This window comes from Physella acuta, unplaced genomic scaffold (assembly GCF_028476545.2).
Source record: "Physella acuta isolate Inbredline_101_S28 unplaced genomic scaffold, ASM2847654v3 ptg000464l, whole genome shotgun sequence".
Taxonomy (NCBI): domain Eukaryota; kingdom Metazoa; phylum Mollusca; class Gastropoda; family Physidae; genus Physella; species Physella acuta.
The window spans coordinates 57497-117500 of NW_026731983.1; the positions used below are offsets into that span (position 1 = coordinate 57497).

At 34.9% G+C, this 60004-nt stretch overlaps 3 protein-coding genes across 6 annotated transcripts; 2 read left to right on the plus strand and 1 right to left on the minus strand.

Annotated features, from left to right (window-relative positions):
• Positions 1-11038: 11038 nt before the first annotated feature.
• Positions 11039-27054, minus strand: LOC131943662 (uncharacterized). 2 transcript variants are annotated; one of them, XM_059303868.1, is made up of 12 exons: positions 26820-27054; positions 21311-21683; positions 20964-21148; positions 20755-20812; positions 19994-20088; positions 19476-19588; positions 17948-18113; positions 17662-17749; positions 16986-17203; positions 14997-15097; positions 14329-14424; positions 11039-13898 (listed from the first exon to the last, which is right to left on the minus strand). In XM_059303868.1, the coding sequence occupies exons 2-12, from the start codon at positions 21669-21671 to the stop codon at positions 13568-13570; spliced, it is 1812 nt and encodes a 603-aa protein (XP_059159851.1). In that variant the 5' UTR covers positions 21672-21683; positions 26820-27054; the 3' UTR covers positions 11039-13567. The 2 variants fall into 2 exon arrangements, with proteins under 2 accessions (XP_059159851.1, XP_059159852.1); XM_059303869.1 differs by lacking the exon at positions 26820-27054 and adding an exon at positions 24929-25208.
• LOC131943661 (ADAM 17-like protease) lies at positions 25264-42377 on the plus strand. 3 transcript variants are annotated; one of them, XM_059303867.1, is made up of 23 exons: positions 25264-25441; positions 29974-30097; positions 30283-30416; positions 31062-31150; positions 31374-31468; positions 31759-31835; positions 31974-32089; positions 32657-32755; positions 33251-33346; positions 34001-34124; positions 34360-34464; positions 35401-35519; positions 36179-36242; positions 36768-36906; positions 37665-37766; positions 38211-38273; positions 38446-38540; positions 39109-39230; positions 39400-39481; positions 40418-40506; positions 40768-40827; positions 41521-41597; positions 42173-42377. In XM_059303867.1, the coding sequence occupies exons 2-23, from the start codon at positions 30018-30020 to the stop codon at positions 42354-42356; spliced, it is 2211 nt and encodes a 736-aa protein (XP_059159850.1). In that variant the 5' UTR covers positions 25264-25441; positions 29974-30017; the 3' UTR covers positions 42357-42377. The 3 variants fall into 3 exon arrangements, with proteins under 3 accessions (XP_059159850.1, XP_059159849.1, XP_059159848.1); XM_059303866.1 differs by lacking the exon at positions 25264-25441 and adding an exon at positions 25509-26510; XM_059303865.1 differs by lacking the exon at positions 25264-25441 and adding an exon at positions 28929-29026.
• A 3030-nt stretch (positions 42378-45407) lies between these two features.
• Positions 45408-57465, plus strand: LOC131943679 (high-affinity choline transporter 1-like). The gene is made up of 12 exons (XM_059303893.1): positions 45408-45523; positions 46117-46323; positions 46878-46985; positions 49685-49840; positions 50029-50177; positions 50978-51127; positions 51774-51826; positions 51996-52162; positions 52364-52581; positions 53051-53166; positions 54104-54304; positions 57210-57465. The coding sequence occupies exons 2-12, from the start codon at positions 46158-46160 to the stop codon at positions 57409-57411; spliced, it is 1686 nt and encodes a 561-aa protein (XP_059159876.1). The 5' UTR covers positions 45408-45523; positions 46117-46157; the 3' UTR covers positions 57412-57465.
• Positions 57466-60004: the final 2539 nt, after the last annotated feature.

Sequence of the window (60004 nt, forward strand, 5' to 3'; positions counted from 1 at the left end):
ATATTTATAAAGTATAAAGATATCTAGTCTCTAGAATACTGATCTAGAATAACCTAGTTTCTAGAAGTCTAATATCAATCTTGGTAAAACTCCATTTTAGCGTATTTTATTCGCAGCTTCACGTTCACCTCTGGATAAGGGTATATTTGTATATTATTATATTATAAACACAACCAAAACACATAAATGTTAGGAAAATAGTAAACTAGGATTAAAATCATTAGATCAGTTATTTATATGAATGTGTTTTAATAAAGTTTTAATTACAATTAGAAAAGGTAAAAAATATTATAAATATTATTTATTAAAAAAGCATTACAGTTTCAATTAAATAGCATGTGATTGTCGTCGTGAGAGAAATCCCTACATGGTCAAAGCAAGTTAACTGTTAATGAAAGTTAATTTATAGATAATTTTGGATTTTTCTCAAGTTTTGACAAAATTAATTTAAAAAAACCAAACCAAAAATTCATAAAGAAATAATACAAATAGATCTAGATAGGCGGATTGATTTCCTAACGTTTTTTTGTGTGTTTCGGTTGTGTTTATTTATATTTATAATAAATAATATAATAAAACTGGAGGTGAACGTGAAGCGGGGAATAAAATACTAATCTAGATCTAGATCTAAGATTCTAAATACGAGTAAAAAATACTAAAATTGGCTAAAATGCCAACAATGGTGTTTTCTGTTTTACCATCAATCTCTATTCTAATTCGAAATTTATTCTCGAGGCTATCTAGAGTTAAACGTAATCTAGAATCTAGATTCGGTATCTATATCACTACATTAATCTAAATCTAGTATAGATCATTAGTCTAGAATAGTCTAGATTCTAATCTAGATCTAAAATACTAGATCTAGATTCTAGTCTAGATTCTAAATAAAAATCTTTTGTACTTTAAAATGTATTTTCACAATTGATTATACATTGCCAGGTTTTGACGGAACTTCAAATCAAACATAAGGTAGGCCATATGAGCTAATGAAGTCGCATTCTTTATTTTTAACCGGCGTACCTTACTGGCGTTTCTGCTATCTCAAACGAAATGAAATTCAAGAACTCTCGCTATAATACAATTCAAATTACATTAAGGTATTTTTATTTAAACATATTATAATATTGAAATTTTTTTAATACTATCGTTTGCTTTGACATTTTGGAACAGTTTGACCTTTGATTCGAGTAGAATACCTGACCCAATATTGTAAACGACGCCCAGTCAGCGACACCTGGTGCTAAGATAGGCGCAGAGGAAATCGGAGCGCAAACCGTACATTACTTCTGGGGTTCCGCACTTCTGATACTTATTTACAAACGAGAAAAATGGCCCGTTGAGGAAGGATACACCGGGCGCTAGGTTGATAGTGCTGTCTATTTTCTCTAAACTAAAACCACCCCATCCCCCACACGCCCCCCACACCCCCCACCCCCCCCACACACCAACACCCCTCACCCTCCCACCCCCACCCCCCACCCTCACCCCCACACCCCCCACACACCAACACCCCCATCCTCACCCCCACCCCCCACACCCCCCACACACCAACACCCCCCACCCTCACCCCCCACCAACCCCCCCCCCCCCACACACACACACCAACACCCCCCACCCTCACCCCCCCACCCCCACCTCCCCCCCCCCACCCCCACCCCCCAAAAAAACATGTCTACCGTCCCATTCAACGAAATATAATTATATACTTTTTCCAGTGTCCGCCCCCTCCCCGAAAATTCTACCCCCGCCCCCGAAAATTTCAAGTACCCCCCACCCCTCTCCGGGGAGGAAAAAGTCTGAAAGAAACACTGGTGTCGCGCTTAGCCACTACCCGAAGAATTGCATTAAAGAAATTGCAAGAAAACCACTTTTTAGATTAGACACATTAATTAGGCGGTAATTTTATTATAGAGTATCGATGAAGAAATTTCTTTTGAGTTAGGGAGGGGGGGGGCTCATACGTTCTTACGCGGGGGTGGGGCTTCGCCCCTACCCGAAGAATTGTATGAATGAAACCACTGAGATTAGACAAAATTGGGTTTTTATTCAATGTTTACTCGATAATCAATGACGTCATATTACTGTGTACACTCTCCGGCTTGATAATATTTTCTTCTATATGCTCAATGACGTCATCTATAATAATAGTTTCGCTGTATTTTCATAGTATCACTATGCATGTTTTTAATTTCCTTGTGTTTTCTCTAGAGCGTTCTTGTCAGACAGATAGATAGATAGATAGATAGATACATAGAGAGACAGCGAAACTATTATATAGAACGAGAAAAATGGCCCGTTGAGGAAGGATACACCGGGCGCTAGGTTGATAGTGCTGTCTCTTTTCTCTAAACTAAAACCAACCCACCCCCCCACACACACCACCCCCCACCCCCCACCCCACCCACCCCACCCCCACCCCCACCCCACCCCACCCACCCCACACACCACCCCCCCCCCAACCCCACCCCCACCACCCCACCCCCACCCCCAAAAAACATGTCTACCGTCCCATTCAACGAAATATAATTATATACTTTTTCCAGTGTCCGCTCCCTCCCCGAAAATTCTACCACCGCCCCCGAAAATTTCAAGTACCCCCCACCCCTCTCCGGGGAGGAAAAAGTCTGAAAGAAACACTGGTGTCGCGCTTAGCCACTACGCGAAGAATTGCATTAAAGAAATTGCGAGAAAACGACTTTTTAGATTAGACACATTAATTAGGCGGTAATTTTATTATAGAGTATCGATGAGGAAATTTCTTTTGAGTTAGGGAGGGGGGGGGGGGGCTCATACGTTCTTACGCGGGGGTGGGGCTTCGCCCCTACCCGAAGAATTGTATGAATGAAACCACTGAGATTAGACAAAATTGGGTTTTTATTCAATGTTTACTCGATAATCAATGACGTCATATTACTGTGTACACTCTCCGGCTTGATAATATTTTCTTCTATATGCTCAATGACGTCATCTATAATAATAGTTTCGCTGTATTTTCATAGTATCACTATGCATGTTTTTAATTTCCTTGTGTTTTCTCTAGAGCGTTCTTGTCAGACAGATAGATAGATAGATAGATAGATACATAGAGAGACAGCGAAACTATTATATAGAACGAGAAAAATGGCCCGTTGAGGAAGGATACACCGGGCGCTAGGTTGATAGTGCTGTCTCTTTTCTCTAAACTAAAACCAACCCACCCCCCCACACACACCACCCCCCACCCCCCACCCCACCCACCCCACCCCCACCCCCCACCCCCACCCCACCCACCCCACACACACCACCCCCCCCCCCAACCCCACCCCCACCACCCCACCCCCACCCCCAAAAAACATGTCTACCGTCCCATTCAACGAAATATAATTATATACTTTTTCCAGTGTCCGCTCCCCTCCCCGAAAATTCTACCCCCGCCCCCCGAAAATTTCAAGTACCCCCACCCCTCTCCGGGGAGGAAAAAGTCTGAAAGAAACACTGGTGTCGCGCTTAGCCACTACGCGAAGAATTGCATTAAAGAAATTGCGAGAAAACGACTTTTTAGATTAGACACATTAATTAGGCGGTAATTTTATTATAGAGTATCGATGAGGAAACCACCCCACCCCACCCCCACACACCACCCCCCTTCCCCCCACCCCCCCCCCACCCCCCCACCCCCAAAAAAAAACATGTCTACCGTCCCATTCAACGAAATATAATTATATACTTTTTCCAGTGTCCGCCCCCTCCCCGAAAATTCTACCCCCGCCCCCGAAAATTTCAAGTACCCCCACCCCTCTCCGGGGAGGAAAAAGTCTGAAAGAAACACTGGTGTCGCGCTTAGCCATTACGCGAAGAATTGCATTAAAGAAATTGCGAGAAAACCACTTTTTAGATTAGACACATTAATTAGGCGGTAATTTTATTATAGAGTATCGATGAGGAAACCCCCCCCCCCCACCCCCCCCCCCCCACACACCACCCCCCCTACCCCCCACCCCCCACTCCCAAAAAAATCATGTCTACCGTCCCATTCAACGAAATATAATTATATACTTTTTCCAGTGTCCGCCCCCCTTCCCGAAAATTCTACCCCCGCCCCCGAAAATTTCAATTACCCCCACCCCTCTCCGGGGAGGAAAAAGTCTGAAACAAACACTGGTGTCGCGCTTAGCCACTACCCGAAGAATTGCATTAAAGAAATTGCAAGAAAACCACTTTTTAGATTAGACACATTAATTAGGCGGTAATTTTATTATAGAGTATCGATGAAGAAATTTCTTTTGAGTTGGGGAGGGGGGGGGGGGGGGGGGGCTCAGACGTTCTTACGCGGGGTGTGGGGCTTCGCCCCTACCCGAAGAATTGTATGCCGATAATCAATGACGTCATTATATTACTGTGTGCACTTTCCGCCTTGAGATTATTTCCAACTCAATGCTAAATGTGTCGACGTCATAGTTCGTTTTCGTTTCACTGTGCAATTTTTTATTTTGCTTATGTTTTCTCTAGAGCGTTCTTGTCAGACAGAATTTTTGCTTATGTTTTCTCTAGAGCGTTCTTGTCAGACAGATAGATAGATAGATAGAGAGACAGCGAAACTATTATTATAGACGAGAAAAATGGCCCGTTGAGGAAGGATACACCGGGCGCTAGGCTGATAGTGCTGTCTCTTTTCTCTAAACTAAAACCACCCCAGCCCCCCCCCCCCACCCACACACACCACCACCCCCCCCACAACCCCCACCCACCCCACACCCCCCCACACCACCCCCCCCCCCCCAAACCACCCCCACCCCCCCCCCCCCCACACAACCCCCCACCCCCCGAAAAACATGTATACCGTCCCATTCAACGAAATATAATTATATACTTTTTCCAGTGTCCGCCCCCTCCCCGAAAATTCTACCCCCACCCCCGAAAATTTCAAGTACCCCCACCACTCTCCGGGGAGGAAAAAGTCTAAATTAAAACCACCCCCCCACTCCACTCACCCCCCTACCCCCCCCCCCCTCTAAAAAAACATGTCTACCGTCCCATTCAACGAAATATAATTATATACTTTTTCCAGTGTCCGCCCCCTCCCGAAAATTCTACCCCCGCCCCCGAAAAATTTCAAGTACCCCCCACCCCTCTCCGGGGAGGAAAAAATCTGAAAGAAACACTGGTGTCGCGCTTAGCCACTACGCGAAGAATCGCATTAAAGAAATTGCGAGAAAACCACTTTTTAGATTACACACATTAATTAGGCGGGTAATTTTATTATAGAGTATCGATGAGGAAATTTCTTTTGAGATGGGGAGGGGGGGGGGGGCTCAGACGTTCTTACGCGGGGGGTGGGGCTTCGCCCCTACTCGAAGAATTGTATGCAAGAAACTCTTCACGCAAACCATTTAGATTAGACAACATTTCCTTTTTTTCAATGTTTACGGGAGAATCAATGACGTCATTACATTACTGTGTGCACTCTCTGGTTTGAGATTATGTTCTACTCTACGCTAAATGTGTCGACGTCATATTTCGTTTTTTCGAATTACTGTGCAGGTTTTTAAATTCCTTGTGTTTTCTCTAGAGCGTTCTTGTCAGACAGATAGATAGATAGATAGATAGATAGATAGATAGATAGATAGATAGATAGAGTGATATGATAGATAGATAGATAGATAGATAGATAGATAGATAGATAGATAGATAGATAGATAGATAGATAGATAGATAGATAGATTAGATATAGTATAGATAGATAGATAGATAGATAGATAGATAGATAGATAGTATAGATAGATAGATAGATAGATAGATAGATAGATAGATAGATAGATAGATTAGATAGATAGATAGATAGATAGATAGATGATAGATAGATAGATAGATACGATAGATAGATAGATAGATAGATAGATAGATAGATAGATAGATAGATAGATAGATAGATAGATAGATAGATAGATAGATAGATAGATAGATAGATAGATAGATAGATAGATAGATAGATAGATAGATAGATAGATAGATAGATAGATAGATAGATAGATAGATAGATAGATAGATAGATAGATAGATAGATAGATAGATAGATAGATAGATAGATAGATAGATAGATAGATAGATAGATAGATAGATAGATAGATAGATAGATAGATAGATAGATAGATAGATAGATAGATAGATAGATAGATAGATAGATAGATAGATAGATAGATAGATAGATAGATAGATAGATAGATAGATAGATAGATAGATAGATAGATAGATAGATAGATAGATAGATAGATAGATAGATAGATAGATAGATAGATAGATAGATAGATAGATAGAATAGATAGATAGATAGATAGATAGATAGATTGATAGATAGATAGATAGATAGATAGATAGATAGATAGATAGATAGATAGATAGATAGATAGATAGATAGATAGATAGATAGATAGATAGATAGATAGATAGATAGATAGATAGATAGATAGATAGATAGATAGTAGATAGATAGATAGATAGATAGATTGATAGATAGATAGATAGATAGATAGATAGATAGATAGATAGATAGATAGATAGATAGATAGATAGATAGATAGATAGATAGATAGATAGATAGATAGATAGATAGATAGATAGATAGATAGATAGATAGATAGATAGATAGATAGATAGATAGATAGATAGATAGATAGATAGATAGATAGATAGATAGATAGATAGATAGATAGATAGATAGATAGATAGATAGATAGATAGATAGATAGATAGATAGATAGATAGATAGATAGATAGATAGATAGATAGATAGATAGATAGATAGATAGATAGATAGATAGATAGATAGATAGATAGATAGATAGATAGATAGATAGATAGATAGATAGATAGATAGATAGATAGATAGATAGATAGATAGATAGAAGATAGAGATAGATAGATAGATAGATAGATAGATAGATAGATAGATAGATAGATAGATAGATAGATAGATAGATAGATAGATAGATAGATAGATAGATAGATAGATAGATAGATAGATAGATAGATAGATAGATAGTAGATAGATAGATAGATAGATAGATAGATAGATAGATAGATAGATAGATAGATAGATAGATAGATAGATAGATAGATAGATAGATAGATAGATAGATAGATAGATAGATAGATAGATAGATAGATAGATAGATAGATAGATAGATAGATAGATAGATAGATAGATAGATAGATAGATAGATAGATAGATAGATAGATAGATAGATAGATAGATAGATAGATAGATAGATAGATAGATAGAGTAGATAGATAGATAGATAGATAGATAGATAGATAGATAGATAGATAGATAGATAGATAGATAGATAGAGTAGATAGATAGATAGATAGATAGATAGATAGATAGATAGATAGATAGATAGATAGATAGATAGATAGATAGATAGATAGATAGATAGATAGATAGATAGATAGATAGATAGATAGATAGATAGATAGATAGATAGATAGATAGATAGATAGATAGATAGATAGATAGATAGATAGATAGATAGATAGATAGATAGATAGATAGATAGATAGATAGATAGATAGATAGATAGATAGATAGATAGATAGATAGATAGATAGATAGATAGATAGATAGATAGATAGATAGATAGATAGATAGATAGATAGATAGATAGATAGATAGATAGATAGATAGATAGATAGATAGATAGATAGATAGATAGATAGATAGATAGATAGATAGATAGATAGATAGATAGATAGATAGATAGATAGATAGATAGATAGATAGATAGATAGATAGATAGATAGATAGATAGATAGATAGATAGATAGATAGATAGATAGATAGATAGATAGATAGATAGATAGATAGATAGATAGATAGATAGATAGATAGATAGATAGATAGATAGATAGATAGATAGATAGATAGATAGATAGATAGATAGATAGATAGATAGATAGATAAGATAGATAGATAGATAGATAGATAGATAGATAGATAGATAGATAGATAGATAGATAGATAGATAGATAGATAGATAGATAGATAGATAGATAGATAGACAGACAGCGAAACTATTATTATAGATACCAGAAACCTTCATGGAGCTTTTGGAAACAAGCACGTTAATGATTTTGCAAAATCATTTGTAATTTATTAATCCTTTTAATTTTTAAAATTATATTAACGCATTTTATTTAATGACAGAAACATTTTCTGGAGCACTGGCGTTGGCAGGGTGTGAATGGGGGGGGGTTGTTAACGCACATTAAAAAGCAATTTCTTCTCTTAATTATTATTAAATTAAAGTATTCTAAAGAATGACACAGCTGTAAAAAATGTGTTCAAAATTACTAATATAGATGCAGAAAAAAACAAGTATAAAGCGTACTTTGCGGGGTCTGGCGTCACTGTAGTTACGCCCCTGCATAAGGCCGACATCCAAAAGGCCGACAAGACTAAAGGTCGACATGGACAAAAGGCCAAAAGCTAAAGGGCCGACAAGAGATAAGGCCGACATGGTATAAGGCCGAAAGCCAAAAGGCAGACAGTCAAAAGGTCGACAGACCATAAGACCGACAAACGATTTGGCCGACAAACCATAAGGCCGACAGCCATAAAAATACTAATATTGCAAAATATGTGTAACTTCATAGCTCCTATCTAGACAACCATTGAAATAAGGCATGTAATAAGACGTAAAGTTCAAGAGAAGAGACAATGTTATCCTTATAAGGTGAACCATCGGATCCAAGTGATTGGAGATAACGGGAGTGTCTTAAACACTAAGGATCAACAGCTAAATATTGCGAAAGGCGGTCACGAGTGTTTTCATAGCTCCTTCTTTTTCAACGAGGTAAGATAATCATGAAAGAACCAAGTCAAAAGCCGCCGGCATCATCGCCCACATACAACAAGGTGGAACGCCAAGAGACAATGCTAGTTGTGATCCTTGTAAGGTGAACAATGGATTCCACGCGACCATAGGTGGCGTTACCATCATATTTCGCCAAGAAATAAAAGAAACCAGATGAAGTAGAACGATCACGTGCCTTGACCAGACTACATGTTAAATACCGACAAAATTATATTCCCGTTTTGTTCATTGCGGATAGCATAAATAAAATTATATATTTTTAATATACTACATTCGTTGGATTGATTGACTGAGTTATGATACAAGTGTGCCAAGAGCAAAGGAAGAGTGGAAGTTGTGATGGAGGCAATATTGCTTGGTGAGCCATAAGGAAAAAAAAACCCCAATCCTAATATATAAATCCCCACGTTCGCACATCTCTCTCTCTCTCTCTCTCTTTCTCTGTCCGCAAAAAATTTTCGTCGGACATCACGTCAGAATCGGCAGCGATATATCGAGAACTTTTTACGGACTTTTGTTGAAAAAAATATGTTAGATGTTTTAAATGTATAACCACAATTTTATTTAAAGAAGAAAAATAAAAATTAAAGGCGTATTCGAATGTAGAGAAACAGTATTATTTATGCAACCGGAAAAGCATTAATATATGTGAAAAAGAACGCATAAAACTGTGACGTCACTATTGCTTATACATTAACTAATGACGTCATCTGCCGTGTTTAGAATGAAAAGAAATGAACTATTTCATTCAAATTTGATTTAGATCTACGTACACTATGAAATGTATACAATTCAATTTTTCCGGCCTAAACTCATAAAATTTATTTTATGTATTTGGATTCTAGATCTAGAGATTCTAGATCTAGACTAAATCTAAATCTACGCAATAACTAGATCTAGCTAGGCAGCTAGACGTAGAACGTAGACGCTAAGATCTAGATTTAGACTCTAACTCCTCTAAAATCAATTCCAAAAATAAATTTCTATATTAGGACTAAACTATTTCAAGACTTATTTATTTTATACAAAATCTTTGTTATGAACTGGCTAATTTGGGATAAAAAATTAATTTGAAAGAATAGGCATATTCGCGTAAGTTAAGATTTTAAAATACGTGTTTCATTCTCCGTATTTTATAAGGTGCCTAAATAGCGGAGATGTTAGTGTACATTAAACCACGCAGGTGGTGCGGGTTCGAGAAACAGCAAGTCAACTTGGTTAATGTATTCTTTTTTATTATGCTCGGGCTAAACTTAAAAAAAAATTCTTTTAGGAATCTAGATCTAGATTGTCGGGTGTCCGATAGGGCACTTCCCGGCGCCGCAGGCGCTTCAAATTTGGCATGATCTTGCCTTGGTGCGACAGAACACGGGGGCCGGTTGGCCGAAAAGTCTACGATGTGGGGGTCAAAACTGACCTCGACTGACCGGTACCTTATATAAGCTATAAATCGAAAAGAAATGTCCACGGAGGAACCTCTTCATAACTCTTGAGGTCGTAGACCGACCTTCGGGCGAATTAATTAAGCATTCAAATTCTCAATGTTTTCGAAAGCCTAAGCGAAGCTGGGCAGCATGCCTAGTATTTACAGAAAGAGGGTAGGATAGTAAATGTCATTGCAGAACGTGAAAACAGAACTAGGCTTGAATAAGTAGACATTTTTTGTGTCCATGCTGTACTTTATCATTATTTAACTGGTTTTAAATAATAATTAAACATGTCTATAGTTGTAGTTTATAAAACTTGTCGACCTTATTTCCTGTCGGCCTTTTGTCCATGCCGGCCTGTTGTCCGGATTCCAAAAGAAAGTAATTTTTTTTTCTGATTTATTTATTTTTGTTTGGTATGTCAAGTGAAGTAAATGGTATAATTAAATGGGATATAATTTTTATAATTTTTTAGATAAAATTAATTTAATTGTGAAGGGTAATAAATTTAGTTTGATTCTGTTCTTTGCACTTTAAGTCAATTAAAATATTAAGTTTCAAAATGAAATTTTTTTTTGGAAAAGGATCAATACTGATTTTTCTAGACATAAATTTAGATTTTATTACAAAACTTTTGTGTTGATAAGTGTTTTTTTAAAGATTCTTAATTCTGGTTGTACCAATAGGAAAAAAAGTTACCTTCAGTTTTATTAAATATTTTTTCGTTTATCAATACTGTTTAAACAAAAACACAGAGAAAACATTTCAAACAGTAGTTTATTAAAAAGGCAGTCAAATTAATTTAAAGAAAAAAAAATAAAGATGATTAAGGTTATGTTAAAAATGTTTTAAAATAATTTTGGAATAAAATATTTATAAATTTTATAGATGTATTTAAAGAAACCAGCTCATTATAGTGAATTGTAATTTGATAATTAAGTTATATACTGATATATCATATATTTGGTACATTTCATTAAAAAAATACAAGTCAAAAATGCATAAATTGTTCTCTCAAGATTAAGAGGTCTAGAAATTTTTTTTTAGTTTTTACTATTATCAGTTGCAAGGCTGCTGAGATTATCCCTCAATAGGACTACCTTCACATGACTGTACAGTTTAAAAGCCCCCTCACCAGCCCCAGCTAATATATCACCTACACATCACATATTATTGATATTTGTTTACTCATCCCTACTTACCAGACTTTGTCTTTAAATAAACTCCATATAATAACTTTTTCAGCACTGTAATATAGCTAAGAAAATTTTTTGGAAATGTTAACATTGACAAATATTTCACAATATAAAGGAAAAGAAAATGTTTATAATACTTTATATGTTTATCTTCTACTGATGACATTTTACTCTCATGTAATTTACTCAAAGTCAGTTGACACATTTTGAACTACTCAAACTCCTACTACACCTGACTCAGCAGCCTTGCTTGTTTTAATCTTACATCATACAAAAAGAAATAATTTATACAACAAATGTAAATACATTCAATATCAGAAGTAATATAAAAAAATAAAGTCAACCATTTTTTGTTAAACAATGTTTTACAAAAGCAATTGGGCATAGGAAATTGAGCCTGTTTGTGTGACATCAGCTTAAGAAAGGATTGTAGACAACAGCCATTTCTTTCCCCGACTAGAGCCAGGTACCCATTAGAGCTTTCTGTACTCAATGACATCCTACCAACAGTACACTCTGAACAGAAATGAAAGACCTCTAGGTAGGTAGTTGATTGAAATGCAACTCCATCCTGATGGCAGTGTAAGTACTATCAACAGCATACGGGAACTTTTAAAAATGTGTTGAAAAACATCATTAATATATTTTAAAGGCATCTGTAAACATTCAATCAACCTTTAGACATGGCAGTGTTACCACCTCGACTTTACACAATAATGCTGGTACTAACTACTTAATGCCACAAGGTATAATAAGTAAATTCTGTAAATAAGAATAGGCAATGCAGAAAATAATGGTAAATTGTTGACTAAGTTGAAATATTTAGTGATTGGTGTGGACTAGCAGTGGAGGCACGAATTTCATGATCACAATACTCGGGTTATGAACTGTAGGTTATTGTTCAACCAATATCCAAATCAGATGGCTCGATGCACTGGTGGAGGAAGCTGACCAAAACCCAAGAGTTTAGTGAGTGTGATAAGGGCATAAAAAATGCTTGATTCTTCATCCTGTTGTGACTGGTCTGGCTTGTGACCATTATTCTGGAAAGTTATGCTGACAGTGAGAAAGAGAATAACAACCTAGATCTATTTGTCGATTACAATAATTTTAAAAATCTTTTTGGCAAACATTTAATATAATTAAACAGTTTAAACATTTCTGTAATGTAAGTCTTTGGCTGGAAGATTAACAGTAGTACAAAAATGTGCAGAAAATTAAAAATGTGGAAAAAAATGGATCAGATAAGTTTAGTCAAACACAAACTGCAAGGGAATAAAATATTAATAAAACATGACAATGCCAAAGTCTGTGCTTAAGGAAAATAAATTATAGTAATTTCAAGAGCTAGCCAATAGGCTTATATAACTTAACATACTTACAGAAAATAAAAGAAAATGCAATTAATATTGATTTGATTACATTCACTTTTTAAAAATACATGGTAAGCATAAATGAAATGATTTAAAACATGCTCAAATTATATAAAGAATAAAACTTTCATTAAAAAAATCAAATGAATCTTCCTTTTAGGGCCTACTAAAACAATAAATGACTACCATTAGATTAAGTAACCTTTGATTTAAAAAAAAAAAGTGTGTGACATATAAGAAAGAAATCAATAATTTATCGAGTGAACACTAAGGCAGCTTGTTAAAAGTAAAAGCTAAAATACTTTTTCAAAACTAATGGTCTGCAACAGGTTAAAAAAAAGTAATGTTCACATGTTTGTTTGGTCAATGCTTTGGAAGAGATTCTGTGGTCAGTTCACTGACATCCACTACTATATGCCTTGACTCATGTCAGTTATACATTAAATCAAGTCTCAAGCTTTGTAATCAAATAGCGACAATCACCTACACATGCATAATTTTTAGCAGTTTTCATAAATACAAACATACAAATTACTTGATAAAATTATTTTGTGTTTTTGATTTTTAGCATAATGCAAGTAAATGCATGCCTTTTGAAACCCTTTAAAAACAGATTTTGGAAACATTTTAATAACCTGATTTACAAATAGAACTATTTTATAAATCATTATAAACAACTACACCCAACTAAGACTTATATCGCATTATAAGAAATTAATTTACTCAACACTGGAAAAAACTTGTATTTGATAATATTCAAAAACAAAAAGATCATCTTTACATACAACCCACAAACGTCGATCAGTCCCCATTGCAGTAAACTGTGGAAAATGGAACTGTTCCAATTTTTTGCCTTTAATTATTAATGGTTCCATCTTGTAATCTTTGGTCATTGTATCAACACTCAAGCGTAGAACTGTACAGTGATTTAGATCAGTTACAATGATACGGTTTAAGTGGTCATAGCAAAGTCCACATGGGGAGAAAAGAAATGCTAATTTATCTGGGTGGTCAGCATAAATGAATGAAGTTGGGAACAGAAACTCAATGCTGAAAAAGAATTTTAAAAAAATAAATTAATAAATAAAATATATACTATATTGTAAATTTATAAATTATTAAAATCAGAATCTCTATCTACTAAAAAAAATCAGTCAGTATTTATATAATTTGAAAGTATTATTAGAAATAAAATTAATGATATTTAAACATAGGATTGGTAAACAAATATCCAGTAAAACTAATAACAAATACTGAACATAATAAGTATGTTTTTAACAGCTAAAGAATGTTTTTCTGCATGAAAATATCTACAGTGGCGACCTATTTATTATGCAATAGTAAAGATCATATATCACAGATTTTAGTATCTTATAGTAAAGATCCTACAGCTTATGTTTTTAGATAGAAATCCATAGAGGAATTTAAAAAAAATTGTGTTCATTAGTGCCTGTATATAGTACTTAAAAATGACAAATACCTCTTAACAATTTCCAAATCTTCATTTAGAATTATGACACTGTTTCCTCTTGAGTTGCTGACACAAATTTCTCCTCTGTCACTCACTGCCACATAGCTTAACATTTAAAAGAATGTACATGTAGATATAGGATTTTAAAGGAACTAAGTCTAACTGCCTTACAATAACAAAATAAAAGATTTATTATAAAGACAGACATGTACATGTATGTGAGACTGGATACCAAAGCTCATCACTGAATCAACTAGGCTTTAAACATTAAAATGGTCATCATGTCACCATAACATGTTGACTCACACAATAAAACTTTTTGATCAGTTTCCACACGTTTGTCTTCATACTAGCTTTAGCCTGGGCTTGGGGGTTTAGTCGGGGCTTGGGGGTTTAGTCGGGGCTTGGGGGTTTAGTCGGGGCTTGGGGGTTTAGTCGGGGCTTGGGGGTTTAGTCGGGGCTTGGGGGTTTAGTCGGGGCTTGGGGGTTTAGTCGGGGCTTGGGGGTTTAGTCGGGGCTTGGGGGTTTAGTCGGGGCTTGGGGGTTTAGTTGGGGCTTGGGGGTTTAGTCAGGGCTTGGGGGTTTAGTTGGGGCTCGGGTGTGCAGTCTGTGCTATGGTGTGGTTGTAATAATTGGTTATCACATTATGAGAAATTAAACAATTTAATTAAACTTACTCTGGACTTATCATATCCCTTCCAAAGTCAGCCACAGTGTCTCTGATCACTTTTCCTCTTAGAGACATCAACATCACATAGCCATGGCCACTGTCCTGATCCTGATGAAATTATATAACATATGTTGTCATTTGTCACAGGGGGTCATTTGTCTAAGCAATGCTGCTTTACAAAGCTCATTAAAATGCAGTGTGTATATATATGGGAACAGGGCATTTCCCCCCTGTCAATTACCCCCCGAACATTTCCCCCCGGAGTAATTACCCCCCTGTCAATTACCCCCCAGTCAATTACCCTCCGCCTAGTAGGACATTACCCCCACCCCTCCGGACAGGGTTAGAGTTAGGGTTAGGGTTAGGGTCAGAGTCAGGGCTAGTGATAGGGTTAGGGCTAGAGTTAGAGAGGGTTAGAGCTAGGGTTTACGGTTAAGTTTAAACCAATGTCTAGCGTTGGTTTTGGTTTTAGGCTAAGGTGGATGTTTAGGTTTTGGTCTTTTTCTTAAGGTTTGGATTAAAGTAGTATATAGGTATAGAATTCTAGTTAGAGTTAGGATTCTAACTTGAGAGAGGGGGGGGGTGTAATTCCCCGGGGGGGGGGGGGGGGGGGTAATTGACAGGGGGGTAATTGCTCCGGGGGGGGGGGGGGGGGTAAATACGGGGGGGGGGGGGGTAAATATCCGGGGGGGTAATTTCCAGGGGGGTAATGTCCTGTAGCCATATATATATATATATATATATATATATATATATATATATATATCAAGCATACTGATATTACATTTCTTACTGTGTGAGTCCACACAAAAAATGCCAAATTCATCCACCCAAATACATACACCCCTCTCCTCATTTGTGTGAAAGTTATAAATGGATTATCTATATGGCAAATTATAAAATGTAATTATAATGTAAGAATAATTAGGAATAAGAAAAAGCTTACACAGTGGTGTTTAAGATATATTATAATATATGTATATACAGTGGTACCTCGCGATACAAGTTTAATTCACGCCACAACATTGCTCAGAAGTCAAATCGCTTGTATCTCAAAGTAATTTTTTTGATTGAAATATATAAATAATTGCAATTGTCCGTATGGAAATTGCGCTAAAAATGCCATTTATCTGTACCAGCCCCCTAAATGACACCCCAGTTGTTAAGTTTTTTTAATAAGAAAAATTTATTTACATTTATACATAACAAATGTTGTACAAAAACAATAAAGGATAATGTACAGAAATACATTGATTTTATAAAGTGTATATTCTTTGGAAATCAGCCAACTTGAACTAACTGAAGAAGCTCACAGAAGTGTAAGGTGGAAGAGATAGAGCTTCACTTCATTCTCTTACAGTTAATGCTAAATTTCTTCTGTCAATATTATAATTCACTTACTTGTTACACTCTAAACACTATACTTTATCCCTAAATGTAATGCAACATAACTACGATTCACTGAAAATAGCTGAACTTAAATGCAACACAATATTTTATTATTACTTTCTTTAACATTTTTATCTCTGCCTTTCTCTTCACTCGTCTTAGCCTTTTTCACCATGCTTTCTTCCCTTTCACCTGCAGGCCGTTTTAAAAGAAAACCTGTTCAGGAGGTTTGTTTCAGAAATTAGTTAGACAAGAGTCGTTAAATAGCTGGGATGCAAAATCAGTTGCAATTTTTTCAGGGTGTTTCTTTTACATGAACTTTGAAACCCGCGCTTCAGCTTAATTATATCTCAAATTTTGCTTGTAACTCAAATAGAAAAAAAGCTCTCGTATGTCTGGGCACTCTTATGTTGAGGTACCACTGTATTAGTATAAGGCTATTATTTGCAGTATATATATATATATATATATATATATATATATATATATATATATATATATATATATATATATATATATATATATATATCACAAGCTGTAATAATAATTTTTTTTTCTGTTTATGTGGGATAGTTGGGGGAACAAGGTACATTAAATTTCCACTTACTTTTTTCTCATCACAGCTTACACATACAATAATGTTGTTGTCATTAGTTACTGCAATACTACTTGCCAGAGAGTCCAACTCTTTGATAGTCTCAAACTCAATATATTGTTCATAACTTGACAAAAAACTACCATCATTGTATTTAACAGCACTACTTGCACCATTTTTGCATAAAGCAATGATTTCCTTACTTTTTAATTGAGCCAGAAAACACCACTCTGAAAGATGCAACAAATGTGTGCCAGTAGTAAGCCTCCAATTTTAACTCAATTTTTTTTTTTGTGCTCAGAAATAAGTTCTTTATATTTAGTTTTAAATTAACCGAAAATATTTAGCACAATAATATGTGAAAAGAAATGGGATATTTCAGATAATTAATTTTAATAAACTGATAATAACAAGATTCCTGGTGGCTATTTACAATAAAAACTCCAATATTAAGCTAAGCATAAATTAAAAAGAAATGTAGAACAAAATCATAAAGAAACTAAAAAAAATAAAATTGAATAGAGATATCCTTGCCACTTTATTAACTGTTTATTAATTTCAATATACTTTGAGTATAGAGGTTAATTTATTTTAAAATATAAAATTTGACACATAACTATTTATTTACAGGATAGTTAGAGAACTTTTTGCCTATCTTCTAAGCAGATGAGAGCAAAACTGAACAAACCTCCATCTGTGAAAAATCGACGAATCGACATGTCTCCAGTCTTGGAAGTATCACAAAGATAAATAGGGTGTAAATCGGATGCAATAGCCTAAGAATGTAAAATTTACTGATCATCAAAGATAAAGAAGAACAAATTTCTATAAGATTTAAGAAATACATTGTTTGAAGAAAGTAAAGCTAAGAAAGCATAATAGATACACATTGTGAACTGAAACAGATGAACTCTACTCCCTCTGTTGCAACAATGTAATAGCTTTATATAAGGTGACAGGATATAAGAAATTACCTTGCATGAAATTAAGCACTCATCGCTGCTCAACACAATAAGACTTTTAGTGGTAACATTTCTAAAAAATTTATCAGGTAGTCTGTTGACACTGACTGGCTTTAAATTTTTAGCTGCTACTTGAACTTCCACTACTGGCAATGCAGGCTGGTAGGTTAGAGAAACACTGATGAATATAAAACAATTATTATAAAGCTTGCAATTCTGTATTGTACTTTATTGCTTACTGACTGCTTTCAATAACACAAGTAATGTTGCTATCAATGTCAAATGGTGGAGTGGGCTGTCGAGACACTGGGAGAATCCTGTTGGACTCCCAGAAATGGTGCAGCAATATTTATAATGTCACTGTGTGTTGTTTTTTGGCCTATAATACTTTTACTATTTGCGTTTTGTATTTTTTCATTCAAGCTACTTCCAGTGTTATTTTTAAAGAAATTTTTAAAAATTTGACAAGTTATAATTGTAAGTGAGCAGAACCAGATTAATAAAATGTCCTTTGAAAATCATGAAACTTTAGTTATATATTAACCGAAAATAATGTACAACCTTTAAGGGGAAGTATCTAATTGCTCAATTGAAAAGCATGATTTGAATGTTTTAAAACAATTAAGGGGATATGATCCTTTATTTCTATTTTTTATAATGTAAGATCTAAAGCCTTTTAAATATTTTTACAATTTTTGGCACATGAAAGTATATATTAAACAGCAAAAAAAGGTTGAAAACAATTTTGGTTGTCATGGAAACCAGAAAAAACCTCTGCAATTTTTTTTATTGTTTGGTACTTTTAAAAACGCTAAGGCTTTTTTATTTATGCTCTTATAGCAATCAAATTTACACAGGTTATATTTCAGTATTATTAAAACTTTTGTCACGACAACTTTTTGATAGAGCTACTGGTCAGAATTCTATAAGGTCTAAAGTAACGCACCCTTTTTAGTATGCAAAAGTTTCAAAATTTGCATATTATTACCCATAAACTTTAAAAAAAAAATAAAAGCCACTCTATTCCCTCGAGACAAAAGTTTTATTTTTGCATGAAGAACATTTACTGAAAATATGGTGGGCATTGTTTCATAAATAAAAAAGTAGTAGGCTTTTTAGTGATAAAAAACTGCAAACTGAGAAAAACAGCAAAAAGTAACAAAAAGAGGGTAAAGAAAATACCATTTCTGTGTAAGTAGTAAAGCCGATTGTAAGCTTTGGGTGTTTCTGAGATGATAGAAAATAAGATTATCAAATACATGAGAAATCCAGCTTTCCATTGATGCCAAATACAATATGATGACAGATATTAAACCTTTCGTACAGATTGGGAACATTTTTTTTTAATTAATAGGGTTATAAAAATTGTATTTTCATCACATTAAAATTTTTGTTCTCATTAAAGTTTTTTTCTTAATACAAAAATGGACGAAGTATCCAAAAGTGAAGGAAACCCACTGTGACGAAAAACCAGGATTTTGGTGATTTTTTAAAGCGCATATTCCCATAACTGTGTGAAGGTAAGAAATTGTAGACTCACCACTTCTCAACTGTCTTAGGTAACTGTTGTATATTGTTGTTCAACTCATAAAAGAGATCCAACACTTCTTGCCTAAATTTCAGAGCATAGATGATGTGGCTGTGGTTGTCTTCCTAATATATTATTTAACAGCAAAAAAGCAAATAATTAATAAATCTAATAGTTGCAAAAATTAATTGGCAACAGAGTAAAAACCCTTGAAGTTGGAGGCACCTTAAGTGATTATCCACAAAAAGATTAAAATGATAAACAATAAACTAATAATTTATAAAAAACATGTCCTAAGAAAATAAATTACCCCACAAGAGCTTAGCAACCAGTGTTTATTATGATTACCTGTTACAAAGTGTATTTGATGTTTAAAAATATGTCATGTTTAATAGTTATATTTTAAACCAGAACAAAGAATAAATACCGGACCTTGCATGCCGAGAAAAATGTGGTTGTGTCATCTGATGTTTTATTTAGTTTATTTTGAAAGATATGTTTGTGATGTTTTTTTTAAATAGTATACTCACTGACACTTCCAAAACATTTGCAAACTCAGAGAGAAAAGATTGGCAATTTTTATACTTCTGCAAAGTTTGGTCACATTCTGTTTGTAGCTCTTTACCTGATCATGTACAAAAATTAAGTTAAGAAATCCATAGACATACATAAATGTGCTTAAGACCATGTAATTTTCTTTAAAACTCAAGAAATTCTATCTTTATTCTAACTTGGGGAAATTATCTAATGGACACTGATGTTTACAGTTCTGATGCTTTACTAGGACCAAAACTAGGGACAAAAGGGGCAGTGTGGTCAAATAGCAGAGTATTTGACTGCTAGGCTGAAGGTTCAGACTGGTAACTGCGGGGCAGCCTTGAGTCCACCCAGCTGTGATGGGTACCTGACTCACATTTGGAAAACAAAGGCAGCTGGGTATAGTACTGACCACAATACCCCTTCATATGCTGAAGTAATTGAAACAACGATGAACTCTACTTCATCTGCCCCAAATGTACCATATAGGCCTTCCATAAAATTTAAAAAATAGAATGTTATATACTAATATATTTTTCTTGATGTTAAATGATACATTGTGAAGAATAAAGCTTCTTAAGATAAAATGATAATGCATTTGCAACATGACCACTGGAAAAATGGATAGACATTCTTCTGCTTGCTATAGTAAAAATATATATTGGCTTTAGACCCCTGAATAAAAAACATTTTTTAAATGAAAGAATAGTTTTGCATTAGCTAGTAAAAATGACAAAGAATAACAATTTCTTACTTAGGTTATCCAAATTGTATATAGCCCTTTGAAGAGCTACATTTATTTCATTATGTAACTGAAAAATAAAGAATTATTTTTTTAATAGAAAAGTATTTCATTATTTTTAGTGGAACTTTTCAGTCTAAAGCATAGATTTTTTAAAATAATTGCATGAAATGCCCTAATAGTTGCATTAAATGCCTTGAAATTGAAATCTAGTAACTTACATTTTCATAACATAATTGTATTTCAGTTTTAATATTTTTAATTTGTGACAAAATAGATTCTTTCAAAGAATTTTCATCAGCCTCTGAATTTATGCATTTTTTATTCAACATTTGCAACATTAAGTTCTTTTTCAAATCTCGTTGCACTTTGTACAATTCTTGAACATCATGCAGTTTGTGTTCAGCTGTAAATACAGGGTAGCAAAAATAAAAAACATAAACACATATCTTAATTTCACAGATCAGGAAAACAGTCAAATTTTTAAAACTTTTGTCATACATTAATGATTTTTTATTGTACATTATATTTAAATATCTTTCAGTGATAATAACAAAATAATATATACCATTGTTGCACTCCTCGCAGATGGGTTCGATACAAACTTTACAGAACAGCTTAAGCTCTTTGTTATGGTTTTTTAACTCACAATATTTCACATTTGAGGTGGGAGGATTCCTTAATTTTTGAAGCAACTCAAAATGCTTGCAGTTAGGGACTTGACACAGAGGACAATATCTGTTGACAAGTACAGCCTTTGAAGTATCTTGTTCACACAGAAGACAATATCCGTTGTCAAGTACAGCCTGTGGAGGATCTTGTTGACACAGAGGACAATTTATGTTGGCAGCCTGTGGGGTATCTTGTTGATCCTTGGGGGGTGAGCCATACTGCTCCTCGCTTGGTTCAAACTCTTGCATTGTGTTCATGGAAGATTACTTCTAAAATAAACCAAAGAAATGAGAGTATAGTTCATAACTAAAGTCACACACTACAAAAATCCTAAACTCATTCATTAGATTGTTTCAATTTGTACTCTGGCATTATTTTCATATATTTCTGAAGTAAACCAGAGAAAGAACAGTTATTAAAATAGTTAAACTTTGGATTGATAAGATAACCTTGTGGCAGACTACACAAAATCAGTTTACTTATTTATAGAACTAAAGAACTGAAAAGGATAAACAGGGCAGATAGGGGTCTAGGGCATAGAAGGTCAAAAGTCTAAAGATTACCAATTCTCATGACCTAGGGGGCAGGGCAGTGCTTACACCAAAACTATGAAGAAGCGACAGGGGCGTAGCGAGGAGGGGGGGGGGGGCGGGGGGTGGGTAAACGGAAAAAAAGTCACAGAAAAAAAAAACACAGAAAAAAAGTCACAGTTTTTGCTAGGAAAAAAAGTCACAGAAAAAAAAGTCACAGTGGAAAAAAAATTTTGGAAAAAAAGTCACAGAAATAAAGTCACAGAAAAAAAGTCACAAAAATATTTTTAGAAATATTTTTTTTATTTGTTTAGAATTGTAAAATTTTGTATTTTTCTTGTTGTGGGTTGTATTTTTTTATAGCATAAATTATTTATAGACGTTAAAAGCATTATGGTTTATAACAATTGTAAGTAAAAATACTCTAATATAATTTACACAACAATCTCAACTTTTGTTACGTATTTAGTTAAAAACGCGGTAGAAAATTTAACTATAAAAAAAATTTAGGCACATTTTGCCGTAGGCTATTCTCTGGTCGGCCTCTCCTCAGTAGGCATTGTCCGAACATATTTTGTGTTGTTGACGTCATGCGTCAATGACAGCATTTGAACCTTGTCGGCTTTCTTGTTTGATCCTCAGTGTTGTTATGTAATGAGCGTGATAAATGTGGGCAGTAAAGGTGGTTGAACTAAACATCTAAACATAACTATTGTGGCCATGAGTTGAGGGCAGCAAGTCAGACGAACTTACCATTTCACGGTAATTTAATGTTGGTATTTAAAAAAAAACAGGATTAAAACCGTGGACTTTGGAGCATTCTATTAAACGCTACTAATCTTAAGTTTAAAATAATTACAATCTACATACTTCATACTAAATATTTTTAGATGAATTATAAAAATTCCTATGCGTATACAGCCTACACACATTACATTACATTTAATTAATCCTAAGTTAATTTGCACTCTCTGAATATTTAATACATAAAAGTATTAACAAGTATCATGCAAATATATATTTGTGACTTTTTTTCCTGTGACTTTTTTTCCTGTGTTTTTTTTTCCTGTGACTTTTTTTCCTACAATCGGGGGGTGCGGACCGCACCGGGTGACACCAGTTAGGGGGGTGACACCAAGGCAAAAAATAGCAAAATATATAGAGAAAAACTTGAGGGGGTGGGGGGGTGCAAATTGAAAATTTGAAAGTTTGTCCCCGGGAAGGGTCGCTACGCCTCTGGGTGGGGGGGGGGGGGGGGGTAGACACCATTAAGTGCCGCACCGGGTTACACCTGACCTCGCTACACCACTGAGAAGCGATGATATTAACATTAAATATTGTGATTTCCTAGTGTAATATGTGGATAATAATGCTGAAGTTGACAGTAAAAATGTTAAAAAATTTGCTTCCAATAGTGAAGGTCAAGTGTAAAAGTTAGTAAAGTCTGGGCTTAGTGAAAACTTTTAATGTCAATCTAGATGTGAAGGGTGTGGGTGATTAGTAGATTGAGCTATCTGTGTAAAAAATTTAATAAAAAGTCTAGTGACAATTTAAGCACAATTGCCTTATGTTATCCATAACAATTTTAAATCGAGATAAATCATATATTCAGCAAATAAATAATGCAACACAAGTAGTTTCAATAATTCAAAACAAAATAGAAAAAATCCTTTCGAACCTCCGCTATGGTAAAATCCTATCGAACCTCAGCGCTTTGCGCTAAATCACCCTTGGCCTACACGATGCTCAGTTTAAAAATTCTTAATTAATTTTTTGTGGCCGAACGAAAGGATATTTTTGAAAACTTTCTTCGGCAATATTGTTCTAAATTATGGCAGGAATCGATTGGTAAATGTTTCAAGTCGCTAAGTGGTCTGGTTGCCAAGATATGTGCCAAAAACTGCATTTTTTCGAGGTTTTTTTGGCTTTTCCGGGAAATCCAGGAAGGAATTCCGGGAATTTTTTTGGCCTATGTTCATCCTCGGAACTTGCTTAACATATTTGCTTTTGGAACTAGTCCTCGATATTGCTTTGTTGAGGAGGAGATACGACTTAAAGACGACTTAAAGCTGCGGACACACATCCATCCATACATCCATCCATCCATCCATTCCCAGAAATGACGAGTTAATAAACGCAATTCTCCAGAATGGAAATTGGGCTAAAAAATGAAATTATACATAGTGTTCATAAAAAGGAAAATTAGCTGCCTAAAAAGATCACTAAAACAATGTTTTTTGAAAGGTGACATCCTATTAAGGTGGCTTACAGTAGTAGGCTCTATTGCTACAAATAAAGTTGTGTATTTATTTTCCCCCGAGTAATAAGTCTAATTATCAATCTAAGACATGGCTAAGGGATGATAGGACTTTGTTAAGACTGCAAATGACAATGATCTACCCTTTCATTGTGTTATTTTGTGTTGGCCTACTACTACTAGACTTTTTGCACAAGCAGATTTGTAGCTACATTTAATTATTTATCCTGTTTTCAAATTTGACATAATTTATTTTATTGAATCTTTTTTAAAATTTTTGTTTTGAGTTGCGGTGACAAAACAATGCACATGAAGATCAAATCTTGATCAAATATTTTTAAACTGCCTGAACAAAAAAAAAGTTCCATTTTCCAGACGACAGCCTATGAGGCAAGTTAAGTAGAGTACACCTGTTTCTGTAACCTTGGTGTGGTCAGTATTGTGTCTATCCACCTTTACTTTTCCTTAACATGAGTTCGGTACCCATTTAGAGCTGGGTGGACTCAGGGAGATTGTATTGACTTGAACCCGGATTCAAACTTGAGACTTAGCAGTCAAGCATAATCTATATCTATTATTATCTATGCCATGCCTGGACACAAAAAGCTTAGTGAATTATGAATATCACACCAAGCCTGGTAAAGGTGAAGGATCATCTCAGTCTTTAAAAACTATTTTAACATGGTAGTTAAAAATACTTATTAAATATTAAATGAATAATACTAACTATTACTAACTAATTCATATGCTTTAGGGTAATCTATCGTTTTAGGTACGTAAAATCGCCCGCGACTAGTAATGTGAAAAACAGGTGACTCCTTACATTTTAATAATTATTTCACATTTTGAGGAGGATTTATGTTTTGAAAAATACAAAAATGTTTCCTTGTTTCATTTATGTACCTGTTTCTAAACAATTGAATTAAAACTTTTCAGTAATAAATGAACACCAGCGATGTTTCCAACAGATGCAACCATACTCATTTACTATAGCAGCCATCTTGTTAAAGTTTTATTTTTATAGACTTATAGCGCAAGATTCAGGCGGAAGTCACTCTATTTTACAAGTCAAATGGCGGCTGTTTATATAGCAAATCTTGCTTGCAGACACTGCTGTTTAAAGTTAATTTCGGGCCTATATTGATATATTTAGCCATTGATTTAGGTTTATTATTCATTTATCTATAATATTTGACACAAACATATCACAATATACTTCTATTACAGCCTTGACAATGAGGTAACGTTTTCGTTCATTAATAGCCGCGGGCGATTTTACGTACCCAAAACGATAGATTACCTGCTTTAGTAGGCCGTTCGAATTCGCAGCTTCCGGGTTTGTTGTTTTGAAGCCATCTCACGGCTCATGCGCTTACCAAAAATGGCGACCAGTTTCGCTTTCACTAATGGGTAGAGCGATAAAACTAATGATTACGAAGCCATCGTTAATTTAAGAAATCGGAACTATCCGTTTCTATTTAAGTCTGTTATTTAAGAATTGTCGGATCTACTTTTGGCCTAATTCCTTTGTTTGTCTCGCAAGCGGCGCCTTAGTGAAAGTAGCTCTATGAATTCTTGTCTTTTATATCAAATAACTCTTACATATCGCTTCCAGATGCAAACCAGCTTATGTCAGATGTAAACTTTAAAGTATTAATTTTACACACATTACCATTAACTGGTAATAATTTGGCGTGTTAATGAGATATGTGCGTGGGAAAACGATCACCCCCCAATAATGCCATTTTATTATAATCTTGCTTAGTGAAAACGAGGCGCGGGAAAATGTGTGCTGCGCAAGAATCCAATCATTTGGCTAGATTTATGACTGTTTTTTTATGTCACACCTAAAAATAGAATGTTTACGCTTTCTTCATTGATGATCGTTTTCATTATTTTTTAAACTGAAAGTATGAATTATTAGTTAGATTTCAGGTTTTGTAACTTGGTATACTTACCCTTTATCAAAATTAAAAGCATAGCATGCTGATTGTGAACAAATATAGTCATAAAACACAGAAATATAAAGTTACAAACAATGCGATGTCAGGATGTGCCACACCCGGGCCACACCCCCTCAAGAAAACACGTGTTTATTAAGCTGTTTATGTCACTTTACACCAGTAATTAAAATTAATTTTCAAATTTTTATCACTTATTGGGTAAGATTAAGCACATGTATACTGAAAATTAAAAAAAAAACAAAAGCAAATTCTGTTTTAATGAAGGTCACGGGTCAAGTTTTTTTTCCTTCTGTCAAGTTCATTGGAGGTTGCCACAGACTGACCTGACTTTGGAATTTTTTTTCAGTAATAATGACTTTACACAGAAAGTTAAAATATGCTAAATTAGCTTAGTTTACTAGTGTTCTAGCTATTATTGATACATTTTTAATAAAAAAAATCATTCTGTAATTCTCATCAAAAAGCCTATGCTTTAGCATAAACATTGCTGTTAGTGTTACAGCAGCATATTTTAATTATTATTTTATGCACAAAAATTACAATTCAGTAGGCCTAGGCCTATAGGTATATAGTTGAGTATAGTATAGTTGAATATAGTACAATTAACTATTAGTAAGTTATTAGATCAAGATCTAGTAATATTTAGTAAGTCACCATAGATCTAGATCTAGAAATCTTGATGAAAAATGTCCTGAACTGAAACTGGTCTACTAGGAAATGAATGAAAACAGAGGCCAACTTTCAGAATAAATATTAGAGTAGCTTCCCTTCAGTTTTACTAGCCTATCGTATCGTTTTGTTTTTATAATAATTTACAAGCTTTACTTTTATTATAAGCTTTTATGATAATATATTGTTTTAGGTACGTAAATTCGGTCGAAGCTACAAGGTACGAAATTAATCAGCTAATGAAAATGTTTTTAATATATTCTTGGATATTTTTAATAAAATATTATGGCTAGGTCTAATTCGCGTCTCGCAATTTCCCAACACCCCAATTTCCTTTTTTAAAGCGAGGCAACTCTATTAATATTATCGATAGCATCAACCAAGCTTGGTTACCTCCTCTTACGAGAGGGTGGGTAAGATCTCAAAAGCGAAAGGGGGGGGGGGATCGGGTGTGAGGCAGTTTTTCTAGGTATCCCCCACCATTCCGAGGCAAAATGGTAGAAACTTTGTCCCAGAGGCGTAGCGACCCTTCCCGGCGCCCGGGGACAAACTTTCGATTTGCACCCCCCTCAACCTTTCAATTTATTTTTCCAACCAATTTTGGCGCCCCCTAAGGTTGGCGCCCGGGGACATCGCCCCCCCCCCTCTCGCTACGCTACTGAATGCATATGTTTCTTGATCTTGGTATATGAAGGGAAGGTGTGGTCAGCACTTTGTCCCAGAGGCGTAGCGACCCTTCCCGGCGCCCGGGGACAAACTTTCAATTTGCACCCCCCTCTCAAACTTTCGATTTGCACCCCCCTCAATATTTCGATTTACACCCCCCCTCAAACTTTCAATTTGCACCCACTTTAAGGCTTTGAATTTAATTTTCCAACCCATTTTGGGACATATTTCCCGTCCCCCCCACCCCTCGCTACGCCTCTCCTTTGTCCAGCCGCCTTTACTTTACTTTACAATAGCTAGGTACCCATCAAAGCTAGGTGACTCAGGGGTCATCCATTTATGACGTCCACACGGTGGGGGGGGGGGGGGGGGGGGGGAGAGGCGAAAAAAATTGACTATTGCGGACGCGTGTGTAGGCCTACTTCTAAAGGGGAATTAAGTGGATTTTTGTGGACGTGGTCCAAAATCCCAAAAAAAAAAAAAAAAAAAAAATGTGGACGTCATAAATGGATGTCTCCTCAGGGAAATTGTACTGCTATGAACCCCGATTCGAACTAGAGATTTTCGGGTTAGCAGCCTAGCGCTCTACCGCTTAGGCCACGCCATCCCATTTAGCTATCTATTGTCCCCAATTAAAATGTTTTGATGGACCCATCAACAGAGGCGTAGCGACCCTTCCCGGCGCCCGGGGACAAACTTTCGATTTGCACCCCGCCCTCGAACTTTTGATTTGCACCCTCCCCCCTCAAACTTTCAATTTGTTTTTCCAACCCATTTTGGCGCCCTCCTACGGTCGGCGCCCGGGGACATATGTCCTCCCCGCCCCCCCCCCCCCCTCGCTACGCCTCTGCCCATCAACAACAGGACCCATCAACAAGATCATCGACACGATGATTAACAGGTAAGTGCTTGAGGTGCGTGAATTTTTGTTTGTACACACCAAACAAACAACGTAACTACGAATGTAGGCCCTATAAACTTACGTCGAATAATACTAATATTTATAAAACGAAGTAACTATTTTTTCGTGATTTTTGAACAACTAATCATCTTGTAATTGAATGAAATTCCCCTATAAAATTGTCTGATCGAGCTTCATCAAATAAAGAGACCTAGATTCTAGACATGAATGCGAATAAAAAATTATGCTAATTTGTTAAGTTGGCCAAATTGCTGAAAAACTTTAAAAATTAGCCCACCTTTACATCATCTTCAAAGTTAAAAAATAATAACAACTTTAAGTTTGTTATTCTAAAATGTTATATTGTTAAACAACACCAATAAATGCTGAATTTTTACATAGTTATTGTCTAACTATTGATTGTATAAAGAAATTTTTAAATGTGTTTTGAAAATTATAATGTAACTAGCATCTGGCAAAGCCCCTTTCCAGATTGGTGTAAAAATTACAAATATTTTCTCCGAGATTTTCATTTTCAAGTTCTGCGATTGTCTTAATAATTGTAAACACATTATGATCCTGCTCGCGACTAGATCTATGTTGACATCAATAATTTTAGGATTTGGTACATCATTAGAATCTATAACATTTATAATAAATAAATAGATCTAATTAACTAGACTTTAAAACTTTTTAAAAGAAATCTAGAGTAATCTAGACCTAGCCGCCTAGCCTAACTTACAATTTTAATAATTTTACTATTTTGGTACCCAGGTTATGGTATTATTAAGATTAAATTATGGCTGATTATGCCTAAACAGCAATGCTGTTGTCATCTGTAAAATAATTTAAAAATTGTGACCAACAGAAATTAGTGTTTGGTTCCTGGTCTTGAGTTTTAACAGCTGTATTTTCTGGTGTTTTTGTTTACAAACTTTTTTGATAACATCACCTCCTTTCCTGTCAATGACTCAATATCAATGTGGGCAGGAGTTGTTAGACCTATAGTATAGTGTGAACTTTCTCAAACCTTGTCAATGTTGATTGCACATTAACAGTTTCCCAAAGGTTCCAGTCACAAAAATGATATACTATACAAGCGCTTACATATTTATTTTTAAAATTATCAAGAATCAATGAACAATTTCATTCTGATAATTAAGTGCAGATTTTTAAAAAGTATGTTTTTTTATTACACTAAGTAGGCCTACATTTCTTAATTTAAAAGTAATCGTTAAGCCAATACATTTTGTGATATTTAATTAGACTTATTGACCTTATCTAAAAAAAAGTGTTAAAAGTATTCTTTAAAAGGTTGTGGTTAAAGGCTTATAATTACAGAAAATCAATGCTTTTGTAACTGAAAATTGTTTATGGGTTTGCAGCCCTGGATCAAAGGTCATTGTTGCTCTGTGATCAGAAGACAGGCCAATATATAGGCTAATAACTCAGTTAATGATGTGTAGAAATGTTTCTTCTATATCATTGCAAATAAAGTCATTGGAATGTAGTTGATAGTTCCACAAAACAGGACAAGCACTGAATTAAAAACAATTTACCTTTTTCTTCCAGCTTGTGGGATAGTGAATGTAAACTATTTTGAGACACTAAGTGAAATGGGCATTTCAACTTATGTTAAAAGATCAGCTGACATTCAAGTATTTTATAAATTTGTGAAGTTTAAAATATTCAACAGGTAATGCACACAAAATATTTCATGCATTTTATTTTAAATTCTGTATCTCTGTTAAATTTCTAAATTGTTTTATTTAAAAAAATGTTGACTGTTATTTTATACATGAGGTTAAATGCTTAATCTCTGTTTTTAGATTTATTAATTTTATTAATTCATACATAAACTATAAACATAACTGTTTTCAGGAACTTCCAGCTAACACTTAGGCCAGACACTGATGTTCTAGCTGAAGAGTTCAAGGCCTACATAGTTGATGCAGACGACAGAAAAAAATCATTGGCTGTCGATCAAATCTTGGTTTTCACAGGACATTGTACAGGTGCTTAGTCATATTGTGGCAACATAATTTTACTTTATGCTTTAATTTTTTCGCATTTTCTAGATTTAACTATCCTAAGCTGGAAATGTAAAGTACATATCATTTATTTGTATCTGATAAATAATTTTGAAAAAAAAAAAGGTTAGTATTTATTTATAGCGGTGGAGATATCGTTCAGCATTGTCTATTGGTAGAACATCTTGAGTTCAGAACTTGAGTTGAGAACTTGAGTTCTAACCCCAACCCTAGACCATTATTCATGGCTTAACCAAACTACTCCCCAAACTGGGTGTTTGTTGGTGGAAGTAAAAACCTGGTAGATTTTGGGTACAGAGGTGTAGGTGTAAGAGAAACGCTCTATTGCTCAACTTGTTGTGGTCTGCCTGGTTTAATGGCATAGCTCAAGTTGGTTGTGCCTGTGTAAGAGATTGGTTGAGAATCAGTGTCATTGATGCTCATGGACTTTAAACTGTCATATTTTTACAACAATGAATAACAGGTTAAATTGATTGATAAAGCTTACCTATCATAGGAGTTGGTGTTTTGTAAAATACACAAAAGTAATGTTCTACAGTGCTAGGGAGTATGGGTTTACAGAGGCAGATGTGTGGGAGCAGAAAATAATTTTTCCATTTTTGTTTTTAGATAACCCAGCAGTCTATGTTAGTGCTTATATGGAAGGTACATTGTTAGCATTGCAGATTTTTGAAGAAAATGATACATATGTTATTGAGGTAAGTCACACCATATAAGGTCTGTTACCTAATATAACTACAACTATAAAACTATAACAATTTTATTATTAAAAAATTCTTATAATCAACAGCTGTATCCAATTTTCAATTAGGTTTTATTTTTATAAGAAAATTTGAATAGCAAATTGTTATAGTAAATTTTTAAACATAATGCCTTTTATATGGAAACAATTTTAAAAATATTTTATGTTGCTTTTTATAGCCTGCAGTTAATCTTTTAAAATCATCTGAAAACCCACACAATGATACACTGATAGCATATAGAAGTTCAGATTTAGTAGATAGTGTTGGCAGATGGTAAGTTTTTTTTTACTAAGTTTGTATTCTATACAAGATATTTTTAATAGATAAAAAGTTAACTTAAAAATTTATTGACTTAATTTAATAATGTATTGAAAATCACTTGTTTTAGCTTGGACATAGAAATATAACTTAAATTATTTAAAATTGTTATTTAATTAACAAAACAGTCACAAGTTTTTTCCCTAATTTCACTGATATTTATATTTATATTTATATATTTATTTAATATATCATTTTACTTTCTTCATTTCATTTTTAAAAAAAAAACTTGAAATTAATTACAGTGGTGTTGAGAGTTCACATACAAAAAGTCAGCACTTCTCAACAAACTATGTGAAACATCCTTCTTTCTTGAAAAAAAGTAAATATTTAAATTTTTTATTAAAACATCAAGTTTTTACTTAATTTTTTTATACTGGTATATGAAAAAAAACAACCTCTGAAACACAACTTCACATAAATATTTTGTTTTTTTAATGTATATTTACTATTTCATCAGATACCAAGGTAAAAAGATCATTGTCCGGAGACACCTGTCTTTTATACCTGGTAGCAGACTTTGACTTTTATTCCAATCGTTGCAGGAAGCAGCACCTGGCATGTTTATCATTGATGGTATAATATAATATTGTAAGAGCTTACAATATTTGTTCTTTAGTTCAGAGTTTAAATACTTTCCTTTTCACTTCTTCATTTTCTTAACATAGTTGCGTTTTTGGACCAAAATGTTTTATTTCATAATTCCTCAGTAACTAAGTAAATATTGATGTCCCATTTTTATAGCCTACTACAGCTAATTGTAGAGCTAAGCAGAACAATCCCAATAATTATTTAGGTATCAATATTTTTTTATCATCCAAGATAGTAAGGATTGTACCATCTCAATTGTCTGGGTGTTTGTCGAGGATTTTCATGGCATATCTATATTTAGAACCAAAATAAATTTATAAAATGCCTTGTCACCTCTATGAATGATACACTTTCATAACATTCTATTTCTAATGTTGTTTATTTACAAAATTGCTTACTAATAAAATATTTTTTTTATTTTAAAACACCTTCTGTTATGTAATATGCCTATGAAATGACAATATAGTGTAAAGATCTTTAGTTTAATTGCAAGCTCTGTAATTAATTGATGAATGAAATTGATAAATGAAATATAAATCTTGCCATGAGCAGGTAAGTCTGGTCCAGAACGTAGACAGAATCTATAGACAATCAAAGTTTGTTGGTGGGGACTTCGAGGTCTTCACAGGCATTGGGATTCGCATATCTGTGGTAAGTCAGCTGCTGATATTTTATTAGACAACATCCTGGTATTAATTGCGTTAGAATTCAGTCCTCTCTTACACTTACACTTTTCAGTCCTACTATTTTTTATTTTCATTTCAATTGCATAGATATTTTTTATTGCTAAATAAAGAAACTCAAACAAATGATTGGAAAAATATCTTTCATGTTATGATGTTACTCCTTAAAGCAAAAAAAAAAAGAAAATTAATATGGAATATGGCAACATAAAAAACAACAAATAATTGAATCAAGGGAGGTAACATGTCATTTTTAAGTATGAACCTTTATACTACAGGCAAGCACCACCATAAAATGTTATTTGCCATTCTAACTAGTCCTATTCTCCAGGTTTCTCTGAAGATCTGGCTGTTTATTAATTTATTTTATTAGATTGTCCTCTACACTACACCATTACACCAGACAAAGGTGGCCAGATATCTCTGAAGATCTAGCTTCACTTAAATGTGTTTATTTTATTAGATTGTCCTCTACACGACCCCAACTATCACAACAAACATTCCAGTAACTCATTTCAATTCTTGGCATGCTAGTTGGGACATGCATTCCAAGATGGAAGTAAGTTGTACATTATGTCTGTGTTTACTCAATGAATTAATGGAGAATAAAAAGGGGTTATTAGTATAAGCTACTAATGATGAGTAGAAGATTTATCAATATATTGTCCAGCTATTCAAATTAATGTGGCAGGTAAAATGATTTTTGTTTAGCATTTAAAAAATGATTGTGGAAAATAGAAAATCTTTGAGTTATTTTTTGTCTTATTTTTATAACTTTAATCTGATTAATGTAAAAATAGATTTATGGCTTTAAAAACAAATATGAGATTGTTTTTTCAAATACCACATAATTGCAATCATTGTTAAAAAGCTATAGTGGCAGTCCTTTGTGTACTACATAGATCTACTGGTATAGCAATGTTTGAACATCAATTATTTACTCTTTCAGTCCTTTGCATACTACATTAATCTACTGGTATAGCAATATTTGAACATCAATTATTAACCCTTTCAGTCCTTTGCATACTACATAGATCTACTGGTATAGCAATGTTTGAACATCAATTATTAACTCTTTCAGTCCTTTGCATACTACATAGATCTACTGGTATAGCAATGTTTGAACATCAATTATTAACTCTTTCAGTCCTTTGTATACTACATAGATCTACTGGTATAGCAATGTTTGAACATCAATTATTAACTATTTCAGTCCTTTGCATACCACATGAGCTTTGTGAATGTGGTGACTCCAGTTTGTTTGGGACATTTACTGACCAGCTACCCAATGCCTAAACACATTCTTGGACTAGCCAAGCTGGATGGCATATGCAGAAGTAATTTACTTATAATTAAGTTTTTTTTATAATCAACTTTAATGACAATCTATAGGCTACTTCTAAGTACTTTCAGTTTATTTTTAGTGGTGGGGGAAGGGGTATAGATATGTGTTAAAATATATGTTGTCCCTCTTTAATTTATATTATATTATGTTTAAAAATTCCCTTTTTAAAATGCTGAAGTTGCAATTTTAATGTCCACATAATAATGTTTTAATTATGCATTTTTTAGTGAGCTTTGCTGGAGTTAACGCCCCAAATGTTGGAGTTTCTTCAGATACTGACATCCAGAATGGGCCGATACCTAGCCTACTGCTTAATATTGTCATGGCTCATGGTAAGTCCATGGCTGTTAGCTGGTAGTAAGTAAAGTTTCCCTTTCAAACTTGAAGGTCTATGGGGCAAGTGAAGTAGAGTTCACTTGTTTCTGTGACCTCGGCATATGAAGAGATAGTGTGGTCAGCACTATGCCCAGCCGCCTTTACTTTCCCTAACGTGAGTTAGGTACCCATCAGAGTTGGGTGGACTCAAGGACGTTCTACTGACTTGAACCCGGATTCGAACTCGTGACTTACGGGTTAGCAATCCAGCTCTCTACCGCTAGACCACTCCATGGTAGGCCTACATATTATTCTCTGCTATTTAACACATTTAAAACGGAAAATAAAAATAATTAAACTGATAGAGTTAATTTTAATTGTATATTTATTTTTATTTTTTTCTTTCTTCTGTAGAAATAGGTAGGTTGTGTATGTTGAGGTTTTTGTTTAAAATTTACAGTTGCTGTTTATTTTAAAAAAGTAAAAAAAAAATTAAAAACGCTAATTGCTTTTTGATATCTTATAATTCTACAATTTGATTGTCATTGTCAGGACAGAAGAAGTTAAGTTGTGCAATATAAAATTATGTTTATGTTACAAAAAATATTTTGACTAGCCCTGTGCTAAATGACATGAACATTTTAAAATTATATTAGCTTTTGTCATCTATTAGGTTAGAGGTTGCTAAATTCTATTGTATAAGTTATTAACACACCTTTCCACATTTATTCTTTACTTATTATCACTTAAAAAATCATTAATATAATATAGTCACTATTAAAATATTGATACCTTTTTTTATCAATGGCTGTGCATAATTTTATGAAGAGAAAATATATTCTTGAAAAAAGTCTTTGTAATTCTAAAATAATTATTTTTATCACTTAAAAAACTAGTTTTGGAGTTTGAGCTAATTTTGCCTTGTAGATAGTTTTTGATGTACCTGTCTTCAGGTCACAATTTTGGCAGCGACCATGACCCCTTGACCAGTGAGTGTGCACCCTCAGATCAAAATGGGGGCAAGTACCTGATGTGGGACAGATCCCAGTCAGGGAGGTTTGTTAATAACAAGGTCAGTTACCTCTTACACATTACATCTTACACATTCAGTTACATCTTACACATTCAGTTACATCTTACACATTCAGTTACATCTTACACATACTGTTACATCTTACACATACTATTACATCTTACACATACTGTTACATCTTACACATTTGGTTGTATCTTAAACATTCAATTACATCTTACCCCTTCAATCACAACTTAAACATTCAGTCACATCTTACACATTCAGTCACATCTTACACATACAGTCATATCTTACACATACAGTTACATCTTACACATTCAGTTACATCTTACACATTCAGTCACATCTTACACATTCAGTCACATCTTAAACATTCAGTCACATCTTACACATACAGTCACATCTTACACATACAGTCACATCTTACACATTCAGTTACATCTTACACATACAGTCACATCTTACACATTCAGTCACATCTTACACATACTGTTACATCTTACACATTCAGTCACCTCTTACACATACTGTTACATCTTACACATTCAGTCACCTCTTACACATTTAGTCACATTTTACACATTCAGTTACATCTTACACAATAATCCATCCTTTAGCCCCCTAGACATCAATAACATCATTATAACTCTAGATATAGAGATAGCAAATCCCTGAACTAGTTCTTCTTTTCCCAGTTCTTTTCACCTTGTTCACTGAGAAGTATAGGCAGAACCTTAGAATGGATTCATTGTTTAAAGGGTAAGCCTGGTTGTAGAAGTATAGGCAGAACCTTAGAATGGATTCATTGTTTAAAGGGTAAGCCTGGTTGTCATGTGTACCAATGATGCTACCATACCAACCATTTTTCTTATAGCTTCACAAAAGTTTTATACTTGTAATCTTTGATAGAAATAAAAACAGTAGTAGATGAGACGAAGTTAACCTATTTCTCTGCATGTAAGGGTGAAAGTGTAATTCCATGCCCAGCCACTTTTATCAGCTTTCACTACTTTCAGTATTGCTGTAAAAAAGATCACTTTCTAAAGCCATAAAATGTTTCAAAATGGGAAGGCAATGCCATGCTGTAGAGTGCTTGACTTCTAAGCTGAAAGTCTTGAATTCAAGTCAGGGTTCAAGTCAACTTTAGTAAACGTAAGGGTGACTGTGCTTAGTGCTGACCACCCTGTCCTTTTGTCAGCCAGGGTCACTGAAACAAGTGAACTCTATTTGACTTGTGCCATGGAACATCAGGTTTGAGAAGAGAACTCTTTTCACTTTTTTCAGTGAGAAAAACCCTGCACAGTTTCTGTGGGAATGGTTTAGTGGAGCCAGGGGAGGAGTGTGATGCTGGCGCCTTGGGTCTTGTCCATCTGGATATGTGCTGTAACAGTCACTGTCAGATTGCTGCTCAATTTGTCTGTAGGTCAGTACACTGTGTGTTGGTGTGTTCTGTACTAGTGTGTAGTGTTGTTGTGTGCCATGTGAGTGTGTTTATGTTTACAAAACCAGTCTCTGTCAACTTACTGTATGCTTTATCTGTTGGTCAGAACACAGTGTGTTGGTTTGTTCTGTACAAGCGTGTAGTCTTCTTGTGTGACATGAGTGTGTTTATCTACACTTTTTATATGATGTATGTGTTTATGTGTACAAACCATTCTAACTGCTGTAGGCTTTATCTGTAGGTCAGCACACAGTGTGTTGTTGTGTATTGTACCACTGTGTAGTGTTATTGTGTGCCATATGAGTGTGTTAATGTATATCTAAATTTAAATTAAATATGTAGCATGTAGAACCATGTATTGTTGACGACATCTGTTTCAATGTTTGTGTGGCATGTAGAACCATGTTATTGTTTACGACATCTGTTTGTGTGGCATGTAGAACCATGTATTGTTTACGACATCTGTTTCAATGTTTGTGTGGCATGTAGAACCGTGTGCTTTCAAACACATCTGTTTCAATGTATTGACTAGCTACCCAGTGACCAGAACACAGAGTGCTGCCTAGGTTGTGGCATGTAGAACCATGTATTGTTGACATCTGTTTGTGTGGCGACATCTGTTTGTGTGGCGTGTAGAACAGTGTGCTGTTGAACACATCTGTTTCAATGTTTGTGTGGCATGTAAAACCATGTATTGTTGACCACAACTGTTTCAATGTTTGTGTTGACTCCTTACCCAGTGACCAGAACACAGAGTGCTGCCTAGGTTGTGTGCTGGCCAAGAATGGAACCGTGTGTTACAACACTGGAGATGTGGAGTGTAAACAGAAAAGCTACTGCACGTATCCTTTTAGTGCTTGCCCCAGCATATAGCAACAGCATAATCAGATTCTATACATATGCAGTGTACATAATAAACCACATACAAACAGAAGTTAAAGACAGTTACAAATACTATGGACGTTTTTGACCCAAGTCTTCATCAGCACACAACAGTGTGGTTACAGATTAGACAGAAAAGACAATATGCACATAGTAGAACATCAAATATTTTAATAGATTATGTTGCAATTTAGGTATGGTATACAAATGTTAAATAAAATTATGGGGTTACGTGGTTTTGCCCTATTGTGCAGCTCTTTTTTTATTCCACTATTTATGGGAACTATAGTTCACGCATGAATGGCCTTTCTGATACATTCTTTTTTAGTTAATATTTATCTGAAAACTAACTCCTATATTTTATATTCCAATTGAATTTTAATTGTTTTCTTTAACCATCATAGTGGGGACAGCTTTGTATGTCCACCACCAAGGGACTTGCCTAATTGGACAAAATGTATTGATGGGTAAATTTGCTGTGGTCTGATAAACTTCTTTTCTGGCAAGTTTTTTTTTATAGAATGAATTAATTCAGGATACTGAACATTTATTTTGGTCTGATAAAGCTCTTATCTGGCAAGCATGTTGATAGAACTGGGGATATATTACAGTATACTGAACATGTTTGTTTGTTCACAGGGGCCAGTGTTACAATGGAGAGTGCAGATCTTTATGTGAGATCAAATCTATCAAAGAGAATAAGACACTGAAGCCTTGTTTGTGTGAATCCTCTGGTAGGTCCTGTCTAACACTTGCAGATGGTGTAGTTTGAATATCTTTTGTGTGGTGTATCAATGTGTAGTCTGTGCATGTAAGCTTTTCCTGTGTGTGCATGTGTGTTGTACCATTTTGTAGTGTGTGCATGTGTATTGTACCAATGTGTAGTGTGTGCTGTATCAGTGTGTCATGTGTACATGTGTGCTGTACCTGTGTGTAGTGTGCATGTGTATTGTAACAATGTGTGCATGTATGCTGCAACTTTTGTAGTGTGTGCATGTGTGCTGTACCATTGTGTAGTGTTTTGATGTGTGTACAATGTGTATCACCTGAGTCTACCCTAATCTGATAGGTGCCTGGTTTCATTTTCATAGAAGCTGCTTTGCATAGTGCTGTCCCCACAATCATTTGTTGACTAAAGAAAATTTAATCTGGAAAGGTTTTTTTCTGGGTTTAATATTTTAAACACAAGTCTGTTGTCCTGATGTTTAATTAATAAACGTCTGGTTCCTTTCTTTCAAGCACTGCCTTCGAGACCTATGATTTTATTGTGCACAAAATAATATGATAAGTTTCATCTTGTAGATGAAAATGCCTGCAAGTGGTGCTGCTTTGATTACAGTAACCCAGACCTGCCAGGTGCTTGTGTTCCATATGCTGAAGAGATTTTAAAAGATGGCCGACCTTGTTACTCCGGCTATTGCCAGGTTGGCTTCATTGGTTTTTTAATTGTGGTCTAGTAAAATCAGAGGTTTTTCCAATTACATCATAAACATTTACCATTGTTTTTTTTTTCATGCTTGGTTTTGTAAAACAAATAACTTTAATAAGTATTTACAAAATTTTTTTGGTTCAAATCCATTTATGTTGTTTTAGGATGGGCTTTGTAAAAGAAACATAACTTCAATGATATACAGAATTCATACATACTTAAAGTCAATTCCCTCTATTGGTACTGGTGAGTTTTTTCTTCTTCCCTCGATGTTTAAGTCATAGGACCTAGGATTAATTTGTGAAATTTTCTGTTGGTCTTGGTGAGTTTTTTCTTCTTCCCTCGATGTTTAAGTCATAGGACCTAGGATTAATTTGTGAAATTTTCTGTTGGTCTTGGTGAGTTTTTTCTTCTTCCCTCGATGTTTAAGTCATAGGACCTAGGATTAATTTGTGAAATTTTCTGTTGGTCTTGGTGAGTTTTTTCTTCTTCCCTCGATGTTTAAGTCATAGGACCTAGGATTAATTTGTGAAATTTTCTGTTGGTCTTGGTGAGTTTTTTCTTCTTCCCTCGATGTTTAACTCATAGGACCTAGGATTAATTTGTGAAATTTTCTGTTGGTCTTGGTGAGTTTTTTCTTCTTCCCTCGATGTTTAACTCATAGGACCTAGGATTAATTTGTGAAATTTTCTGCTTGTTATTTATTTTTCAAGAAAACTAACAATATTTTTTCCAGTTATAATTCACGAAAGTAGTATTATACTGATTGTTGTTAAACATTTCACAGTAAAATTAGCAAGAAAAAACATTGTTCTGAATGTTGTAGACGGTTTTAGACCTTTATTATTTTCACCAGTAAAAATTGATGAGAAGCAATTATTGATTATTTTACTGTAATATGTTTTATTTTTTAATCTGGGTTCAATTAATTAGAAAATCCTTGAGTGTAATCAGCTCTATTGGGTATTTAACTTGCGTTAGGGAAAGTAAAGGTGGCTGGGCATAGTGCTGACCACACTATCACTTCATATGCTGAGGTCAAAGTAACAGGTGAACTCTACTTCACTTGCCCCATGGGAACTTTGCTTTTAAATTGATTATTATACTGAATTATATTTTGTTTGGGCTTAAAGTTTATGAGAAACTATAACATTTGAATTGTTGTATATAATTTTAAACCAGTAAAATTCATGAGGAGCAACATTGTGCTGATTGTTGTAGTAGTCTCATCCATAGTGTGGATACCAATATCCAGAGCCACTTATTACTCTGTAAGTCAATAGATAAAAAATCTATTATTAAATAAAAGTCAGTTACCATAGCTTTTACCAAAAGTAATGTAATATACTGAATAGTTTTGTAAACTAACTCTACACTTTAAAACATTCTTTAAACATGTTATTATATAAAATAATTTAATCCAATAAATGATTGTAACTTATGTTCTAAATGGAGTGATGACTCAATAAATAAACCAAAGTCCCAGATTTTGTTAGGTCACAATTATGGACTTTTTTTTTTCCAAAATCCAGGACTGTAGAGATAGAGCTGTTAGGGAAAATTTGTACTTTAGAAACAAGAAACAACATAAGGTAAGCTTGTGAACTTTGTAATATCTTGTTTATCTAAAGCTGCTTATCATTATTTAATGATGAATAACAAAGGTAACCATTTGTAATTGTTCTGAGTGTTATTAAACTGCTTTGTTTCCATTTAAAAACCCTGTTGAAGTCTGGTTTTAATGCCTTTTGGTATCCTCTTGCAATGTTTTTTACAGCAGGTTTCAGCATAATTTAAATAATATATTTAGGTTCTGCTAGCAACACATGCTACAGGCCTATAATTTAAATTTTTTAATTAAGTGTGAATATTTTGTGAACATCGGATATTTTGAACAGTTCACCAATAGAAGTTTTTTTTAATTAATAAATTTATTTACTCATGTGGTTGTTGTTCATAACAAACAAAACCAAATCTTAATCTAACACCAATAATGCCTCAATATTAAATCCAACTTGAAATCCCAATAACACCTATTTAAGATAACCATACATCTAACTGAATACTAATTTTAACCCTAACAGAAACATCAGAATAAAAAGTTGGAACAAAAATAATGACTTTTATGCTGCTTAAAAAAATTTGAAACATGAAAAACAAAAATTGAAGTGTCTTTTAGCCAGTAATTAAACTAAAACTTTCCTGATATTATAGTGCTGAAGTCAACCCATGACTAAAATATATTAGTACACATTATGATGTATTTATCTACCCAATTATTTTAGAAAGAAATGGCAGTAGACGGATTAAAAGATTCTCTCAAAATTTATCCCAAAGCTGCACAAATTGAGGAAACTTGCAGGTAACACTAAGTAACTTAACACATTGTTTAATTGTAATGCTAAGTAACTTAACACATTCTTTATTCATAATACTAAGTAACTTGATACACTGTTGAATGTGAGTGAAATTTACACAACACACACTGAACTGATACTGATACACTGTTCAGAGGGAATCTCATCTAGCAATTAATAAATAAATGCTACTGGCCACACACTACCACCCTACCCTAATGTAACAAACTTCTATAGTATTCCCCCCTCCCCCGATTGGTGTTAGTCCTCACCTGTGATATACACACACCTATGGTATACACACACCTGTGATATACACACACCTGCAATGTATCTCTCACCTGTGATGTTCTCTCACCTGTGATATACACACACCTGTGATATACCCACACCTTGATGTTCTCTCACCTGTGATGTTCTCTCACCTGTGATATACACACACCTGTGATATACACACCTGTGATGTTCTCTCACCTGTGATATACACACACCTGTGATATACACACCTGTGATGTTCTCTCACCTGTGATATACACACACCTGTGATATACTCACACCTGTAATGTTCTCTCACCTGTAGCATGGAGAACTCGTCCAGCACCTTCTCCAACATCCTGTCCATGATGATCCCCTCCGACTACTCACCTGAAGGCTCCACCTTCTCTGCCAGACTCCGGGCACCTTTATCCAGGTCCTTCAACAAAAAAACAGCCTCCAAGACAATAACTGAGGGCTCACTTCTAGAGGATACTCTCATACTTTAACCTTTGTTCTATAATATACTCTCTGCCTGTTTTCAGTGAATAAATTGGATTCTTTGATTTTGTGACATGATTCTTTTTTTTATACTATAAATAAATAATTGTCTCCAATCTGATAAATTATTGGTTGATTGCCCCTTGGAAAGCAAGTCTTTACTACCATGCAAAAAACATGGGGATAAAAAAATATCACCAAGGCCAAATGCAAACTTATCTTTTCGGAATTATGTTGTTAACGCTCTACTGTATGGCAATGAATGCTGGGATGGCAACTCAAGTGCAGTTGGGATGTAGACGTTTAAAAAAAAAAATCAATTTTCAAATATTTAATTTTTTTAAATATAGAAAAGACTCTCGTAGAAAAAAGAATTGCGCACCAAATGAATTGCTAATAATATTTGTATAATAGTGTGGAACATCACTACTTTGTAAAAAGAGACAGGAATCAAGTTAAAAATAAATTCATATGCGTTTTTTTAAAATCAGAAATAGGGTAAAATACTACTTGCAATCATCGGAAATTACTCAAAATTTGACAGAAAACAGATCTTCTACAAATATGTGGAAATTTCTAACTGAAACTGAACTTAAGTTTTATAGGCTTTTGAAAAATTGAAAGTAGAATAAGTGTCACTTCCGGGTACCGGAAATAGCTGAAAAGTTGTTACAGTTACAGAACTACAAATTTGATATAATACTTATATATGAAATTTCATCAATCTAGCTGTAACGGTACTCAAGTTATCGTGTTCACAGACAGACATACGGTCAAGATTGCAAAATTATGTTTTTCCGACTCATGCACAATTACAATACTTTCTCCATACTTCGTAAACGAGAAAGTAAAAAAAAAACTGTTGAATTTAAATTATATTTTTATGATTCATTAGATCTTTTAATTGAACAGCATACAACAATTACAAGGCTACACAAGTATGACGGGAAGAACTTATAAGACCGAAATATTATATTAAGGTGTAAGCAATTTTAAAAGTCGTATACAGAATAGTGAAATGTGTAGCAAAATAAAAACATAAGCTTACTTTTTTTACTGCACATAATAATTAATATGCATCTAATCTAGTTTAGATATTGTCCAATAAAATAAATAGATTCAGGCTTACACATTATGCTACACATCTAATTTAGAAATTGTCCAAAAAAAATCGAGCCTTATCTGCCCGAGGGTTCGAACTCGAGACAATTCGGTTTAGCAACCATGAGCTTTTACCGACTCGACCACCCCTCAGTGTTGTAGATGAATCTGAATGTGAAATAAAAAAAAAAACATTTTTTAGAAGAAGAAATTACATTGGCACCAAATTTAATTCCTACTTTTATTAATTTAACCATCATTGATGATTTACACAAAGAATTCTTGGATTTGTGGAAATGAATCGCGTAACGTGATTAAGTAAAAAACAACTGTTCACACTATTCCTGTGTGGTATTTGTTATTCATACCTAAATGTGGCGACGCTTGCCTATCATGTTTTAATTTCATTTTTGTCTACATATTCCAGCGAGCGTGGATTTGAGTTCTTCGTTAAAACAAATGGATGAATAAAATTAGAGTTTTACATGAGGATCTAGTTAACAAACGATTTTTTTATATTGGTTAGTAACTACCGCATTAAATTAATGACTAAACCTAATTTACAATAAAATTATACTAAAAAACTATTTTTGTTGCCTTTTAATTACCTCGTTAAAAATTATTTTTGTCGATTGTAGGTTTTATTAAAAAAGGGATCGCCAGACGAAAACGGGCGACTACGTGTTGCATTTATATAGGGCCTAAATATATCAGTACCTATAATCTTAGACGCTAAGTAATGTTTCATTCCGTCGAATACGGCACTCTTTCGTGGCCAGCTCGAGAAAGTGGTGTTTAAGTGATTTTTACTCATATAATTCTTCGCCTAGTATGTTCGCACATCACGCACCTATTAAGTATTATCGCTTCGATTTGGTTTGACCATAGTGGGGCTTTGACCATATGGGGTTTGTCATGTGTGCCATATAATGTCTTAACATATATGTATATATATATATATATATATATATATATATATATATATATATATATATATATATATATATATATGTATATATATATATATATATATATATATATATATATATATATATATATATATATATATATATATATATATATATATATATATATATATATATATATATATATATATATATACATATACATATATGTATGTATATATAAACCATAAAATATACCTAGTATGGTCTCATCACTGTACTTGGAGGTAGAAGTAACTTTATTAAGTAGTTAAATTAATGAAAGAAAGAAGATTTCCTCAGTAGAATATTAGAATTTGTTTTCTATGTGTTGCCTGAAAGTGGTGTTAGCAACAGCAGCCCCCCCTCTCATCCTCGCCTTGTAACGCCACTAGCTACATCTGTGTAAGCTAAAAGTCACATGCCTGACTATTGTTTATAATTTCTTTAAATTTACCTTGGGCTCTATAAAAATGCTTGAAGCAGTCAAAACAAACTGTTCGGAAAGTCAAATAATTCTTTTGGTCAGCTGAAAACATAGCAATACCACTAGACACCCTACTCCTTATAGAGCAAAGGAGATAGACAAACTTCATTCAAGTCTTTCAAGGAATCGATTGATTGGCGATATTGGCTTATACATGTTTCCAGGTTGTGCTCCTGGAGGGTATGTCTGTGGAGGCCATTTGATAGGAGAAAAACTGGGTGGCCTCCCGTCATCGTTAGCTTGAGACCCCTTAACCAGTTTACCGAATTACAGCCTATAATGTTAAAAGTGTTTTTTGATTACTAAGCATACATTATTATAACTTGCCATGAATAAAGAAAATTAAATTATAAAAGTTCCTAATCCTATGGGTGACGAAACACACCTCATGGGCTTTATCGCACTGTTCAAGCTATAAAAAATTAAATTAATTAAATTAATTAAAACTAATGTATTTTAGCATTGATGCATACATTTGTGTATCCATTTGGCACTTCACTAATGTTGATAAATAACAACTTTAATTAAACGGCCTTAATTCTACTTGGCGTCAGCTCTTGATGAGCAAACGACATTTGTCTGTCAAAACATTTTCAGCAGACGTGGGATAGGTGTTCAAATCTCCATGTATTGAAAATATCAGGTAAGTTGATTATTCCTAGCTTATTCTAAGAAATTAAGAAATTTGTAAATACAAATTGTTGTTATTACATCTTTAGTATTTGTAAGATGTATATATATATGTAAGATATATATATATATATATATATATATATATATATATATATATATATATATATATTGTGGGGGTTTTTTTTGGGTGTAAAATAAACGTGAATAAGCTTAGCTTAATATATACAGTGGAGTAGGTAGGGTTTTACAATGGAGGCGCGATGTTTTAGTTTTTTGTTGAACGGTTTTAAGCCACTAAGCCACTAATGAACCTAAAAATTTGGTTTGACGATACTGAAAGCTACACGAGCCTATCACCAACAATAGCTGTAACTTTACGTAATATAGTTGTCTTTCTGGGGGTCACGGGGGGGGGGAGGATATAACCTCCAGAACCCGCGCAATACCCCCGATGAACCATCATTGTATACATACATATATTGTTTTAGGTGAGATCTCTTAGGCTCTTCATAACATCTTGTGATAAATACTATTTATGACAAGTAGAATGTCTCTTTGAAAATTGCGTTTACTATCTTTTTAATTGTTTTGTTCCTAATTTAGGCAATTAACGCCCAGTATACTGTAGGTGCCTGCAGCTAACAATGTCCGTCAACATCCCGTGTCTGGTTGCTGTCATCATCCTCTACATCCTCATCCTCATCATCGGCATCGTCGCTGCCAGGAAGACAAACAAGGCCAAGGATGCAGAGGAAGTGATGATAGCCAATCGCAACATTGGGTTGTGGTTAGGGTTGTTTACATTAACAGGTTAGGGTTGTTTACATTAACAGGTTAGCGTTGTTTATATTAACAGATTAGGGTTGTTTATATTAACAGGTTAGGGTTAGGATTTGGATTTTAGTTCACGAACTGAACAAACATGGTTCTAGTGATCTAAAATTATGTGACACAGTTTTTGGCGTACATAAAACACTAACATCCATATCTCATTAGGTACCGCATGATGTTACGAAAAATAGAATAAATATTTGTATGAAGTCACCCAATTATTTAACTATAATGTGAACAGTGGCGTAGGCAGGGGGGGGGGGGTTAGGGGGGGGGGTCATAACCCCCTCCATAGACCCATTGTATATATATAAAGTATGAGGGGGGTGCAAATCGAAAGTTTTGAGGGGGGGGGGGTGCAAATCGGAAGTTTGTCCCCGGGTAAAAATTTGAACACCCCCCCCCCCCATGAGAAGATCCTGGCTACGCTACTGAATGTGAACTCATCTGGTATATACCTTTTATCTATTAAATGTAAAATTTAATAATTCAAATGTTCCAATCTTTGAGAAAAAAGTTAAAATCTGTTACAGCGTCAAACATATGTGGAGGGTACATCAATGGAACAGCCGAATACGCCGCCTTCTATGGGCTCTTACAAACTCAGGCCCCAGTGGGTTACTGCATTGGAATTGTCCTAAGTAAGTGTGTTGGTCGTTGTATTTTGTTTTAAGTGTCTAGGTAGTTGTATTTTCTTTTAAGTTAGTTTCCTGTTAGTTGTATTTTATTCTAAGTAAGTGTCTTGGTCGTTGTATTTTATTCTAAGTAAGTGTCTTGGTCGTTGTATTTTATTCTAAGTAAGTGTGTTGATCGTTGTATTTTCTTCTAAGTGTCTTGGTCGTTGTATTTTCTTCTAAGTGTCTTGGTCGTTGTATTTTCTTGTAAGTGTCTAGGTAGTTGTATTTTATTCTAAGTAAGTGTCTTAGTAGTTGTATTTTATTCTAAGTAAGTGTCTTGGTCGTTGTATTTTGTTTTAAGTGTCTTGATAGTTGTATTTTGTTCTATGTAAATGTCTAGGAGTTTGTATTATTTTCTAAGTAAGTTTCTGAAAGTTGCATTTTCTTCTACGTAGATTTCTTGGAAATTATATTTTATTCTAAGTAGCTTACTTGGAAGTTTTATTTTTTTTAAAGTAAGTTTCTGATAGTTGTAATTTCTTATACGTACCTTTCTCTGGAAGTTGAATCTTTGTCTACGCACGTTTCGTTAAGTTGTATTTCTTTTCTAAGTAGCCTATGTTTTTCGGTAGTTGTATTTTTTCTAAGTATCATTTTTTGAAGGTAAATGCTCTTTTAAGCAAATGTTATCGAAAGTTGTATTTTAAGGGTCCTCCATCGCCACCCCTCCCCCACCCTCATCGCATCAGATGACTAGCTCGGTCAACACTAGGCATACACCACATAACGTAGATCTGATAATCTCGCAAACATGGTGCTAGACGCCGTGATCTGTCTAACTCTACCAGTTCCCCCTTCCTCCCTGGTTTGATCGCCCACCTGGTTTGATCGCCCACCTGGTTTGATCACCCACCTGGTTTGATCGTTTGATCGCCCACCTGGTTTGATCGCTCACCTGGTTTGATCGCCCACCTGGTTTGATCGCCCACCTGGTTTGATCGCCCACCTGGTTTGATCGCCCACCTGGTTTGATCGCCCACCTGGTTTGATCGCCCACCTGGTTTGATCGCCCACCTGGTTTGATCGCCCACCTGGTTTGATCGCCCACCTGGTTTGATCGCCCACCTGGTTTGATCGCCCACCTGGTTTGATCGCTCACCTGGTTTGATCGCCCACCTGGTTTGATCGCCCACCTGGTTTGATCGCCCACCTGGTTTGAATATAATGTGGAAGTTTGGTCGAGGGAAGACCTACCGTATTAGGCTGTATTCTGACCTCGAGATCTCCAGATTAGCAAGCGCTCAATGTTTTAAAAACCCATTATAAAATGAAAGGCACAGTGTTGTAATCAACACTCATTGGGTAGCCAACTTTAACACCTGTCCTTCTTGCAGATTTCCTTTTAATTGTAGCACCAAGTTAATGTAGCAAAACACCCTTACAGTTTACAAGAAACGTTTTCTACAAGTTTTGCTGAAAAGTTAATAGCCTCATGGTTAAAATATTCCCCTTCTGCCTAGTGGTAAGAGATCTAGAATCATTTTATAAGATGATTCATCCGTTTTGAATTACGAGCTGTGGGCTATATAGATTAATCGCTGTTTTTAAATTCTCATGTAAAGCTATTTTACTATGTAAGTATTTATCTAATAAGCTCATAATTATGTAAAGTAATTAATGTTTTATCGTAGCTTAACTTGACCCCACAATACACATATTTAAACAGCTCTAATATTTTTGAATGTATTATCTGATGACTCAAACAATAAACCTATAAACCTTAACCCCTCCCTGCTTGTATGTTCCTTGACTCGATTTTATGAATAAAACTGGGCTATTATTTAAATATAACCCCCCTCCCCCACCCACAACGTTGCAACAGGCTGGTAAACAATAAATTTCATTGTTTTACAAACGTTGGTTAAAACATTCTGACTGGTTTGGAGAGCATATGTTGTGCTATTAAAGACCATGGATGTCACCAAGAGCATATGTTGCGCTATTAAAGATCATATATGTCACCACTTGATATCCATGTGTCACCACAGATCATCTGTGAAAACATACAAAAAAAGTTAATGTATCACTATGTAAGGGAAAGTTCACATTTAAGAAGCAGTTTCTCTGTCACCATGTAGGGAAAAGTTTACATTTAAGAAACAGTTTCTGTCAGAGGCGTAGCGAGGGGGGGGGGGGGGACATATGTCCCCGGGCGCCGAACTAAGCGCGCCAAAATGGGTTGGAAAAATAAATTGAAATTTTGAGGGGGAGGTGCAAATCGAATGTTTGTCCCCGGGCGCCAGGAAGGGTCGCTACGCCTCTGGTTTCTGTATCACTATCTAGGGAAAAGTTCACATTGAAGAAGCAGTTTCTGTGTCATCTTGTAAGGAAAAAAAACATGGTGACCTCGGTGATTAAAACTTTAAAACATTTAAATTAAAATTACCTCCTTCAGAATATTTAGTAACCTTTACATTTTCTTTTTATATCTCAATCTATACTTTGTTTATCTACATGTAAGTAAAATAAAAGTTTAGCCACGAATATTTTCTTGATATATTCCATATAATTTCAAATTTTCTTGATATTTTCTTGATATTTTCTTGATATTTTCTTGATATTTTCTTGATATTTACTTTATATTTTCTTGATATTTTCTTGATATTTTCTTGATATTTTCTTGATATATTCCTGAACAACTAAGATCCATTTCATCACACTAGGTGGTTTGTTCATGGCGCCTAAAATGAGACGCGAGAAATACGTCACACTCTTTGACCCGTTCCAGTTGAAATACGGCAGGAAGATGGGGGCGCTGTTGATCATACCTCACATGGTGGGGGAGCTATTCTGGTCGGCCTCTGTCTTGGCGGCTTTGGGTAAGTCTGGGTCACGTGTCAGCCCCAGGGGAGAGTTGCTTAAGGGGGCTCAAGGGAACGTATTGAAAAATGTGCTTTGTAAAAGAAAAAGAAAGAAACAAACTCATTTTGTGACTTTTACTAAGCGATCAATGAAATAAAAATGGGCGTTAAAAGTTATTTAAAGTCGAATTTTACTATTATTTCAGGAGGGACAATATCGATTATTGTGGATATCGATCCTACAATCTCAATCATCGTGTCCTCGTTGATCGCTATAGTCTACACGTTCCTTGGTGGTCTGTACGCTGTGGCCTACACTGACGTCATACAGATGGTGCTCATCGTCATAGGTCTGGTAAGTGACGTCATTCAGATGGTGCACATCGTCATAGGTCTGGTAAGTGACGTCATACAAATGTTGCTTATCGTCATTCATCTGTTAAGTAACGTTATACAGATGGGGCTCATCGTCATAGGTCTGGTAAATGACGTCATGCAGATGGTGCTCATCGTCATAGATCTGGTAAGTGACGTCATACCGATAGTATTCATCATCGCAGGACTGTTAAGTGACGTCATACAGATGGTGCTCATCGTCATGGGTCTGGTAAGTGACCAATGACAGTGTGCTAACATACCGTGACAATGTGCTAACATACTGTGTCAATGCTCTACTAACATACTGAGTCAATGCACTAACATACTGTGTCAATGTGCTAACATACTGTGTCAATTCACAGTCGAGTCGGTTAAGCTCATGGTTGCTAAACCGAAAAGTCTCGAGTTCGAACCCTCGGGCAGATGAGGCTCGTTAGCTGGGGACAGCCACTCTTCTAGGAGAGACAACTCCAAAATTAAACAACTGCTGCCTTGTAGTTTGTTCTTGGTTGGACAAAGGCTATGGAAGCAAATCCAAAAAAGAAAAGCAGGCTGAAATCGGAGTCAATGGCCTCAATGGCGCATAACCAATTGACACGTAACGCTTAATTGTGTTGGAGGCGTGGTCGAGTCGGCAAAAAGCTCATGGTTGATAAATTCGAATAAAGTCTCGAATTCAAACGCACTGGCAGATAAATCTCGATCACATTCAACACTAATAATTAAGAACGAAGAAGAAGAAGAAAAGACTAACACCCTGTGTCAATCTGTTGACAGGTGCTGGCCTGTCCATTTGCCGTCACCAGCGAGCACGTCCACTTTGAGAACATAACAACATCAGCCTGGCTGGGGGAGGTGGGGGCGGGGACGGAGCTGGCCTACCTGGACACCCTGTTGCTGCTGTCGTTTGGTGGCACCACCTGGCAGGTGAGTCTAGCTACGGTTGTTAACGTAAAAGATTCTCAGGTTTCTTTCATGAGTTGTATATAATCCTTCTTTCGCTACCTAGGGTATATACGTGTTTATTTATTTCAATCATATATGTGTTTACGGTTATATATTTATTTCTGAATTTAGAATTTGCTCCATATATTTTGGAATTAATATGAAACATATTTACTATTTGTCTCCCATAGATATATGTATTTAATATACATGGTTATTTTAACACAGTAATTACAGTTAGGCCACTGAGTGCTCTTGTGACATTGAAAAAAAAACCTCACCATTATTTTCTTAACACGTATCAACACAAAGGAACGAAATAAAAAAAATAATCAAAGGATTGAATATTTATTCGGCAAACGATAACAGCTCTGAACGTTGTTCAGTTAGCTATGTAAATATAAATGGGTCTATGACCTCTTGTTTATAAAAATACAGAGAAACGCCTGAAACATTTGCTTTGACTTATTCATATTTAAGCCTCTATATCAGCGAGTTTTGCTTGTTCATATTTCAGCCTCTATATCAGCGAGTTTTGCTTGTTCATATTTCAGCCTCTATATCAGCGAGTTTTGCTTGTTCATATTTCAGCCTCTATATCAGCGAGTTTTGCTTGTTCATATTTCAGCCTCTATATCAGCGAGGTTTGCTTGTTCATGTTTCAGCCTCTATATCAGCGAGGTTTGCTTGTTCATATTTCAGCCTCTGTATCAGCGAGTTTGACTTGTTCATATTTCAGCCTCTATATCAGCGAGTTTAACTTGTTCATATTTCAGCCTCTATATCAGCGAGTTTAACTTGTTCATATTTCAGCCTCTATATCAGCGAGTTTTGCTTGTTCATATTTCAGCCTCTATATCAGCGAGTTCTGCCTGTTCATATTTCAGCCTCTATATCAGCGAGTGTTGGCCAGTAAAAATATCCGAGTGGCCGTGTTGTCGTGCTATGGTGCTGCTGTTATAAGTCTGGTTCTGGCCATCCCACCAATGGTTCTGGGCTACGCAGGGGCTGCAGCAGGTAGCCACTTTCATCTAAAGAGGTAGCAATGTGCTACATACACTTAGTCATCAGATTTGAATATTTGTTTTTATTTTATTAGCGCTGTAATAGAGAAATCGATTACTTACTTTTTTGTTTCTTTTGCTTTTAAAAGCAAATTTACCAAGATATTTCGGTGAACTTTAAAACAAATAATTGAGAGACTCAACATCTCTACAGACTGGAACAGCACAACGTACGAGGGGCCGCTGCCAATACCAGACGACAGGAAGAGTTACATTCTACCCATGACCTTGAACTATCTTGTGCCACTTCCGGTGTCTATTATTGGCATGAGCGCGATCTGCGCAGCGGTCATGTCGTCAGCCGACTCCTGCTTCCTGTCGTCGTCCACCATCTTTGCTAAGAATATTTACAAAGATATTCTTCGGAGAAAGGTTAAACTTGTGTTGTGTTAGGGAAGGAATAAATACCCCATAACAAAGTCCCTCGTATGTCCTTCGTAAACTCTTCTAAGAAAACTAATTGCATGCCCCCCCCCCCCACAACCTCTTCCATAAACTAGCCCTTGCATGTCCCCCATAATCTAAAGTCCCTTGCATGTCCCCCATAAACTAAACCCTTGCATGTCCCCCATAAACTAAAGTCCCTTGCATGTCCCCCATAAACTAAAGTCCCTTGCATGTCCCCCATAAACTAAAGTACCTTGTATGTCCCCCATAAACTAAAGTCCCTTGCCTATCCCCCATAAACTAAACACGTGCCTGTCCCCCATAATCTAAAGTCACTTGCATGTCCCCCATAAAGTCCCTTGCCTGTCCCCCATAATCTAAAGTCACTTGCATGTCCCCCATAAAGTCCCTTGCCTGTCCCCCATAATCTAAATTCTCTCCCCCGTCCCCACAGGCGACAGACCGAGAACTGATGTGGGTGCTCCGTGTTTGTATCATCCTGTTTGGGGTGCTGGGCACGTTGGTCGCCGTCTTCGCCACCACCATCTACGGCCTGTTTGTTCTAGCCTGGTAAGCAACGTTGAGACCGTCTCTAATGACATCAACTTTTGACACTCACTATCCTCCCCCAGCTGACGACAAATTTCACAAAAGTCACACCCTAATTCTATGTGTTAATATAATGATTTAACCAAGTCGGTTTTGTTGAAAATATTAAATAGAGTTATATCCCATTTAAAGAAAAAATATCGAACTTGTACAGCAAATGTTAATTGTTAGCTTGTGGAACCAGCCGAATACGTTCCTAGTCAATATTATTAACTGAAAACTTAAGCAAATCATTCTGAATAATAAATTCATTAAAAAAAATTCTAAAACTTCTAAACTTCAGTTTTAAAACTATATTTTCGAAGTGCATTAGTATTACGTCAAATTATGTTACTTCCTCTTACCTTGGTCACACATTGTTAACAAAACCCGACCCCCATCCTGCCCTGAGGTGGGGTGAGGGCTGAATATTTGTTTACTTATTTATACTTCTGTATTTTGTTGTAAACGATTCTTTGTTAGAAATAAAATTTTAATTATAAGCTTGCATTTATGATTAATTTCCCATTTAAAATGTGGTGAATTTTCTACTAGTGCTAAATGTAACATTCAACTTTTTTTTGTAACAAGGTAATATCGAGGTAATAGAAATTAAAATTAAAATTTTAATTAAATAAGCACCACAAAGATTGTTACGAGGTTGTATAGTTATTATTATTGGTATCATTAACATTTAAGATCTTGACTTTTATAAATATATCTGATGCACTAATCATATTCCCACATTTAGTGTGTGTATTTTAACCTAGATGTCTATATTTCAGTGACCTGATGTACGTGGTGCTATTCCCACAACTGGTGTGTATTTTAACCTAGATGTATATATTTCAGTGACCTGATGTACGTAGTGCTATTCCCACAACTGGTGTGTATTTTAACCTAGATGTCTATATCTCAGTGACCTGATGTACGTGGTGCTATTCCCACAACTGGTGTGTGTCCTGTGGGTGCCTTGGGCCAACACCTATGGCAGCTTTGCCGGGTTTCTCGTCTCATTCCTACTGCGGATCTTGTCTGGTGACGCTGTGCTACAAATTCCAGCGGCGATTAAGTTCCCTTTGTATGACTACAGCACTGACTCGCAGTTATTTCCCTTTAGGTAGGCCTATTGCAAGGGGCAAAATAAATTGATTGAATTTGGTTTTCAAACTTAAAAAACAAATTTAGTTTATTTTGTTCTTAGGCAACAAAATACCAATTAAAATTTATCGTTATTGTTTTCGTTATCTATGCCCAAAACGGGAGCCGGACGCTTTCCAGAAAGACACTTGCCCGAATGCCGTTTGCCCGAAGGCCGATTTCCCGAATGGATACTTGCCGAATGCGACAAATGCCCAAATGGACACTTGCCCGAATGCGACAAACGCCCGAATGGACACTTGCCCGAATGCGACAAACGCCCGAATGGACACTTGCCCGAATGCGACAAATGCCCAAATGGACACTTGCCCGAATGCGACAAATGCCCGAATGGACACTTGCCCGAATGCGACAAATGCCCGAAAGCCGCTTGCCCGAAGACCGTTAGCCCGAAAAATGTTAATGTTAGACAATAAATAATATTACCAAATAGACATTCTTAATCAATTCAAGTTTGAAATATTGATAATAAACACATTTCTAAGCAAAAAAACAAAACAAATTTGTTCATATTTTTAAAAATGTAGCTTTTATTTTTTGAAAACTGAGAAATTGTTGTAAAAAAAAAATCTTTTTTACTTAAACTAATATAAGGTGATGTTGGTGGCGCTGTCTCTACATTCTTTTCAGAAACGTTTTGAACACCTTGTTTAACCAACATGTTGCGGTGGTTAGATGGCGTTTATCACACGGTGTAGGCGACATTGAACAAAAGCGCGTTTGTTTCATTTTTTTTGTTTTGTTTAACAGGGGTGGTGATCATTTCACAAAGAACGAGGCTCGGTCTAGGCGGCGAATTTACAAACTAAAGATAGTCAATTATGTTTTATCTCCATTCAATGCACCTTGTTTAGACAATGTGTTGAAGCGATACCTTTAATAAATAAAGCAAAATTCATTTTAAAATCCTGAAATAAACGAAAATGGTATTTTTGGTGTTGTTTCATAGATAGGCATGAAAATATGTTTGTACACTTTTTATATAGCAAATATTAATTAATTAAGAATGTCTGCGTGTAAAATATAACATTATTTTATTCTTTTCTTTTTGTTTAGATAGTCATGTATTTTTTATAAAAATTTCAAATTTAAATTGATTACTAATGATTATTTAGTAATATATAATATTAACATTCGGGCATTTGTCGCATTCGGGCAAGTGTCCATTCGGGAAATCGGCCTTCGGGCAAACGGCATTCGGACAAATGTCTTTCGGGAAGACTCGCCCAAAACAAGTCACAGTATGTTAGTAGATTTCGCTTTCCTGAAGTTACCATAATACGTTGTAAAAAAAACCAAAACCATCACCAACTCCCAAAACACTGCAAGATTTCTCCCCGCCCGAAAACGAACTTTACATTTTGACGAAAACAAATCTTATTATTTTGTTTTATGACTACAGTCATGCTACAAGTTTCCCATAATTTTATTCTATGACTACAGCCATGCTACAATTTTCCCATAATTTTGTTCTATTACTATAGCCATGTTACAAGTTTCATATTATTTTATTCTATGACTACAGACATGCTACAAGTATCATATTATTTTGTTTGTTTGACTAAAGCCATGTTACAAGTTTCCCATAATTTTGTTCTATAACTAAACCATGCTACAAGTTTCCCATAATTTTGTTCTCTCAGACTAAAGCCATGTTACAAGTTTCCCATAATTTTGTTCTATTACTATAGCCATGTTACAAGTTTCATATTATTTTGTTCTATGACTACAGACATGCTACAAGTATCATATTATTTTGTTTGTTTGACTAAAGCCATGTTACAAGTTTCCCATAATTTTGTTCTATAACTAAAGCCATGTTACAAGTTTCCCATAATTTTGTTCTATAACTAAAGCCATGTTACAAGTTTCCCATCAATTTGTTCTATGACTAAAGCCATGTTACAAGTTTTCCATAATTTTGTTCTATAACTAAACCATGCTACAAGTTTCCCATAATTTTGTTCTCTCTGACTAAAGCCATGTTACAAGTTTCCCATAATTTTGTTCTATTACTATAGCCATGTTACAAGTTTCATATTATTTTGTTCTATGACTACAGACATGCTACAAGTATCATATTATTTTGTTTGTTTGACTAAAGCCATGTTACAAGTTTCCCATAATTTTGTTCTATAACTAAAGCCATGTTACAAGTTTCCCTTCAATTTGTTCTATGACTAAAGCCATGTTACAAGTTTCCCATAATTTTGTTCTCCCTGACTAAAGCCATGCTACAAGTTTCCCATAATTTTGTTCTATGACTATATCTACAAGTTTCCCATAATTTTGTTCTATGACTATATCTAAAAGTTTCCCATAATTTTGTTCTATGACTATATCTACAAGTTTCCCATAATTTTGTTCTATAACTAAAGCCATGCTACAAGTTTCCCATAATTTTGTTCTATAACTAAAGCCATGTTACAAGTTTCCCATAATTTTGTTCTATAACTAAAGCCATGTTACAAGTTTCCCATAATTTTGTTCTATAACTAAAGCCATGTTACAAGTTTTCCATAATTTTGTTCTATAACTATAGCCATGTTACAAGTTTTCCATAATTTTGTTCTATAACTATAGCCATGTTACAAGTTTCCCATAATTTTGTTCTATAACTATAGCCATGTTACAAGTTTCCCATAATTTTGTTCTATAACTATAGCCATGTTACAAGTTTCCCATAATTTTGTTCTATAACTACAGCCATGCTACAAGTTTCCCATAATTTTGTTCTATAACTATAGCCATATTACAAGTTTCCCATAATTTTGTTCTATAACTATAGCCATGTTACAAGTTTCCCATAATTTTGTTCTATAACTACAGCCATGCTACAAGTTTCCCATAAATTTCTTCTATAGAACTCTGGCCATGCTGTCCGGGCTGTTCTGTATCCTGGTCTTCTCCGGACTGACCCACGTCCTGTTCACCAGAGGTCACCTGGACGTCAGGTATGACGTCTTTAAATGCCACCGGAAACGAACCCACCAAAAGAAGGATCTGGCAGAAATGGACGTCTCGTCCAATCTGAAAGAGGAGCTCATTAACGCTGTTAAAAGTTAATTATATCTTATGTAAACATCAATTAAAACATCACCATTTAACAAGGTCATGATATTTACGATACATGTGATGTAGGAAAAAATGTATTTTTCTAAAATTAAATAATGGTGCTAACCCTTTAACAGCCAACAATCCAACACACCCAAGTCACACACAATCATCAGCTTATACAAAAATAACATCATAGCAGGGGCGTAGCGAGGGGGGGGGGCGGGGGGTGCGGACCGCACCGGGTGACACCATTTAGGGGGGTGACACCAAGGCAAAAAATAGCGAAATATATGAGAAAAACTTGAGGGGGGGGGGTGCAAATCGAAAGTTTGAGGGGGGGGGGGGTGCAAATCGAAAACTTGAAAGTTTGTCCCCGGGAAGGGTCGCAACGCCTCTGGGGGGGTGACACCATTGAGTGCCGCACCGGGTGACACCCGACCTCGCTACGCCACTGCATCATAGCACACCAAAACTCTTTTTTTTTGTTTCGTCGCCATTATTCTACAGTTGATCTAGTTAATGAAGCAACTTATATCCACATTTACTAGAAAATTAGGCTTATATATGACAAAGTAAAGTAAGCTTATTTATGTTGAAGTAAAGAAGGCTGACATAATATGATGATATAAATTTCTACTGACATAGAAAGAGAGTGTGACGGGTACAGTGCCCTATTAAAATTACAGTATCTTTTGTTCCCACTTATGTTTCTCACCATATTCCTCATTCAACCTAACAAGTTTGATCTAAAAGAATGAGCGACGGTTAGAGTTTTGTTTCTTTAAATTAAACTTTTTTGATGAAGAGTTCGTCAAACGAAGTGTATGGGCTTTATAGAAAATGCCTCTGACTCAGAAATTGTTTTTCCTTTGTTAAATAACTTGAAAAGAAATCAGATGACACCCTTGAAGTTATTATCGCAATTCGCCTAGTGTATTCGTCGCAAAAGGAATTGAAAAACTCTATACTGATAGGGATTATGTCTGTTTAAGGATTACTGTTGGAGGGAGTTACATATTGCAATTTTATCTTATTCTACTGTTCAATTTAAATGACATTACAATTTCAGAAGTAAAAATACAGGATTAAAATGTTTATATTTGAAATTTAATAGCATTTAAATTTTATATTTAAACAAGTGGTTTTACCATAGTTTAGATGACATGGTTAATTATAACATCACACACATAATTATACGTCTCTTAAACTTTTTACAAACAAATAAAGACAGTACAGTAATATGTGGCTCCTTGTGGAATGAACATTACAAATGTATCACAATGAATAGCACAAATACCATATTACAATTTAGAATTTATCTTCATCATCGCTTATATCAAACTTGGTACCTTGGACCACTGTCAAAATTTCAAATTTCATACAGGTCTGTTAGCAGAGCTAAGAGCTTTTCTCTTTAATGTCATATTGTTTTACTAAATTGTTACGAGCCTCTGCCACGGCCTCATAATTCGATTTTGTAAATTTTTTCATTTTTGTAGCAAAGTCGAATATCTTTTTACACTGAAGATCATTGGCGAACTTTGAAGGACGAGAGTAGTTTAAAAACACACACCTGTAGGAACATTCTTTAAACACAGCGCCCAAATCTCCTGTTTGAGCTTTACACCACTTTTCAAAACTGAAGGTGCCATCCACTCTTGCGTTACACGAAACTATGCAAATAACATGATTTTTTATAATGTCTTTACCTAAAAAACCTTTCAATATTTCTATCAAGCAGATTTGTGCTTGTGTTACGTCTTGGCCGTATTGAAAGGGTAGCAAAATAGCAGAGAAATTGCACTCGACAACTTTAATAGCGCGTATAACGCCCGTGCCAGACCAAAACATTTGAAAGCGTTTTGTTCGTCCAAAGGCTTGTATAAAAGATAAAACTATACAGAATTCTGTATCGCCCAGTTCCTTTGAGTTGCTCACAAGTTTTTCATTTTCTGTCACCTCTTTAAAATTGTCTTTTTGAAAAACAGATCGGCCCACGATATTTAATAATGTTGTATGTTCACCAAACAAGATAAAGTTGACTTTCTTCTTGATTTTTGGAACTACAGTCTATAAAACACAAAATACGATACTGTTAATAAAACTTTGAAAATTTCGATTGTATGCAGTACTACTTTTATCTTTCGAAAACATTTTTTTCAGCGCTTATTCCATCGACAGTTTATTGAAATAAACATTACCCATTTTCTAACAGTTCAGTTATTTTTATTATGCTGTAGTGGCAATATATTTCTGTTGTTAAACTAAACATTGCAAAAATTACACCAAGTTCGATGTAGGAGGATATTTGTGAGTAATTAGTTTATTGAAAATTTTGGTTAAGATGAAGTTTAGATCAAAATGAGATTTAAAATTTTAACTTAATGTGAAATTATAAAATTTTGAACCTTACTGTTCAGGGAATCAAAACAAGTAAAACCTATTTTAAGAATGGCCTTTCGTGATTCAAAGATAATTGTTTAAACAGTGTTATAAATTACCATTTCATACATGTATTAAGCTATCAACACAAAATAAACGTTATTGCAGTAGTTTGCTTACATTTATAGAGATTGGAGCCTTAAGAGTGTTTCCAGTTATA

Coding starts and splice junctions, on each gene's coding strand:
- LOC131943662 (XM_059303868.1), bottom strand. CDS start 21,671: ATGAACACAATGCAAGAGTTTGAACCAAGCGAGGAGCAGTATGGCTCA. Junction 19,589..19,993: donor CAAATGTTTTGGAAGTGTCA/GTGAGTATACTA, acceptor ATAATATATTAG/GAAGACAACCACAGCCACAT. Junction 17,750..17,947: donor AGTGCTTAATTTCATGCAAG/GTAATTTCTTAT, acceptor TTACATTCTTAG/GCTATTGCATCCGATTTACA.
- LOC131943661 (XM_059303865.1), top strand. CDS start 28,975: ATGATCCTGCTCGCGACTAGATCTATGTTGACATCAATAATTTTAGGA. Junction 35,520..36,178: donor GGAGGTTTGTTAATAACAAG/GTCAGTTACCTC, acceptor TTCTTTTCCCAG/TTCTTTTCACCTTGTTCACT. Junction 41,598..42,172: donor CAAATTGAGGAAACTTGCAG/GTAACACTAAGT, acceptor TCTCACCTGTAG/CATGGAGAACTCGTCCAGCA.
- LOC131943679 (XM_059303893.1), top strand. CDS start 46,158: ATGTCCGTCAACATCCCGTGTCTGGTTGCTGTCATCATCCTCTACATC. Junction 46,986..49,684: donor CTGCATTGGAATTGTCCTAA/GTAAGTGTGTTG, acceptor TCATCACACTAG/GTGGTTTGTTCATGGCGCCT. Junction 50,178..50,977: donor TGCTCATCGTCATAGGTCTG/GTAAGTGACGTC, acceptor ATCTGTTGACAG/GTGCTGGCCTGTCCATTTGC.